The sequence below is a fragment of the Onychomys torridus genome, chromosome 2 (genome assembly GCF_903995425.1).
Source record: "Onychomys torridus chromosome 2, mOncTor1.1, whole genome shotgun sequence".
In the NCBI taxonomy this organism is placed as follows: domain Eukaryota; kingdom Metazoa; phylum Chordata; class Mammalia; order Rodentia; family Cricetidae; genus Onychomys; species Onychomys torridus.
This window is the reverse complement of record NC_050444.1, coordinates 85,779,942-85,852,030: the sequence shown is the minus strand read 5'-3', so window position 1 is coordinate 85,852,030 and position 72,089 is coordinate 85,779,942.

The window sequence follows — 72,089 nt, the reverse complement described above, 5'->3', positions numbered from 1 at the left end:
AGTTCCCTATCTGGGGTGATTAAACATTGGTTCACATCTCCTCAGAAACAGTATATCACAACATACATGAAACTCTTGGGCAAAATGGTCAATAAAATTCATAGAATGCATATTTCCCAAAAAAAAGTTGGCTAATAACAGTTATCAAGGATGCCTTAACTGGTAAAGTAAACACTCAAGAACAAATCTATGCATACCTCAGACAGATATGCAGTGTTAACAACTGGTTTGATGGACTCATAATCTCAGAAATTTGCCTGCCATTAAATTGCTGTAAAAAGTTGGAGGTACAAGAATATTAGAATCATCTATTTGATGTCAATTGAATAATAATAGTATTTGGAGAGGGGTATACATGGATGGAGAAAGAGAATCGTCTCCAAACTTGTCAATATTTAAAATTGCCTTGTTAACTATCTGGTTGAAGTTCTACAGATTTCTTCTTTGCTCACCCCTTGCACAATTCATTCTAGAAGAATGTCTGTTCAATCTGGATGCCACCTCTACCACTAGCCTGTTTTCCTGGTTATTTCCCAGTGTCTGCCCTTGCTTCTCATTCTGGGCAGGCAGTCTTCCAATAAATTAGAAATCACTTGTGACCTTTCCCCATTGGACTAAGGACTTTGGCTGCCATTCTCCAATAAGGACCTGAGTAAGAAGAGACAATAAACATACCAGTTACTTGTAGAAATACTGTCCCTTTGGATAATGCTGGCTAGCCAAGAACAGTTAAGGCTGTTGCTTAGAAACAATGATGTGACATTGACTGGCCTCATAAACTGACATGGGCACAATCAAAGAGAGAATGAGAAGAAAAAGCCCCCTCACAATCGAATATCATGGTCCAGAAAGAACAAAAAGGTAGAAAAAGACTTGGCAATTGCCAGCTCCCTGATCCTAACCTGCCTCATTTTTTGGTCTCTGTGCCAGGCTGAATGCCAGCTGGAAATGCCCCAATTATTGTGGTCAATCAAGTTCCAAGAACTTTTAGACTGGACTTTCATCTTTTTCTTTTATCAAACTGCTGTGAAGTCAGATGTGCTGCCTCTACAAATGTGACCTACCACCCTTTCTATGCCAGATATGAACAGATGTGCTCAAAGCATGATTTCTTTATGCTAGCCCACAAGTTAGCAGAGCAGCTGATTAGAAGAGACAGGATAGAAATAAGAAACAAATGTGACAATTTAACGGGCTAATTCAGCAACACAGCTTTGCAAACTAAGCAAAGGTTGTGAGGCTCAAGAAAACGGGACCATGCTTCAAGAAAGCAAGGTCAAAGGAAACACAAATGAAGAGAGGACATAATGGAGAGTAGAGTGTGGCTGGTTATCCTTTTTCTTTTATCAGAATTTATGTTTTATGAGGATTCTGATAAAAGCAGCCTTTAGAAACTTAATAATAAAAGCATGCTCACATGTACACATATATTTACTTAAAAGCAGGAAACTTAAAACTTAAAATTTACTTAAAACACTGGGTTCACTTGCATACAGAAATGCATAACACTAGTAAAAGGAACAGCTAGGTGACACTATTGTTTATTCAACAAATACTTACTAGAGGCTTGCTAATAAAATATTAATATAGGAAGACAAAAAAATAAAGATCTTTCTTTAAAAGAGTTCTCAATACCATGAGGGAGGAAGATACATTAATGTGGGGATATTATGCCTCCCAATATATTGTGTATCTTAATATGCTTATCTGGGGTCAGGGAATAGAACAGTCACTAGATAGACAAAGAGGCCAGAAAATGGTGGCACATACCCCTTTAATCCTAGCATTCTGGAGGCAGAGATCCATACAGATCTCTGTGAGTTCAAGGCCACACTAGAAACAGCCAGGAATGGTGACTCACACCTTTAATCACAGGAAGTGATGGCAGGAAGTAGAAAGGTATATAAGGCATGAGGACCAGGAACTAGAGCCTGATTAAGCTTTTAGGCTTTCAAGCAACAGTTCAGCTGAGATTAATTCTGAATGAGGACTCAGAGTTTTCTAGTCTGAGGAAACAGGATCAGCTGAGGAATTGGCAAGGTGAGATTGGCTATGGCCTGTCTCTCTGATCTTAAAGCGTTCACCCCAATACCTGGCTCCAGGTTTGTTTTTACTAATAAGGCATTTAAAGATTCATGTTACACATTCTTAAATATTTTTTTTTGTGTGTGTGAGACACAAGAAATGTTTGGAAAATGTGATAAATACTGAGTACTGGGTTTGAGATGGGAAGCAGAGATAGGCATGAAAAGCTCGTAAAACAAGACAGTTTTGTCCTCTGAGGGACATTTGACATTGTGGGCATAGACTTCTGGTTGTCATAATAGAAGATAAAGTTGAGAGTCTAGTTAATTGGAGATAGAAGCCATGGAGGACAACAAATATAATATGTTACACAGATCAACACTCCACAGCAAATAATTATCCAGGCCCAAAATGTCATGTCTGATACAAGTAAGAACATATACTTTAGCTCAAGGGGTGCTTCTGATAAAAGAAGCAAAGAGCTGACACAAGACCTGCATCTCTTTCAGAGCAGCGAGCAAAGTACTAACACTGGAATATAGACATCAAGAAAGGATGTTTTGGCCAGGCAGTCATAACACATGCCTTTAATCCCAGCACTCAGGAGGCAAAGCCAGGCAGATCTCTGTGAGTTCAAGGCCAGCCTGGTCTACAGAGCAAGATCCAAGACAGGCACTAGAAACACTGTCTTGAAAAACCAAGATAAATAAGTAAAAGAAAGAAAGAAAGAAAGAAAGGAAGGAAGGAAGGAAGGAAGGAAGGAAGGAAGGAAGGAAGGAGGGAAACGAAGGAAGGAAGGAAGGAAGAAAGAAGAAAGAAAGAAAGGAAGAAAGAAAGGAGGGAGGGAGGGAGGAAGGAAGGAAGAAAGAGAGAGAGAGAAAGAGAGAAAGAAAGAGAGAAAATAAAAAGAAAGGCTGTTTTGGAATTGTTGTTTTTTCAAGACAGGGTTTCTCAGTGTAGCTTTGGTGCCTTTCCTGGAACTTACTCTGTAGCCCAGGCTGAGCCTCCAACTCACAGAGATCCACCTACCTCTGCCTCCTGAGGGTTGGGATTAAAGGCAAGGCATGTGCCAACACCAACCAGCTGGGTGTTTTGGACTTTAAAAGAGGTGAAACTGCCTTTCATAGTATGAGTCCAGGGGACAGTGGGATTAATAAAAGTCAAGTGTGCTGTGTCTGGGCTGTAGAGTTCATTCCTCAAAACAGAACTGTGACCTGGATAGTATTGGTTTTCTTTTATTATGGGGTATCAGTCAGAATGACTTGCAACCTGCTTGAACAGGATTAAAAAGTCCCTGAGACATAGTACTTCTAAAACAGGGACATAGGAATAAATTGATAACTCTAGAACATGAGACTATAGAGCTAAGTTGACCAAATTAACACTCCTTGGAAGGAAAAGAGTCACAATCCATTCTCTGCTCCCCAAAGTGTGTCAGGGTATATATGGAGAACACAGGACAACTAGCATCAGGACAGTCTGTTTTCCCCTTCCCCTGTATTGGTCTTCAATACAGAACGCAACTTGTCAGAGTTGGATGTAAGCATCTTTACCTCATAAACCATCTCAGCAGCTTCAGATTAAGATTTCTTCAACTACATCACAGAGCTGTCCCCATTTGACACACTAACTTAAGGGAGCACCCAAAGCAATGCACATAAAGGCAGTGCACTACCAGAAGCACATTGGAGTTTGTCCAGAGAGGAAAGCAAAGTGGTAAAATGCTCCATTTTGGAAAATCAACATTCAAGTGTTCTAATTGGTGCTTTCACTATTACCTTTTACAAAGTCCTTTCCTTTTTCTGATACTCTCATCAGTACCTCATCTGTGGTTTTGTTTAAAGGTGCAGTGAAAAGTAGTGTTTGTCATGTCTGGACAATTTTCTATACCTTAAATTTGAGATGCAATCTCTGGGTGAAGGAGTTATTTACATCTAATAAACATGTATCTACCCAGTTAATGCCTATCCCAGAACTCACTTACAAAAGGAAGCAAAGATAGGTTTAGTATGGGTCAGGCCAGACTGCATCCCTGGCTGCAGTGGGTCAAGGTTCAGGCCTCAGAAACAATAGTGAGATGATAACCCAGTGAAAGAATATAGAATCTCATCATTCCATTTGCTCTGAATTCATATTTACTTTTTTACTAGGCTGGAGAATGCATGAACCCTGACCAATGATATCAAATCCACCTGAGCACTTTGGAAATATTCAAACTCACAGCTCCACCCATTTAAGGAAACAGAGTCTTTAGGTAGAGTCCCAGAAATGGGTGTCCTTAGAAGGATTTAAGATGAGTATCATCATGATTAAAGATTTTTAATCTTTTAAGTTAAAGATAAAACTGAAGCGTTTGTACAGGTACCAATACATTATATAGTTTGTCAGCACTACAGGGCTCAGCCACTAAAGCATGAAAGCCTCCCAATGAAACACAGGAAATAGCAAACTGTGGTGGAACATTACTAATGGGCAAAGACATTTGAACAACATATAATTTCCAGTTCTAATGAAATATTCCTTTGAAGTATATTTGGCAAATTATAAACATATTCTAACCATTTTTATATCTAACAGCACACTGAGATTGGGCAAGTCAGGGTTGTGGTTAAAGAAATTCTAATTTGGGGCCATTGAGGCAAGGCCTCAGTGGGTAAGGGCTAAGTGTGATGGTTTGAGTTCAATCCCCCACCCACACTGTAGAAGGAGAGATATTACTGCCCTCTTGCCATTTGTTCTCTAATCTCTACTTGCTTCATGGTAGTAATGTGCATATCCTACACAACTAACTCTCCCTCTCTCTCTCTCTCTCTCTCTCTCTCTCTCTCTCTCTCACACACACACACACACACACACACACACACACACAAACATACAGATACACATATATACACACACATACACACAAATCCCACATACATAATTGATAACATAACAAATATAATACATGAATTAATAAAAATAAATAAAATAACTGTAATAAAAAATCCTAATTTGAAGAATCTAGATTGTGTGAGTCTTAGTATTATTATATCTACTGTTGTGATAAAACATCTTGTACAAAAGCAGCATGGCAATGAAAGTGTTTATTTCATCTAGCAGTTCACTATGAGGGAATTATGACAGGAACCTTAGGAAAGAACCTGGAGCCAGAAACTGAAGCAGAGGCCATGGAGGAATGCTGCTTACTGGCTTGTTCCTCATAGCTTGCTCAACTTGATTTCTTATACCACTTGGGGACAACTGCTGAGGGGTATCACCACACACTTCAGGCAGGGCCCTCTCATTATAATCATTAATTAAGAAAATACCATCCCAAACTTGTCTTCAGACCAATCTTATGAAGGCTTTTTCTCAAGTAAGATACCCTTTTCCCATATATGTCTAGGTTTGTGTCCAATTGACAAAAAGCAAGAGTCTTTTTGTTCTATAAATTTAGCAAAAGTATTTTAAGTATATAATACAATGTATGAAATGGAATTTGCTTCAAAGCAAATAGGTTGGTGTAAGTGATAGAAGTTGACTATAATGTGATAATTTGTAGAAACTGTAAAATAGGAGCACATTCAGATTTAATTTTCCATTTTTTAAAAAAAATTACAGCTCTTCTTAAAATTAATTTCATATAAATATTTTTCTAGGTTGCTTTCCTGATGCTGTAATAAAGTGCTTTGACCAAAAGCAACCTGAGGATAATGGAATTTATTTTTTCTTATACTGCTAGACTACAATCCATCATTGAAGGATGTTAGGACAGGAATCAAACATGTACTAGTGGTGAACAATGCTTATTCTCTTACTCATTGCTTTATGCTCAGCAAGATTTCTCATAGAGCCCAGATCCACTAACCTAGGTATGGTGCCACTCAAACTGGGTTATCCCCTCCAACATCAGTCATGAAGAGAACCACTTATATGAATGGAAACAGGTCAATGTGATCTGTAAAATTCTGTAGTTGGTGTCCTCTCCTACAAAATAACTCTAGTTTATGTTGAGAATAAAAATAAACTACCACATATATGAAAGCAGAGGAAGATGAAGGTATGTTGGTAGGATCCTACACTTATGGTTTCTTAATGATGGGTGTATATTCTGAGTTACATGTCATTAGGTGATTTACTTACTATAGGAGCATTATAAATTCTGTTTATGCATAGAAGTCTACTGGACACAGATAATTCTCTTGGGGATATGCCTGTACAGCATGCCTCTAAACAAAATGATACATACAGATATATTACAGTAAGTTATGAAATCTAGGTAAAGCATAAATGCTATACTATGATATATAGTTCCTTTTATAATATGGTCTTACTGTATCCCATCCATTATTTCAACATCCTACTTCCTTTTCTAATATACCCCTTTCATTTAGTAAAATAAATAAGTACCTCGAATTTAAAGTAATAAAGTCAGACTCACTCAGGGGCTGGCTATGTAAAATTAGAAAAAAAATTCCCTCTTCCTTTATGAACCTCAGGAGAATAATCTACAAAAATAAGAATCAGAGAAATTCTGATCTCATTGGCTGCCATACAGAGTGATAGAGTACATCAAAGTCTGGCATTGAACAAAAGCTCAGTAAAATATGTAATCGCCCAAAAATGGTTAAGAATTATGATTAGCCACAAGGATAGATTCATTTATTAAGTTATTGCCAAGGATCAGAATCAATGCTAAATGCCTTTGATGTACAGATGGGTTTTTATCTTACCTTTATAATCTCATAGCCTGAGTGTGAGCTAGTGAAAGGACATTCTGTATTTCAGTTACGTATTTCAAAAAGTAGACGATATCATTCTTGCATAGAATTTGCTTGCTTTGTACTGACATTCACTAAGGTTATCACACTGTACCTCAAAAGAGAGCCACCAACTCAATTGAGCGTAGCATGAACTTTTTCAGTCTTCAGTTTAAATTGAGATGAGGAGACACCCCTTAGCAGAAAGGAAGAAGATAAGTAAAATATTAAGTCTCAAACCAATGAACACATTGCATCAAAAATTAAAGTAAAGGAAACAGCAGCATTATAGTGACAAATTACTTTTTCCAGAGTATTAAAACAAATGTTAATAGGTACAGGAGAATCTTAGGTATTTGAGTTCACTTATCCATTCAACAATATGCACATTTTCTGTGCCTGGCACGCACAATGAAACTGGACCTAATTTTGTGTCTTTGATATGAATTATGTCATGTCCATGTCAATGTGTAAATATTTTCCTTGGTGTGTTCTGTTCTATCAACAAGTTACAGCTCCAGCTACCCTAGCAGATGTTTCATTGCATAGGAAAGGAAAAATGGTAGCCATGGAATATGACTTGGCTAAATCCAATGTTTCTTTTGTAGTCAAACAAGTACATTACATCCTAACTGCCATTAAGATTCTGTAACTTACAATGAGAATTCTTCCTAATCATGATTTAGAGAAATTGTCTTAATGACCTACCTTCTGCTGTCTATATTTCATGGTTGAGTGGATTAGACCTGGCAATGGTTCATAACTTTGTCAAAAGAACAATTGAAGATCTAATGATAACTCAATTTCATCCCCATGAGCAACAGTTTCACCGACACACCATAGCATGCAAATAAGCAGTATTGTTATATTCATTGGGGTTGAAATTGTTTAATAAGAAATTATGATTTGTAGATTAAGAACATTTTAAACCTAGACAAATCCTGTCTTGGGAACATCACAGGCCATAGGGGCCATTTACTACTTTTATTTTTCCTAAACGGACATGCTACTGTCTTCCAAATATTTGTGTTTATACACTGGAACTAAAGATGGTACCTTTCTGGGTTGGGGGAGTTTCTTTTTGCATTGGACAATGAATGGTTAATGCATGCTGTGGATATCGCTCTGTGTAAATAAAGTTCTGATTGGCCAGTGGCCAGGCAGGAAGTATAGGCGGGACAAGAGAGAAGAGAATTCTGGGAAGTAGAAGGCTGGAGAGACACCGCCAGTCGCTGCCATGGAAAGCAACATGTAAAGACACTGGTAAGCCACAAGCCATGTGGCAAAGTATAGACTAACAGAAATGGGTTAATTTAAGATAGAAGAAGTAGATAACAAGCAGCCTGCCACAGCCATACAGTTTGTAAACAATGTAAGTTTCTGTGTGCTTTCTTGGTTGGGTCTGAGTGACTATGGGACTGGCAGTTAAGAGAGATTTGTCCTGACTGTGGGCCAGGCAGGAATACTCTAACTACAAATGCATACACTCATAATGGTTCAAGGACTGAAAACAAATGACTGTTGATTGCAGACATAAGAAGAACATCTGAGTCACACCTCTAAGGGCCAGAGAACATCAGGAGAGGAGAGAAGAAAGTCTCTAAGAGCTGGAAGATAGACAGGAGTGATAGAAATTGCTAGCTTTTGTATATGACATGGCTGTGGCAATTATGAACATACAGAGGCAGTGGATACTTCTATGAGACCTCCAATGCCAACCCCCAAAAGAGACATGAAGTTAGGAGGGAAAAATGAGAATGTGCTGCACCTGGGAAGAGAACCAGAACAATATGTCAAAAAAAGTTGAAGTAACAGGGGTGCATACAGTTACAATAGAGTTTTCACACGTATGAAATGGTTCACAACAAAAGAAATCAAAATAACTGGTGGACTCAAAGCTCCTAGAAACTGATTTATTTTAATTTTTGGATTGCATAGTTATTTAATTACTTATCTTGAAACAACTTTATTGAGATAACAATACACATATTATATAATTACTGATTTAGAAATAAAATCCAATGGGTATATTCACATTGTTGTGGTAACTTCACAAATGGCTTTAGAACATTAGAGATTTCATCACATAAATATAAAATTCCTTAATCACTCATGTCCATCCACTCTTTTTCCCCCATACCTTATACATTATCCTTACCCACACAGCTTTCAATTTAACTCCAGGGACAAAAGCAATCATGATATCTACCTTTTCTCTTTACTTGTTTATATATTCTGAATAAAAATATTTTATATACTTCCTCTATAAATGTAGTTAATTGTATGATTCTATTATGTTTATTTGGTTAAAATATTTTTTTCCTATTGAGTCTTTTGGAACTAGAGGGTGGTATGATGAGAACTCCTATTCCAATTCACTGAACCACCTCCCTCTGTGTAGGACAACAAAGCAAAATGCTTGGCAAGCAACTGCACTCCCAGCCACAATGGTGTTGGTTGGTGAGGAAAAGAAAAAATGGGGATTCTAGGCATGGCAAGATATATGTCTCCCTGCCTGCCTTGCTGGATTTCACTTATTGAATTAGGACAAATTGGGATTTTCATAAACTGTGATATAAATCATTATCTTGAGTTAACAGATGCAGTCGCACCAGGATAGAGCACTGTTAATAACTCTGCTGGATTAGGACTGATTGGAACAATTTGAAACTTGTTTCTCTCAGCTTGATCAGCCTCATTGTAACCACGGCAATTATCCCATTTCACTTTCAATGGCTCAGCACAGACATGTTGCTTTATATCCATCCTTCTTAATGAAGCCAGCTCAGACTTTTGTTCATTTGTCAAAGCACTATCCTACACAAATAATAAATAACTCCACCCCTTGGGGTTTTAGGTAGATATTTACAAGGCTGAGATCTCCTATTGGCTAGACAAAAACAATTATTTATGATAGTTAGCTTATGGATTTATCTGTTCACTGTAATTTTTTTGTATGTGAGCAGCTGCATCTTTTCAGGTAATAGGAATGCATTAAACTGTGAGATCAGACAGAGTTGGGTTAAACTACATAGTTTTACACCTGTTTCCTTTATTTTTTTGTCCTAATTGGGTATATATACACAATTGTTCATGTTTTCTAGGAGTTTCATGACAAGGGATGGCACAAAATTGCAAAGAACTTTCTAAGAGGAAGCTCAGGGTTTGGACTGAATTTATTGGTAAAGATATCATTAATGTACAGGCAATTAGCATACACTGAAAGAACATATGTTGAGGGGCTGTAATCATAGCTCAGTGTGTAAATGGGCATCTGAGGACGGTTATGCAGCACACATGTAAAATGTCAGACACAACAGTAAGGCTCTGGAAACTGAGCATGGGAATGCAGAGGCAGACATGTGCTAGAGGATCACTGGTCAATTACTTTAGCTGAGTCAATGAGCACCATGTTTAGTGAGAGACTGACTTAAAATTAAGGGGGGGGGGTGAAAATAGAGGAATGTATTTGCTGTCAGTCTCTGACTTTCCAGAATATACAGAGGGAAATCTGTAGTGGGTTGAAAGAAAATGGCTCCCAGAGTTAGTGGCACTACTGGGGATGGAGCCTTGTTGGCGTAGCATGGCCTTGTAGGAGGAAGTGTGGTGGGCTTTGAGTTCCTTATGCTTAAACCTCTCCCACTTTCCCACTTTCCCAGTCCACTTCCTGTTGCCTTTTGATCAAGATGTAGCAAGCACCATGCCTGCCTGTATGCCACAATACTCCTAACTGCTATGCTTCCCACTGGGGTGATAATGGACTGAACCTCTGAAACTGTAAGCTTACACCTCAATTAAATATTTTCCTTTATAGGAGTTGTCATGGTCATGATGTCTCTTTACAGTTATAGAAACCTAAGACAGAAGTTGGAATATTGCTGTGATAGGTCTGACCATGCTTTTGTTTAGAGAAATATGGGCTTTTGAAGTTTGGGTTAGGAAGGCAATGAAATGCTTTAGGTGCTACTTATTTGGCCATACTAACAGAAGCGTGGAAGACAGTGCTGCAAAGAGTTATTTAAATTGTGGGATGCTGGCTCAAGAGATTGCAGAGAAAAAGAATATTAATATGTTGCCTAGTTCTTGTGATATTTTGGTGAAGAATGTGGCTGGTTTTTGCCTTTATCCAAAGACTCTACCTGAAGCTAAAGTGAAGAGTTTTGGATTAAATTATATTGGCAGAGGAAATTCTCAAAATAGCCTAGTATAGACTCTGTATGTCTGTGGTTATTAGTGTTAATTCTGATAAAGATTTATAATTAAAAGGAGCTGCTAAACAAATAAAAATACAAAATACACAGATTGAGAAAAGGGTCACTAGGACATGGAATAGAGCTAAGTCCCGTGTTCAAGGAGATAAAAGGATTAAGAAATCAAATAAAGGAAGTGGTGACCTCAGGGCAAGATCCCACCCAGCTAAGATTCTAACTTGTGAAAAGAAATTAAAGAAATGCTTAGAGCCAGGTAGTGGTGGTGCATACCTTTAATCCCAGCACTTGGAAAGCAGAGGCTGGTGGATCTCTGATTTTAAGGCTAGCCTGTTCTACAAAGCAATGTCAAGGAGAGCCAAGGTTAGGCAGTGAAAGAAAGCCAGTGAAGATGTTATTGAATGAGGGGGCCATGTTCCAGTACCAGTAAGCAACAGAAATTGTTATTTGGCCACATGGATAGAAGGAAGAGACAGTAGGGAATTTGCCCCCAAGACTAAGGAAATCAGCTAATCCCAGGCCTATGTCAGGAGAATTCCTGAATTGGAGGCCTAGAGGGGTCATTGTATGAAGCTGAGAAGTTGAAGCCCAGATTGCTTTGGAACCCCATAGATATTAGAGATGTGAGAGATGTGGGGTATCTGCTGAGGAGAGGTACTGAGAGGGAATAGAATCAGCCCAAGAGATAGAAGTATGTTACAATCACCAGAGAATGAAAGGAGTTGGAGCTCTGAAGAATGTTTGACATCAGACAGGGAGGTTTTGGAGTTTGCCTAGCTGGTTTTCAGTCTTGCTTTGTTCCAGTACTTCCTCGATATTCTTGTCCCCCTGCATTTTGGAATGGTGATTATCTTGTGCCATTGCATGTTGGAAGTATGTGATTTGTTTTTGGATTTTGATTTTATAGGTGATTACAATTAAAAGATTGTATGAATCTCAGAAGAGACTTTGAACTTTAAACATTTAAGGATGTTTGGGAGTATTACAGACTATGGGACTTTTGAAGTTGGATTGAATATATTTTTGCATTATAACATGGCTACAAGCCTTTGGGGCCAGGGAGTAGAATATGGTGGTTTGAAAGAAAATGACCCCAAAGTGAGTGGCACTATTAGGAGTCTGAACTTTTGGGAGTAGATATGACCTTGTTGAAGGAAGTGTGTCACTGTGAGAGTGGTCTTTGAGTTCTCCTATATTCAAACTACTCAAAGTGTCTATTTCCTGATGCCTTTTGATCAAGATTTAGCAAACATCATGTCTGCCTTGCCACCATACTCCCAGCAGCCATGCTGCCCACTGTGATGATAATGGACTTAACCTCTGAAAATGTATCATACATCCAAAAATACTCAATTTATTATAGTGAAAAGGCCTATAACTCAGGGTCCCATGGTTTGGGGTTTTTAGTTTAAGAAATGAACTTGTTTTCTGTTGGAGTTTTATATCTAAATAATAATGAAGTCAGAAAGGAAATGTAAATTGAGTCTGTTCCTATTTTATCCTTCATCTCTACCTTTCTTGGCCACATTTGACTTAGGAGTATTACATAGGGACAAGGAGAAGCTATAGCTTTCACAGGCCCCTTTTAAATAAAAAGATTATCAATCTGATCACTGAGTTGTCTTCTTGTTTGTTTGGGGAAGTGAGGGGTGGATTGGGTGAGGGAGGCTGGGGAGGCACGAGGAGGAAAGATTGGGATCTTTGACTGGTGTGTAAAATGAATAAAAAATTTTCTTAGTAAGTACACACACACACACATATATATGCATATATATACATACATATGTATATATACACGCATATATATACACACATATATATATGTCCTTGGATTTAATATTACAATGCCATTTAAAACATGCTTTTACAACTTGTAATATCTTTTAGTTGGAATATGTTAGGAAATATTCCATAAATATAATAATCAGAAATTTTCCTTCAAAAGAGAAATGTACAGTGATCCAGGCTAGCTGAAGACATCCACAGACCCAACTTTGTCCTCATGGCCCAAGCAAGTGGAAGTCATCAACAGGCCCGCCTGGGTATTCATGGCTCTGGCTGGCATAGGCACCATTTTAGTGTACAAATATATGATGGAGAAATGGGAGAGAAAGAGAAGAAGAAGGTTTCATTTGCTATGGAAAGAGGCAGAACTGAAAAAGTGAAGACAGTAAGAAACAGGCAGATGTGGGGAGCCTGCTTGCCACCCTGGGCCATGATGACTTCCTGGCCCAGACTGCTGTCAAGGGCCATGTCTGCCACCGATGGCCACAAGGATGTCTGCAGTCTGAGCCACCACCTGTGGCCATGTTGGTGTCAGAGGGCCATGCTGCTGCTAGGACAATGCCGATGTTGGTGGCATGTGCTGCCATTAGAGCCATGGTGACATTCAGACCCAAGCTGCTGTTGAGGGCTATGCCTGGATCTCTGGTCTTGCTGTAGCTGGGGTCTGTTTTGATCTTCATGGCCCATGTTACCACAAGGGTCATAGGAATCGTGTTGAAATCCACGAGCCATGTTAATTTGGTACTGAACTTCTTGGGCACTGTGGAAGCTGGCTCTACATTTGTAAGAGATGGTATCACCTCTCAGAACCAGCAGGCATGAGAGAGCTGGCCTTGACGGAATGGGCATGGAAGAGCTGGCTCCATCCCATCCTTGTGGGGGTTGATCTCATAGTCTGGACTAACCAAAACAGCTACCACTCAAACCCACATCTAGGGCTTTGAGCTGTCTCACTCCAGTATCTACACCACTTAAGACCTGCTAGAGTATGTGAAGGGACTGGATGTGCAAAACCATAGTCACAGGATCTCCATAACTCAGGGCAACAGTAGGATATCTGAGAGGAGTTTCAGTAAGGGTCCAGTATTTATTGTGTACCAGAAGCCAGAGGCCTTGAACCAGACCTTCAACTCATTGCAATAAACATGGCTAGTAAAGCTCAGTAGACATAAATGTAAACCAAATGGCACACTGAAGATCCAAGTGCCACTAAGAGGAAGAGGTGTTGAAGAGGTGAGAAAGACAGAGTTGTGATGTGTTTTGTTGTTGTTTTGTCTTTAATTAATATTTTTAAATTTTCTTTTTGAGAACATTACAGGAGTGAGAGACAGCTATGGAGGACTGGGAAATGAGCAGGATTGGAGTATATTATGTAAAATTCCCAAAGAATCAATTAAAAAGTTAAAAAAAAGAAGGTCTGGGAAGAGTAATGGCCACATTTGAAACTGAATATATTTATAGGTATAGAATAATAACAATATGATTGTTTCCTATATAATAAAATAATGTTTAAAAAAAAAGAAAGAGGAAAATAAAATTTACCTGAAGGAATAAATACCATCTATTTGCCTACTAGAGTCTGTTCTTTCTCAGGTTGATATTAACATTATCTGAACTTTACTTCTAGTATTCTGTCTATAGTTCTGAATTCATTGTGAGACTGTGTAGAGTATACTACAAAAACAGATGCTACTGTTTTTTTTTTATTAAATACAAAGATAAATGTAATATTAACCCCTTCATTTTTTCTGTTTCTCATGTTCTGTATGAACAAAGGTGATTATTTCTGCAATTTAGGGATGCATGCCTCATGCACTGAAATCAAAGCCCCTGTAGATTGTCCTGCATCTGCATTCACATGCCAAGTGTGACATCAAAAGAAAGACAGAGCTGCAGTGATTCTGCTCAGTTTGATTCCATGTCCACAAGAGAGGAAGACATTCATTCCATGTGAGAATCGCAAGAAGAGGGAACATTCACAGTTCATTATTCATGAGAATTTTAATCAATCATTCCAAGCATGTAAAGAATGAATGAAACCAATGAAGGTACTGAACTAGGGACATAGATGGGGAACATTGGTTTGACAATGACCTATGTATCACAAATGAATGATAAATAGAACTAGAGTCACTTTATGGAACTGAGGGTGGGGGAAGAAACTTAAGAATAACCAACAGGAAAAGGAGGACTTTGACTTACCAAACATTTTGCTTTTGTTACATCTGTTGTTTTCACACCATACATACCGATGTTTGGAAATAAATAGCATATCCCTAATGTTTTCCAATAATGAATAAAGCAAGCCCAGAAATCACGATGTGCTGCTTTGACACTACTGTGGCCAACTACTTACCAGAAACAATAGGGATATTATTTACTTTGGCTCACATGTTCAGAGGTATATGAGTTCATCCTAATTCAGAAAGCATATTAGAACAACTCATTTAAATGTTGTGAATTCTTGTAACAGAGACTGTTCACACATCCTAGTGCACAAGAAAGCAATATAAGGAGGAGCATGTAAACAGGAGTAAGGTATAACCTTCAAAAACTTGTCACTGTTGATCTACTTAAGAAGGCTCCTATTTTATTATGTTATTTTTCAAATAAGCTGAATCAATGACTTTATAAATTAAATATTGTATATAATCATGTAGCATGGAAGATCATTAATTTAAGTCACATTTATAAGTCATATTACAAAAATCATGTAATTATATTTCAACCATGGCTTAACATAGTTGAAGGTACAGATATTAACAATATGTCTAAATATGCAAGAAACTCATCTAACATATGTAATAAGATATCATATTAAGTTATCTCTGAATATTGAGACCAAAACATTATCTATCTATCTATCTATCTATCTATCTATCTATATCTATCTATCTATATATGTATGTATATATACTCTCCAAAATTTCTCAATATTTATGAAGTATTTTACCCATGTAATTTTTAAATGTATTTCCACTTTTTATAGCAAAATTAAATATAGTAATATAAAATAAAATCTATCACACCAAGGTTGTACAGGGCAAAAGGAAAAGAGCCCCATGAGCAGGCATAAAAATCAGAGACCCACACCTTCACATGCTCAGGATTCCCATTAAAATACTAAACTAAAAGTTATCATATATACACAAAGGACATGTGGCAAACCCATGTAGGCCCTGTGATTGTTGCTTCAGTCTCTGTGAATTTATGTGAGCTTTGCTCAGTTGATTTTGAGGGCCTTGTTCTCCAGATAGCCTCCATCCCCCTTGTTTCTCACTCTTGCCTTCTCATCCTTAAGTTTTCTGAGCCCTGACCTCTGACAGGAGGGATTTTTGTGGAGACATCCCATTTAGAACTCTGTGTTCTAATCTCTCTCTCTCTCTCTCTCTCTCTCTCTCTCTCTCTCTCTCTTTCTCTCTCTCCATAATATTTGGGTGTGGGTTTCATATTATTCCCTTCTTCTACATGAGGAAGTTCTCTGATGATGGCCGAATAAGGCACTGATCTATGACTTTAGCCAAATAGAAGTCATTTTAATCTTTCCTTACTTTCAAATTTTTATTTTAGACCAGTAATATATGATTTTACTCTAGGTCTCTGAGCTAACTAGTCTCTTGTTCTTGGTCAACCAAGCAGTGTCAGGTATTGCTTTCAATCTCCTGGAGTAGGCCTTGAGTCAAATAGACATTAGTTGTTTACTCCTAAATGCTTTGTGCCACCATTGCCCGTGCATATTTTGCAGGCTCTTATTTCTGAAGACTCTAATTCTTACATGCTGAGCAGCCTCCAAAGTAGCACCAAAGTTGGGAGATCAGACATTCAAAATAAAGGCTAAAACATAGCATATAACTTCCAACTGAAAATTTACAAATTTGTGATACATATTTCAAGTAACCTAAAGCTTAACCCTTTGCTTTAGACTAATCTCAAATTCTCTTTTCCTACCTATTCAGCCAGGATTTTGCTAGTGGCAAAAAAATCTTGATTTATAATGTTGAATGCAAGACTGTGTATCATTTCTGATCTTCATAAATTTATTTTTAATAATAGATTGAATAGTAATAATGATGGTAACAACTGCAATTATAAACTGTACATGTCTGACACTAATATAACTGCTGTCTATAAATTACTGTACTCATTTACAAAAGCTTATCTATGAAACTATAGATCAACATCTAAATAATATGGAATATTAAAGTATTATCATCTTTTCCATTTTTATATTGTACAAAATTAAGATTTGTTACAAGGATGAACACTTAATTCAAAGAAAAAATTAGGATTCAAATTTTGTCCTGAATTCCATGATACAAGAACCTTTGAAGGAAGGATACCTGCCATGACTTACTTCCTAGTGGGTGTACTTACAGATAACACTGCAACTTACTTTTGATCATGTCAACATGTGACATATTTAATCTTTAACCTTATAATATCTCTCTTCCTTCTTATCCCAGCAGACTTTGTTCCTTTGGTGATTTCTTTTTTAGACAGTTTCCTTTTTCCACATTATCTTTATTTGGAATTCAGAAATGAAGTAGTTCAGAATTAGATAGAATCAAGGTTAATTAGGAGCTGGAATAGTCCAACAGGAGTGGGATATTTGCCACCTCTGATCCTAGTAACATTTTATCAACTTTGGTCACAGCATTCCTACAAAGACCCTGTCTATTCTAAGTTTTTGCCCTAAAGTAATTGCTGGTTGGCCCTGCCTGCTTGAGGCAGAAAGTCTACCTTTCTGAAAGCCATTCCATTAAAGTAAGTCACAGGGAATTGCCATCACAGTCACTGAGTTCTCAAGAGTATAGAGGATGTGATTAGAGGTCATTAGTTCCAAAGTCCTGTGCTAAGATCATGTTCATGTATGGGTCACCATGGAAACAGAGTTGAAGTGACCTACCTCATTGCCCCCACCTGGATCTCTCCCTGGGAAGCTGATTGAAGAGGAGCCTTAGATGGTGCTCAAAAGAGTAAGGGCTCATTAAATGACCTTTTATTTGGAAGCTGAGGCCTCCAAGTTAAGACTGTAGAATAGTGTATGAGGACAGGATGATTGATGATGGTGGGGGGACTGCAAAGCATTATGGGACAAAGTGCTGATTACCTTGTAAACTGGAATAGAATAGATAGTATTTCAAAAAATGTTCATCTTATTGAAATGGTGATGACTCATATTGCATAAATTTGCTAAAATTATATCTAGAACAAACCAATTTACATGTGTTTAGAATATTGAATAAGTGATACCATGTGCAGAAAGGGATAAACAAAACATATGAGTTCCTGTTTCCATGTGCTTCTTAACCCAGGAATCTTTGAATACCTTTTATAAAAAAAGCAAAATGAGCCCTGTAGCCATAGGAACCTGACGTCAAGTACACCTGCCACAAACACTCATCTTCTCACCAAATCTGCTAACATTTGATTGATAAATTTCTTCCTCTTGGAAATGAGAGTCAATACAAGTGATATTAAAAGGGATTTAATGTAATATTAAAGAGTTAGGTAAGCATTCCTAGGGGAATTTTCACAGAAGGAGGAGGTACATTAGCTGTGTAACACTGTCTAGTGTGCTTCACTTGGTAACTGGAGCCTTTGCTCAAGGCATTCAGCCTTCTCTCACATGTCACCTCATATTTCAGATGTGGATAATTTTCCTGAAAGAGTTTATAGTGTATATAAAACAAATTAGATATCAAGAGAATATCACAGCTCATTAAGCACAGTAGCCACTCAATAAATTAGAATAATTATGCTTCTTTAAATTTTACTATGAGAAGAATTTAATAAGATAGACTGTAGAAAAACCAACTTCCATGGCTGCAAGTAAGTTATTGATAGAACTTCATTCTGATTGTCAAACTTAGCAAATATAAGGCATAAGTAAGAAAACTACAGAGCATATTGAAAAATGTAAAATACTTTGGCAGGGAACAGAAGATGCACAGCAGATGAAGATGTCATTTTAAATGGATTGATGTAAGCTGGACTCAGTGAGGTGAAGTTTGGACAAAATTTTGAAATAACTAATAGAGTATACTGCATGGATATTGATATTACACAATGATAAGCAGAGGGAAGATTTGTGGGCTTTCAAGTTGGGTGTGTCATTATCAGTCTTGAAAAGCCTCTCTTTGAATGGTTAGTCAAGGTATTCCAAATGACTCAAAAAAAAATAGGTTGTGGATGTTACCTCTGGGTGCCTCTCCAAGGTTAAATAATCCCCTGTTGCTAAAGAAAACACACATTTAACACGCAGGACTCCAATTTTTCAAGTTTGAGCTAACCTAAATTCTCCCTATATGTGTTATAGCTCACATAGTTCCAGAAAATGTTATGCTAGCTGAAAATGAGGGAAACAATTCATAACCTTAACTCAGATGTGACACTGGTGAGCCACAACAATAACCAGCATGGAAAGACACAACAAATGTCACTTGCATGTTGCTGGTAACAAAGTGCTCTCTAACTGTACTTAAGGCCCTCTTAATGGGAACGAAATCATTTCTGGCACCAAGTAAAAACCTAGCCAACTTCTTAGCATAGTAAGGTCATGGAGCTTAAAAGAGACTCTAGAACAATCATTTGGCCTAGCCAGAATAATTCCTTAACTATATTCTAAATATTTTTACAGACAAGTGTAGCTGTCACCCTCATCAAAGAAAGTTCTTTCTGTAGCAAAAGATGAATAAAAAAGGCAGGACATAACTGCTTCTAAGAATAGGAAAGGAGGAAGTTTACTGTAGATAAAAGGGATAACAGTCAGTGGCAGAGGCATCTGAGAGACTCCAGAGTGAACTTGACTCTGAGCTGAGCCATGTGAGGAGAGCTGGGAGGGGAGAGGGAAGACCAAAAGGCTAGGGGGGTAAAACATAGATAAAAGGGGCTGGTAACCAAACTGGTTCGATTATATAGGCAAGGGTAGCCCAGCCCATGGGCTGGAGAAGTTTGGGGTAAGGGGTGGGGTATGATAGTCATATGCTGTAATAGGTAGGGACCAAGGAAATATGTTGGGAAAACCTGGTGACCAGGTTCACTTTGTCATGTTAAATAGGCATCTCATTTAACCATTTGTTCTGGATTTGAGACCTAACAAAAGACCGTCACAGAAAATCATAGTTGAACACAATACAAAGGTAAATGAATTGTGATGCATCCAGCCCCAATGGATACATCTGTACCAGTTATTTCACCTAACTAAAGGATCATCACAAAAAGGGAGTGGTGGTAGAAAGATTATAAGAGCTAGAATAGGAGAAGTTTGCTGTGTGCTGCCTTTGATTGAAATAGCTACATGAACAAGATCAATAGAACGACAATATTAATAAACATGACACTGTTATAGGAAACATGACACTGTTATAGGGGATAAACTTCATGGGGTCACACCCATAGAAAAAAACTGCAGGGGTTGGGGATTTAGCTCAGTAGTAGAGCACTTGCCTAGCAAGTACAAGGCCCTGGGTTCGATCCTCAGCTCAGAGAAAAAATAAATAAAAAAAGAAAGAAAAAAACTGCAAACAGCTAATGACTGCTAAGATAGGAAGAATTAGTAGTTCCTAGGAATGGTGAATTAATCTCTGGGGGATGATCCCCTGTTGATTGCAAAGGATTAACAAGTTGTATTTATGTATTTGTGTATACTTACATATTTGAATATATATATTCAAAGAAAATGAGGTAATCAGTTTGGAGTAGGGAGCCTGGGATGTGTTGGAAGCAGGGACTGGAGGTAGAAAAGGAAAGTAAAACTAAAATATTCATATTTCGATTAAAAATGTAAAATTAACCAATTATTTATTTATTTGTTTGTTTGTTTATTTATTTATTTATTCATTTTGAGACAGGGTTTTTCTGTGTAGCTTTGCGCCTTTCCTAGAACTCACTTGGTAGCCCAGGCTGGCCTTGAACTCACCTGCCTCTGCCTCCCAGGTGCTGAGATTAAAGGCATGCACCACCACAGCCCGGTCTAATTATATTTTAAAAGTTGTGTATGTTCAATATCCTTGAGTGGTCAGAAGTAATTATAAGGAAGTAAATGAAATAAAGAATGTAGAGGTTTAATTATCGCATCCATTCACTAGTAAAAGAAAATGAAAGCAAAGAGAAGGGAGAAATAAAGGAGAGAGAAGAGGAAAGGAAAAAAGGAAGGAGAGGGTAAACAAGAAAAGTGAGAGGAGAGAGAGAAAGAAGAGAGAAAAGACACTTCAATTTATAAGGCAAAAATGTAGAAATGTGGGAGGATAAAAGAAGAAGTAGAGGAGAAGTGAGAGAAATGGAGCAGAAGGAAATGGCAGTCGAGGGACAGCTTCTAATGTTCAGAGTCAGACCTGTGGGGCTTTTCAGGCTTCTGAGGGACTTGTGGCTTCTGATGAACAAAACAGTAAGTGGCAAGCAGAAAGACGTGAGCTCACTATGTCAAAAATAAAGTTAACTTTTAAAAATGAGAAACAAACAAACAACAATAAAAAACAGATAATAAAACTATGAAACGTTCAAAATTCCAAAGGAAAGAGGATTCCCAAGCTTATTGTTTTAGAAAATACTTTTCAATATTTGAAAAAATTACATGCTAATTCATATATATATATATATATATATATATATATATGTATACATACATATATACACATATATGTATACATATGTGTGTGTGTGTGTGTGTGTGTATGTGTGTGTGTGTGTGTGTGTGTGTGTAATTAACGCTGAAGAACCCATTTTAGGATCAGATCCACAATTAGGCGAAGATGATATATTTGAATTTAATTTAAGATAATATACACATAAGGCAAAGGCAAGGATAAAATCTAGGACTGTGGTCCCACAGTAAATAACCACACAGAGATGCCAAGTACGTTGAGTATGGCTGGAGGGACTCAGAAGTACTCAAGCATTGAATGTGCAACAAACGATAACAAGTCAGTAGGGGGTTGCATGAAAATATCCCAATATTTTGTGTTGATTATATACTGAAATTACAATGTTTTGACTCAATGGAGTTAAAGTAGTATAATATTAAAATTATAATAGTTAAAATTGTCTGATAGATTTAGGGAGAAAAATAAAATCATAAAAGATGCCAGATTTATTGCAAGAGGAAGTCATGGGAACAGGAAGTGGTGTGAACAATATGAGTTCCAATGCAACTACAGTGAAATAGTGATGAAAACTGGCTGAGATCAGAATGTGGAAATGTTGTGAATTTTACTAATAGTAGCATATAAGAAAGGAAGGTGGAGCAAAATTAACATATGAAAGTGCTAATTGTCTCTAAACAATGGGTATGTCTTCAAAAGAAACAGAGATTCTTAAAATAAAAGATTCTAACAACTTAAATTGTTTATTTCTCTCCTTAAATCTGGAGATAGTCAAGGAAGTGATGAAACAATAGTAAAGAGACAGGAATTTATGGGGACATAAGAAAGGAGATGAACCCTTTATCCAGAATCTGGCTGAAACACCTCACTCCAGAAAAGTAAGAACTTCAGCATAATTAAGAACTTCATAAAATTTTTATCTCTTAATTGCTATAAATTTTTAATTTTCTGTTTTACTCAAAGCAATATTGATAGAGAAAGGACATGTATGTACTAAGCTACTGCACAACTTTGGTCATCCATGGATTTACCTTGTCAGATTATAATTCTACCCAAAGCTGCTCTGTAATATTATTTGTCAAAGAAGAAAAAGGGGGAAATGTTTATCAGCAATCTTTGCAGCTGTAACTTGAGAGCCACCTAATTAGTGTATACAGCAAGTACTTAGACAATGGAGACTCTCCTTTGTGGAGTCCATAGTCATATTTGGGTGTCTGACTTTCTGCCACTCTCCTCTGGACAAAAGGAACATTGGAGAAAATTGCTCAGACAGTTGTATTAGAAGATAAACACACAAGAAACATGAAAGAAAGAGTGTCAGAGGCCAAACCTAGAAGTGCCAGTACGTGAACAGAGTTGGGCCTTCTGACATAGTTCTGTACCCATTTTTCAACTTGGAGCTGTGCATACCATGAATATGTACAGACATCTTTCCTCTCAATATTTCCCTGAATGGCAGTGGTTAAAAATAACTGTAAATACTATTCACATTGTGTTATGTATTCTTCATAACCTAAAGGTAATTTAATATAGGATGTTATGTGTGATGGTTTTTCATAAAGCCTACACTAGTGTGTATGTGACTCAAACATTCTCATTCCTGAGTGTTCTTGCAGAGCACTGGAACAAATTATCCAAATATACAGAGGTTAGAAAATATCAATGAAGGAAATTATATTTGGTTAAAATACATTTTTATATACTCACATATGTGTAGAAATGTAAATTTACATACATGTATGTATATATATATATCCAAGTAAAATTAATAATATCTGGTCCTATATCCAACTCTTTCAACAAGTGTTTACTCAGAAGAATGAGAAAATAATCTCACTAAAGTAGCTGTGGATAAGCTTCCATAGCAAAGACACAATCATCCAGAAAAAGACCCAGCATTATGCTGCCCAGTCAACTACTAGTACAAGGGCATAATGCTCAAGTGTCTGGATGACAGCAGAAACCTCAGAATAAGAATACTATGAAGAGTTTCATTACAATTCTGATGGAAAATTAATTCCTGCCAAAGAAAATTTAAATCGGATAATCTAAACTTATACATCACATTAGAATAAATACTTTTAAACACACTTGTCTTCAAATGTATTCATTGGAAGTATGCAAGAAAGCATAGGGGTAAATAAACATGTATGGGACTATAGAATAACATTAAGAAAGAGGAACAAAAATGGCAGTAAGAAAAACATAAGGCATACTAATGAATTCACATGCATAATATATTTTAAATAAGTCCTTTGAATGACCTCTTAAGGTATAAGAAATTTGCAGTGCAAAATTAGTCCTTAAGTGTCCATTGCCCTCATGTGACTCCAAAAGACACTGCTATCATACTGGGAGATCTGATTTTTGCATTGCATTGTTCATTGTTTGAATATTCTAATAGGCTGTATTCCATTATAAGTGCTACTAAATTTAGTACATTTATTCTTTAAATAAAAATTTTAGCTATCTAAATAATCGTAAAAAGATTGTTAGAAGTATGTTCAAAATAATTATGTTTGAAATTTCTGAGAATTATTAAGAATATGCATTAATATTGTTCCTGAATCTCAAATAGTAACATGCCATGAATTTGAAAACACTAAGAAACTTGTTTGTTTGGTTTGTTGTTGTTTTTTAAAAGACAGGGTTTCTCTGTTGTAGCTTTGTGCCTTTCCTGGAACTCACTCTATATCCCAGGCTGGCCTCGAACTCACAGAGTGCTGGGATTAAAGGTGTGCACCACCACTGCCTTACAAGAAACTTGATTTTTGTTTTCACTCTGTTTTAATTCTAAATTTTATTGTTGTTTCTGAATACACACACACACACACACACACACACACATATATATATACATATATATATATGCAATAGAATATGTACTGCAGTGACACAAAGGAAAAAACAGAGAAGACAGAAGACACAGAGTATACAACAGCAGATCCAATCAAATAAAAAGAATTAGTAACTTCAAATTGTAATGAAAGAGAGTCCCAGAAACTGGCTGTGAGCCACAGAAGTTCTGGGGTTGATTTTGTTGACAATAACATAGCATCTAAAAGTAAATCAAAGAAACCACGGAGATTTATTAAATTAGCAAAAGTGAGTAAATAGAAAGCCAAAGTAATCCAGTAGCTATGGCTTGAATATGTATTCTCTACAGTTCATACTGGAATGTAATCCTCATGGCATCAATATTAAGCTGAGCTTGGCTTTAGGTGAAAAGCAGAAGCTTGGCTCTCAGTAAATACTGCTCACACTTCAATTTCAGAATGTCTATTGTCCATAGCTATGATGAAATGAGGATATGTTAAATTTCAAGTATCAAGTTAAGAATAAGAGTAGGTTAAGCATATAGTAACATAGTTGTGAATATGTATATGGTTGTTTTATATGTAATACCTCTATATGATCAATTGTACATGATGATAAAAGGAAGTATGTGCTTATTTGTTGGGGTGAGTGGGGAAGAGAATATTGGAAGCAGTATTTGAGAGTTCAATCCTCAATTTCTCTAGCAAAAATCAACAGCTTTCACTAAAAAAAAAAGAAAAGAAAAAGAAAAAAAAAAAGAAAAATTCATGACATGTTGCATGAGCACATCACATTTAATACAAAAAGCTGAAACTTTTTGTGTCTGAGTGTGATTGTGTATTAGTTGTTTGAGTGCCAGGGACCAGCCTCAGCAGTTTCATGGGTCTGAAAGATGGGATGCCTGGAAGGTGCAGTAACCACTCAGAGTCAATGTTCATGCAAGCTGACAGGTCACTTCAGGCTTCTGCAATTGCTAAGTTTCTTTAGCTTCCCTGGCTTCTCTTAGCTTCCTAATCTCTTTTAGCTTCTGATTTTGCCCTGGTAACCTCAGTCTTTTATTATCATAAGCAAGGGGGAACAGAAAAAAAAAAAGGGGAAATCACCCAATACAAAATATTTTCATGATTCCAAAGGTTATTCTTAGAAAATCACCAATATATTCCTCATAATCTTATACTAAATACAGAAACTATCCCAGGCTTAACACCAAAGCAAGTATAATTTTTTATTATTATTAATGATTATACAGTCTTTTGAGCACTTGACCCAAAGGTTAGCAACATGCAGTTTTGCAAAGAAAGCAAAAATAAGAACAGTAGTCAGTATACCAGTCATTTCCTTCTCACACAGGCTGCTCCGACCACAAGACCCCTGTAGCTGCCTAAGTTCTTCCTCAGCCCTCTGCAAACACCAAGCCCCATGACTGGTGGGCCACAATGACCTCAGACAAGAAATCTGTCCCTGCAAGTCAGCAACTTCTGTCCTTCTATATCCCAACAATTCCAAGGAAGACTTAATCTAATTTTTAGAGCTTCTATGAAAGGAAGCTCACCTTTTTTGGCAGTTCTTTCTTTCTTTCTTTCTCTCTCTCTTTCTTTCTTTCTTTTTTTTTTAAGATTTATTTATTTATTATGTATACAGTGTTCTGCCTGCATGTATGTCGGCAGGCCAGAAGGGGGCACTAGATCTCATTACAGATGGTTGTAGGCCACCACATGGTTGCTGGGAATTGAACTCAGGACCTCTGGAAGAACAGTCAGTGCTCTTAACCTCTGAGCCATCTCTCCAGCCCTTTTCAATCTAGGAACCCAATAAAGCTTGTAGCAATCACTCCATCAATTGTCACATTATCTCTACACTCCTTCAGGAGGAATAAAAATTATCTGGATTAAAGTTGCCATCTTCCTTTCTTGGTGAAAGCCACTATTTTCCTCCTATTCTAGGTTCCCACACTTTTAGTTTGTCATCCTGTTTATATGTTATTCCATGCAGAGTTTTCAGTCAATACCCCTTAGCGTCTCAAGTTTTACACAATGTCCTTGGAATATGCTTAGAAACTGAATTATTCATCATGGCCAATTTAAGTCCAGTGTATTGATACACATCATATCATGTACTATATTTGACCACACATTCGATACAGTTTATCCAAGCATTAAAAGCTTCCACAGGCCGCAGGTTCTTTTCCATAAACCGCATAAATGCCTAAACTCCAGCCTGGGTGATCATCTCTGTATAATTTCCTGTGAAATTTACTTCACTCCTTTCCGGTATCACAAAAATCACCATTGATCTAGGAACACAGAACATGAAGATAAGTTAGAAGAAAAAGACTAGTATTACAAGAAGTATTTATATGGAGGAGGACATGACATGTACATGCCATAAAGCATGACCTTGGGACATGTAGGCATTTCTGCCTTGGCCTTCTAGGGGCATGATAAGCAGAAGATCCAGAGGGGAACACACATTGGGTTGATGGTTCACAATCTCAGGTCTTCTTTTCTCCAATCTCTGCTGGCAGCACTTCAGCCATCTCATATACTGTCCCTGGCATATAAGTCTGTGTGTGTGTGTGTGTGTGTGTGTGTGTGTGTGTGTGTGTGTGTGTGTTTTCATGTGTATGTATCTTAGTATGTGTGTCTGTATTTGTATATTTGTATAATATAAAAGTGTCTCTGTGTGTGTCTATGTGTGTATCAATGTATAAACCAGTTTTTGTCTCATGCAGGTATTCAGAATAAATATTGGCAAGACATGCAAAGGGATCTTGACTTTACAAGGAATGTATAGGGGGTGAAAATAACTATTGCTTGTTGAACATCCTGCTGTAAAATGTGATCAAGTAAATGAAGAGAAGGGGTGCCAATGAGGCAGAGAGGTCAGGACTTGGCAGCAGACAATATGAGGAAGATGAAATATAATCACTGGCTCTCCCCTCAGTCTGCTCCTTGAAACTCTTGCCTTTACTGCCTGATAAGGAGTCTTCCTTGAGCTTATGATACCCACCCAAGCAAACTGAATGTGTCCACCGTGGCCATAGCTGACTGCCACTATAAAACATTCTGATTCCCAAGGATCCACAATGTATTTTTTTCTTAACTGTAACTTACTCCCAACAATACTCCTGCTTCCATTATGTGGCTGTCAGTCAACTCTCCAGGTAGACTCTGTTATTATCTACTCTGTCGCCTGACTTCAATTCTTTTATCTTTATAACTGCTGCTACTATCTAACAGTATACTTATGGCCAGAATAATGGTTTTCATTTCAAAGTGCATGTAGAAAAAAGGAAATTTAAATGTATATAAAATATTGGAAAATTATAAACCTAAAATAAATGAAAATTCTGCTCTCTGGCAAAGATGGCAGAAGATAGTAGTATGAGAAGTAATTTTTATGTGCACAGGAGGAAACCTTTACTCAGAAGCACTCTTAACTTTATTATCATATTAGCAATAGAATGTCCACCCTACATGGAGACTTCAATGGGTATGTGGCATGTGATGTCTAAGGGAGGATGATAAGATATTGTGCCAGCATTACCTTTGCCCTCCTCTGAAAGTAATGCTGAAGTCAGAGGGCTGCACTGGGTGGAGAGAGGTGTAACAAAGAAGGATATCCCTATGAACAGGAAGGTTGAGGGTACTTTTTCACTATCTCTTTCTGAGGATCCCTTTTCATGTTCACTAGCTGGAGTTCCAGCAACATTCACAGGGCTCCATGAGTGTATGACAGTGTCCTCTGGAATGGTTTCTCCTCTTTCTTAATGCAGTATTTGCCATTCAGGGAAAATTGAGCAACACATCCCTGAATTTATTCAAGTGACAGTTTTCAATGGGCTCATGAAGATGTCTATTATGTTTATGTCTCAGTTAGACATACCATCCCTATCCTCCAAAATGACCAAGAGTGTATCACCTCTTTTTTCATGGCATTAATGTATGAAATGAGGAAATAAAAACCATTCAACAAGCTGATAAAAATATCATTTTAAAAAAAAATTAAAAATTTTATTAATTCATAATAGGAGGCAGAATAGCCTTTTCTTAGTTTTAAATGACTATTTGTTGAAGGTAATGATGACCTGACTGTTCTATGTGCTGCCTTGCATTGCTAAGGGAGAGGTAAGCAATAATCTGTTTATGATGTTTCACTTGAAAGCCGTTCATCTTCCATGCACTAACCCCTGAAATAAATAGAGCAGGAGGTATGAGACTCTAAAGTACAGATTATTCAGCCAAAACAGAGAAAGGTTAGGCAAATTACTTGAGGTCAGCAATGTTATAGGTGCCCTTAGATGTGCATAACGATTAGAAACACTGGGTCTGCCTGGCAACAGTACTATAAACTGAAGGGCTTTGATATTATTAAAGTCATACTTCGTAAAACACATATTTGGAAACAATGTTTTAAACATTTAATAAGTTTTTTTCAATTCAATTCCAACATGAATTTACAGTGTAAAAACATGAGGTTGTGCAATAATCCCATGAAAATAATAAATAGATGAATTTTACACCTAGAATCTTCTAGATGTATAAATTTTATTACTTTCTTCATTTTGAATGAGTTATTTTAAAAGAAAATAACACTAAGTATTCAAATTAGAACGTAAATGTGAAGATTTACTTATATAGTTAACTTATCCAGTACTCAAAACCTACTTAGGTTTCTTGGAATTATTATATTTTTTACTTATTTTTATTTTATGTGTATGTGTGTGTTTGCCTGCAAGCATATATATGCACCACAGGTATGCTGTCCCCTTGAGGGCCAGTAGAGGCCACTAGATTCCCTTAAACGCCATTGAAAGGAAATTTTGAACCACTGAGTGGGCTCTGGAATAAAAAAAACAGGTCATCTGCAAGAATACCATGTGTTGATTGCGAAGCCATCTCATGTTTTGGGGAGAATGCATATTTTTGATAATCTAAGTTCCATTTAAACTAATGAGCTAAAATATTATAAACAATAATGATAGAGCAGAGGATGGATAATATTCTAAAATTCTGGTCAAAGGACAGTATGTGTTGTGAGGATCATGACAGGTTATACTCCAATAACAGAAATGGAGGTGGAATTTAGAATCATGTCTAAGAGAGTCTTTGGTGTGTGAATATCAATTCAGATACAATTTTAACGGGAATGTGTTTCCATACTAGATTTTGTCATACTGCACACTTAGACTGTGCATTATATTCTGTGTAAGCATACTTTTTAATGATCAGAAATTATGTATCTATGATGATTTATCCCTATGTCCTTTGTAAAAGTCCATTGATTTTTTTTTATTAGTTTCTTTTCCCTTTTTGTTGAAAACAAATTCTTTTCTCATACAAAATGTACTGATGTCAGCTTCCCTTCCCAATACTTATCCCAATTCCTCTGCACCTCCCCTCTAATCCAGATCTACTCCTTTTCTTTCCCTCATTAGAAAGGAACAGTTTTCTAAGAGATAACAACAAAACATAGCACAATAAAATATAAGTTAAAACAAAAACATTACATCGAAGTTGGACAAGGCAAACCAACAGAAGGAAAACAGACCAAGAGAAGGAATAAGAATCAGAGACTGATTAGTTTACACTCAGAAGCCTCATTAAAATACTAAACTGAAAGCTATAATATATAAGCAGAGGACCTGGTCCAAACCTGTGTGGGTGCTATGTTAATGCTTCAGACTGTGTATTCATATGAACTTTGCTCAGTAGATTTAAAGGGGTTTGTTCTTCAGGTTTCCACCGTTCCCTCTGGCTGTGACACTCATTCCACTCCCTCGTGCTTAGAGTTCCATGAGCTCTTACAGGAAGGATTTGATGACGACATCCTGTTTAGATTGTGTGTGTGTGTGTGTGTGTGTGTGTGTGTGTGTGTGTGTGCACGCGCACGCGCGCATGGTAAATGGCTGTGGTATCTGTATTTCCTTCCATTTGTTGAAGGAGGGAGTTTGTCTGCTGATGGCTAAATAAGGAATTAACAGTAATTTCACAACATTTATTTATTTATTTATTTAAAGACCGGTAGCAATTGGTTTTATCCTAGGTTTCTAGGCTATCTAGCTTCTGGTTCTTAGACACTAAAGTATCACAGGGCATAGGTTCCATTTTGTGCAGTGAGAATTAAGACAAAGCAGACATTGACTGGTTATTACCACAAGAATTATGCCACCATTGCCATAGCATATTTTGCAGGCAGAACACCATTGTAGATCAAATGTGCTATGGCTGTGTTAGTGTATCCATTACACTTTTGGTAGTCTGCAGAGTACCTTTCCATACCAAAGACACTAGAACATAGGAGTAAAAGTTCTATGTATGCATTAGCTTGACTTCTCCATGTTCAGTGAGTTGTGTGGATGTTGTCTTTAGCAACCAGGCCATGCTCTTAGTATGTGGAGAGCAACTGCTACTCTTTTATACCTGGATTTTGTTGTTGCTGTTTGATTTTTGTTTTAATCTTTGGGAGCCCACCATTCCAACTGCCAAATAAATGCATGAAGATATATTCTTATAAATGTCTGGTCTTAGCTTGGCTTATTTTTAGCCAGGTTTTCTAACTTAAATTATCACATTTCTCTTTAACTACATTTTGCCTCTGGACATTTTACCATTCTTTATTATATGTAAGTTCCTTTCTTTCTTAGTCTATGGCTGGCTGTATAGCTATGTGGCTGGTCCCTGGTATCCTCCTTTCCTCTTACTTGCTCCTATTCTCTTTCTCCCTTTTTTCCTAGATTTCTTCTCCCATTTATTCTCTTTGAATGCCAGCCACACCTATCTTTTCTCCTGCCTACCAATTGGACATTCAGCTCTTTATTAGACCAGTCAGGTGTTTTATACAGGCAAAGTAACACAGCTTTACAAGTGTCACATAAATGAATGGGACAAGGGGTTGGGGATTTAGCTCAGTGGTAGAGTGCTTGCCTAGCAAGCATAAGGTCCTGGGTTTGATCCTGAGCTCCAAAAATAAAATAAAATGAAATAAAATAAAATAAAATAAAATAAAAAGAATGGGACACATCTTTGCACCATTGAATAAATATTCTAGAGCATAAACAAATGCAACATATCTTAAACTAATTTTCCATAACTGTCTGTCTTATTTGGAAATTTCTAAGGGGCTTCTTTGGCCAGCAACTCAATTGGATGTAACCCAATCTTGGTACAGGAAAATTAATTTTGTGACAAGAGATGGCCAGTTGGGAATTCTCCCCCATTATTAGTAGATTTCATTCAGTTTGACTTCATGTATTTAGGTAGTTTCCACTACAGTAGTATTCCATACCACCTCAAATTTAATTCTAGCTGTCTCTCCCTGTATTCCCTCCCTCAACCACATCTACTCTCAACCTTCTCACTTGATCCTACTTTTCTTACCCATTACCAGCCCCAAGTCTGCCCATAAAAATATATTCAACTTCCTCATTCTAGGGAAATCATTATATCCTCTTATAACTGTTATCTCTGGGTTAATGGGTTTTATCTTGTTTATCATTTATTTAACAGCTAATATCTACATATAAGTGACAGAATACTATATTTATCTTTCTGGGTCTGAGTTATCTAACTCAGGATGGTTATTTACTACTTCCATCTGTTTGTCTGGAAATTTTATTATGTCATTTCTAAAAATAGTTCAGTAATATATTCCATTGTGTAAATATACACATTTTCTTCATCCATTTCTTTGTTGAGGGGCATCTAAGTTGTTTCTAGTCTTTGGTTATTATGAATAGAACAGGAATAAACATGGTTGAGCATATATCTTTGTGGTAGGATAAAGGGTCCTCTGTGCATATTCTTTTTTTTTAAAATAAATAATTTTTTTCTTTATTATTATGTGTTTTAAATTTTATACATCAGCCATGGGTTCCCCTGTCCTCGCCCCTCCCGCCTCCACCCCCACCTTCCCCCCAGCCCCTCCTCTCCATTCTCATGTCCTCCAGGATCAAGGCACCCCTGGGGATTCATTTAAACCTGGTAGATTCAGTACAGGCAGGTCCTGTCACCTCCTTCCAGACTGAGCAAAGTGTCCCTGTGGATGACAGTGGGAGTAATGAAGGGCAAGATTTGAGGGAAAGAAAGCTTAGGGGATCAGGAGATCCCAGCTGGATCAAGAACAGAAAGGGAGAATGAGGAATAACAGACCATGATAAATGAAGACCACATGAGACCAGGAATAGGCAGAGTGCTTGAGAGGTCCCCAGAAATCCACAATGATATATCCTCTGTAGTTTGCTGGCAATGGTTGAGAGAAAGCCTGATCTGACCTAGTCTGGTGATCAGATGACCAAACACCCTAACAGTCGTCTTGGAACTCTCATCCAATAACTGATGGAAGTGGACAGAGAGATCCTCAGCCAGGCCCCAGGTGGAGCTCCAGGTGTCCAACTGTCGAGAAAGAGGAGGGTCTGCAAGAGTGTGAATTGTTGAATCCAAGATTGCAAAAACACAGGGACAAATAGCCAAATGAATGGAAGCACATGAATTATGAACCAAAGGCTGTGGAGCCCCCAGCTGGATCAGGCCCTCTGGATAAGTGAGACCATTGAATAGCTTGATCTGTTTGGGAGGCACCCAGTCTGTGGGACCAGGATCTGTCCTTAGTGCATGAGCTGGCTGTTTAAAACCTTGGGCTTATACAGGGACCTCTGTGTATATTCTTAAGAGTAGTATATTTAGATCTTGAGGTAGAACAATTCCCGTCTTCCAGAGAAAACACCACACTGTTTCCATAATGTCTGTACAAGTTTGAATACCTACAAACAATGAATGAGTGTTACCTTTATTCTACATCCTTAATATTATGAGCTGCCATGTGTGTTATTGATCTTAGCCATTCTGACAGGTATAAGATTGTTTTTTTTTTTTCTTTTCTTTTCTCTTCTTTTTGCATTTCCCTCTTGGCTAAGAATATAGAACATTTCTTTAAGTGTTCATTGGCCACTTGAGTTTCCTCTATTGAAAATTCTCTGTTTAGATATGTCTTAATAATGGTTTCTATTGTTGTGAAGAGACACCATTACCACAGCAACTCTTATAAAGGAAAACATTTAACGGAAATGTCTTACAATTTGATACAAAATATCAGGTATACATATTTATATTTACATTTGGGTCTTTGATTTGGTTCTATTGATTACTCTGTCTGATTTTATGCCAATATCATGCAGATTTTATTACTACAGTTCTGTAGTACAGTTTGAAGTTGAGGATTTATTGTATAGGATTGTTTTAGCTATTCTTGGCTTTTTGTTTTTCCATATGAAGTTGAGTATTATTCCTTCAAGCTCTGTAAATAATTGTGTTGGAATCTTGATGCAAATTGTGTTGAATCTGTAGACTGCTTCTGATATAGTGGCCATTTTTACTATGTTAACCCATATTGATAAATCCACAAGCATGAGAGATCTTTCCATCTTCTGATATCTTCTCCAATTTCTTTTTTAAAAGACTGGAAGTTCTTGTCATACAGATCTCTCACATTCTTGGTTAGAGATATGTGGTGGTATTGTGTTCCACAAAATATTGTGCACCCTAATAAACTTATCTGGGGTCAGAGAACAGGACGGCCACAATATTAAACATGAAGACAGGCAGTGATAACACATGCTTTTAATCCTAGCATTTCAGAGACAGAAATACCACTGGATCTCTGAGTTCAAGGCCACAATAGAAAAAGTTAGGCATGGTGACAGGCCTTTAATCCCAGAAATCCAGCCTTTAATACTAGGGTTTGACAGCAGAAACTAGAAAGATATATAAGGCATGAAGAACAGAAACTAGACGCATTTTGGCTAGTTAAGCTTTCAGGCTTTGGAGCAGCAGTTCAGCTGAGAGTCATTCAGATGAGGACTCAGAAGCTTGCAGTGTGAGGAAACAAGACCAGCTGAGGAACTGGCAGTGAGGTAGCTGTGACTTGTTCTATGTCTCTGATCTTCCTGCATTCACCCCAATAACTGGCCTTGGGTTTGACTTCATTAATAAGAACTTTTAAGATTCTGCTACAGAGATACATCAAGATATTTTACATCATTTGTGGCTATTATGAAAGGTTTTGTTCCCTATTTCTTTCTCAGCCTATTTATCACTTATCATTTGTATATAGGAAGGCTGCTGATATTTTTCACTTTATTTTTTATCCAGCTAGTTTACTGAATTTTTTTAATCAATTATAGAAGTTTCCCAAGGGAATTTTTCATGTCATAAATTTATAGTATCACATCATCTTCAAATAAAAATTCTTTGACTTTTTCCTTTTCAACTTGTAACATCTTGATCTCAGTTTCCTTAATGCTGTAGCTAAGACTTCAAGTATTATATTGAATAGATATGGAATAGACAACCCTGCATTGTTCCTCCTTTTAGTGGGATTGCTTAAAGTTTCTCTACATTTAAGATGATGTTGGCTATAGACTTGCTGTAAATTGCCCTCATTTTGCGCATATATATATATATATATGTGCATATATATATATATATATACATATATATATATATATATATATATATATATATATTTGTGTGTGTGTGTGTGTGTGTGTGTGTGTGTGTGTGTTTCAAGACAAGGTTTCTCTGTGTAGTTTTGTTGCCTGTCCTGGATCTTGCTCTCTAGACCAGGCTGACCTCGAACTATAGAGATCTGCCTGGCTCTGCCTCCTAAGTGCTGAGATTAAAGGCCCCTGCTACCACCACCAACTCTCTTATTATATTTAAGTATGCCCCTTTTTATCCAAAGTTTCTTTAGGACTTTTATTAGGAAGGGGTGATGAATTTGTCAAAGGTCTTTTTTTCTTCTGATGAGATGATCATCTGTTTGTTTTTATTTTTCAATATTTTTTATTTGGTGGATTACATTTACAAATTTTCATATGTTTAACCATCCCTCTATCTCTGAGAGGAAGCCAATTTGGCCACGGTGGATGTTCTCTTTCATGTCTTCTAGGGTTTGGTAAGCTAGTAATTTATTAAGTACTTTTGCCTACTAGCTATTGGTTTGTAATTCTCTTTCTTTCCTAGGCCTTTATGTGATTTGGTTATGAGAGTAACTGTGGCATCATAAAATGAATTGGACAATGATTTTTTTTTCTGTTTCTGGTTTTTTTGTTTTTTTGTTTTTTTGTTTTTTAATTAGTTTAAGGAGTGTTGATTTTAAGTAATCTTTGATTGTTTGGCAGAACTTTGCACTTAAGCCAGCAGGCGCTGTCCTGTTTGGATTGGGAGACTTGTAATGACTGCTTCTATTTCACAAAAGGTTATCTCTGCCTAAATTGGTCATCTGATCTTGACTTAACTTCGGTAAGTGGTACCTTCTGAGAAAATTACCTCCTTCTTTCAGATTTTCCAATATAGTGGAGTACAGGTTTTTAAAGAAAATCCTTGTGAGTCTCTGGATTTCCTGAATAGTTACTGTTACATTTCTTTTCCATTTCTTATTTTGGAAACTTAAATATTCTTTCCCCCTCAGTTAATATGGATAAGAGTTTGTCTATCTTATTGGTTTTCTCCAAGAACCAAAGCTTTCTTCCATTGATTCTTTGTATTCTCTTTGTTTGTAGTTTATCAATTTGAGCTCTGTGTTTGATTATTTCTTCCTCTCTACTTTTAAATGTAATTTCTTTTCTTTTTTATTTTAGAGTTTCCAGGTGTGCTGTTAAGTTGCTAGTATGAAATCTCTCCAGTTTCTCTCTCTCTCTCTTTCTTTCTTTCTTTCTTTCTTTCTTTCTTTCTTTCTTTCTTTCTTTCTTTCTTTTTTAATGTAGGCGATTAGTGCTGTGAACTTGCCTCCTAGAACCACTTTCATTGTGGTCAATAAGTTTGGGTATATTGTTTATTCATTTTCATTGAATTCTAGACAGTCTTCATTTTATTATGTCTGTATTAACCTGTTTCTCATTCAGTAGAGAATTGTGCAGTTTCCATGAATCTGTAAGCTTTCTGATGTAGATATCCAACTTTAATTAGTGGTGTTCTGGTAGGAAACAGGGAATCCCTTCAATTTCCTTGGACCTGTTGAGATTTACTTTGTTTCTAATTATGTCATCAGTCTTGAAGATAGTTCCAAGAGGCACAGCAAAGAAGGTATATTCTTTTTTGTTTTATGTTTTCATGAATTGCTCTGTAAATATCTGTTAAATGAATTAATACTTCTTGGGCTGTGAGTTTGCTTGTTTGGAATAGAGTAGCAAACTCTAAATAGTAGCTTATCTTACTGTAGTCTAGCTCACTTTCTTTTTCCACCCTACTGCATATTCATTTAATTGATTGGTTTGTAGTGTGTTCTGAGAGAAGGAGAGGGAGCCTCTTCTCTGCTATGCTTTCCTGAAAAATTTTTGAGTTTCCATTGGCATTTCTTCTCCATCATAAATTCAATGTTTGGAACACAATTTCAAAATCCTTATTGGATTTTTAGGCGGAAATTAATAATTTGGAAAACATGCATTCCGATATTTATTACATAAAATGTAACTTCAAGTTTTACTTTAATATAGTGCTTTGTATTTTAACTATGTGTTATAATTTTAGTTAAATCTATAACTAATTGCATATTAGTGTTTTCTGCTAGTATAGAGAAAGCATATTCACTGTTAGGAAACTTAGGTTGTAAGTTACTACCTTACTAAATTTCCATTAAATTCCATTATTGCATTATTCTTACAATTTTTTCATTGTTAACCAATTATCTAGATTTTTCATATTTAATCTGCCAAAGATTTTTAGAAATAGTAAGATATTATTTATATGTGTGTAGTACATTATTTAAATTAATTGATTTTGTCTTAGACCCCTTAAGATTTAAAGTAATGTAGACTTTGTAAATTATTTCTTACAAAATATAAATTTTTGGCCAAGTGGTTGTGGTTCAGGCCTTTAATCCCAGCACTCGGGAGGCAGAGCCAAGCAAAACTCTCTGAGTTCAAGGCGAGCCTGGTCTACAGAGCAAGATCCAGGACAGGAACCAATGCTACACAGAGAAACCCTGTCTTGAAAAACCAAAAGAAAAATCTGAATTGTTTTATTTTCTGCAAATTTTATTTAATATGCCTGCTGTTTTTTAATCAAATTCTTTCTCTAGAAATATTGATAAAATGGTGCTATGTTTTCTTTTTATATATAGTGTATCATACTAAAAATGTGTTTAATCCACTCAAACTAAACTTCTACAGAATAATTCAACATAGATATTCCTATAAAATGTATGTTTTCATATGTAACTATATATATTATCACATTTTCCGTATTAGCTTTATAATAGATTTCAACTTGTAAGTCCTACTTTCTTATGAAATCAATTTGAGAATTGTCCTTTCCTGGGGAGAGGCATGTGTTAAGAACATTGAACTTTACATCTAGTGTCCACTTATGAGTGAGTACATATCATGTTTGTCTTTCCGAGTCAGGGTTACCTCACTCAGGATGATATCTTCTTGTTCCATCCATTTGGCTGCAAATTTCATAATGCCGTTATTATTCTTTCATAAAGTTTACTATATTAAAGTTTTATATCACTGGTTGGACTTGATTTATTTATCTGTCCTATTGAGGGCTAATAATGAAAATTTACACAATTCTAGAAAAAAATCTTTTCTTTCATTTTCACTATAAATGTTATGCACTCATTCCTTGATCAAATTTTACTTATTCCTATGATTCTTTTGGAAATACTTTTTAGGAAGTATTTAATCATAATCCTATCTAGTTCCTCCCACATCCTTCCCCCTATTCCCTACTGACTCATAATTACATTTTTAATTTTTGGTTTAATTTTAACCCATCCAATAATATATTCATGGTTTCTGTATAACATTGAATGTGTAGTTATGCACTAAATATGGAGGAATCTTTATGAAAACTGACTTCTTTTATCTAGTCTCTGTTAATCACCCCTCAGCTAGCAGTGGGATCCCAGGACCATGTCTTCTCTCTCTGCTGGGTTTTGTCTGGCTTGATGTTGTACACACAAGCTGTCACAACCATTGTAAGGTCATGGGTGCAACTGCCCTTTTGTGTCCAGAAAACAGAGCTTCTTTATAATCATCCACTGCATCTTGCTCTGACAGTCTTTCCATATCCTCTTCACAATGATTCGTGATGCTTGGGAGAAGGGCATGTGATATAGGTGTTATATTTAGGGCTAACCACTCTGTAATTTTTTGTTCTACACACTTTAATCAGTTGCTGGTCTCTGTGTTAATCACCATCTACTGCAAAAATAAGCTTCTCTGATTAGAGTTGACCAATGTGCTATACCATGACCATAATGATAAGTCATTAAGAGTTGGTTTAATATTATGTCCAGATAGCACAGTAATAGTAGTAGGTTTTCTTTCCCTTTGGGTCTATAACATGTGTAGGGAGAGATTCTGACCCCAATAATGGTATATAGGTATGGGCTATATCTCAGGGAACAGCCTTAAAATCCAATCACCCTGTAATATTCATACCTTTATAGAACCAATGGATATATTTTAACAGGTTGTTCAGATTAAAATTCACAGGACTCACAAACAGGTAACATTGATGATTGTTTTTCTTCTGGCACTTGAAAATATATAGCATAATGTTTCAAACTTCCCTAATATATAACAGTACTTAATAATATGCAAAGTAGTATATCTCTAAAAGTAAATAGTGTGTTTACTGTTTTACATAAAAACTATAAAATTTATATAAGAATTTTCTGAATTAAAAGATGTCTAAGTTCTTCACTACAATTATCTTTAAAAAAAAAATTCTCACACTTAATTGTCACACACATTTAGAGGGCCTAGTTTAGTTCCACTATATCTGTTTGGGGAGCCCCTGGCAATGGGACCAGGACTTATCCTGCATGCAGGAAATGATTTTTTGGAACACATTACCTAGAGCGGGCTACTTTGCTCAGCCTTGACATGGCGGGCAGGGGCAGGGGAAAGCTTGGCCCTGCCTCAATTTATTATGCCAGACTTCGTTGACTCCCCAAGGGAGGCCTTACCCTCTCTGAGGAGTGGGTGTGGGGTAGGATGGAGGAAGGTGGGGGAAGCAGAAGAAGGAGAGGGAGGGGTGACTGGGATTGGTATCTAAAATGAGAAAAACATGTTTTATAAAATAAAAAAAAATTCTCACATTTGTAAATAATTTTTCTTCTTAATTGCTATATTTGTTGTAGCACAAGGATTTGTTCATCAGTGTTTTAGCTTAGACTTCTGTCATGACTCATACTAATATTGTGAATGTTATTTTTGGACTTTCATGCTACTCTTTCTGTTTCTTTAATATTCCAAACATTATAGCTATAACAATTTAAGCTACTTTGTTGTTGAAATATTGCTTGTAAATGGCATATAACTGTGTTTTGAAATAAACACCATCTAATGACCTTTGACTTTTAGTTATGGAGTTAAAATTGACTCAGGCAGTGTAAGAGGTGAAACTCTGCTCATTATATGCACTTAGTCTTAATTTTATGTAATTATTTCCTTATCGCACACTTTTAACTTTTAGTTTGGTCAACCAGCTATTAAACCCTTTTTTTCCTTTTTCTTCAACAGCTAGATAGACTTACCTACCAATGCATCTAGTCTTTTTTACTAAGTCAAGGGTAACTGATAAAATATATTTGTATACATTTTATCAAACTTGAATTATTCCCTTGTTCTAATTTGGGGGATCTTCATAATAATTTAGAAATTTCCATTGACTGTTTGGGCACATTTGCATGTACTTTTGTGTATATGTGCCAGTATCTGTATATTTGTGTAAGGATACTTGTATGTGTGTATGTATGTGTGTGTGTGTTCTGGTACACATGTCTATGTATTTGTGAATGGAGGACACAGGACAGCATCAGGCATCATCTTCCGAGAAGCCATCCACATTTTTGGGATAAGGTTACTCATTGCCTGGATGGTACCAATCAATCTAGACAGATTTACTGGAACCCCTCCTCCCAACTTCCCCTGCTTTAGACTTCCAGTGTGGGAATTAAAGCTTTCTCCATCACACCCTGATTTTGTGTAATTTCTGGGGAATCACACTCATGTTTGCAACACAAGCATTTTAGTGAATAAACTGTCCCCCATGATTTGATTTTCAAATACCAAAGAAATAATCATTTCATCCTATATTTTTTTAAATAAACTTCAAAGTTTCCTCAATAATTCCCTTCCTTTAACGCGTACTTCCTCCATTTATGAGCTCAGAAACAACTTCAGTTTTCTGTACAGTTACATAATATAATACTGGCTGCCAAAAGTTAGGTTTTTTTTCTCTATTTTTTTTCCTTTCTTAAGAAATCTCGTATTTCTTCTCCCTTCTCCTCTTCCTTTCCGACTTACCTGAGGAAAGAGTCTCAAAATTTTCTGTTGAGTCTCTTTTCTTTGACTATTTCTTAAGTGTCACTGAAAAAACTTGAATCAGTAATTATAGAAGAGTGCCATGGCCATTAAAATATCAATTTAAGATTTATATTACTCACTTCCAATAAATTCACATATTTTCTGCACAAGCATATGTGCACACACATCATTTATCTTTGCCTAACTTACAGAATCTGTTTATTTTTATTGGGATGGGAGAGTCCTTTTCCATAAGTCATTGTATGTAAGTATATAAACAATATACTGGAGCTCTCTTCAGTCACATACAAGTGTAGAATAATGGACTCTAATATTAGTTTCATGAATTTATTTCCAGGAGAAAATTCTTGAGAATAATACTTGTTATTTTTTCTGTTAAGTCTGTAAAGATATCTGGTTTATAACTTCATACTTGAATGCCTTCCCACATCAGTGAATTTTTCAAGACCATTGTCTGTTTTCCTGTTTTAGTTAATGGATCTCTCTTCTGTCTTTTTTGAATTGACTAGGGTGATAGCTGTCTCAAGCATTCTAGCAAACAAAGTGTTGACCATCTCTGGTATTTAAAGTCCCAGCAGAAAGGGAATTTGTACTAATGAGGCTACCAGTGTCCCTCTCCGCTGTTCCTGTAGCAGAGATGGGGTGTATTATTGATTTCTCTTTAGCCCTCATTCATTGTCTGGCAGCCAGGGAAATTAAGCTCATCCATATGACACTGGCATCCCACCCCCTCCATCAAACCTCAAGACGTTTGAAAGTGAACCCTTCGGGAATTTTAAGTTTCAGGATAATAAGCTACATAATTGGTCCTCAGACCTTCTTCTGTCACACAGCCAAGTAGATTTTCTCTGATTTTTCTGGTTTAAAAAAAAAAAAAAGCTTCCATTAAGTTTCCCATTATCTCTGCTAAGTGTTGGACACAGTATGAGCATCCAGGTTAGGGTTGGTTGACAGAGAACCTCTGAAACAACAGGCGATCACAGTTTTATGATACCTCTCGCTTAAGGCTCTCATTGGGAAATTTCAATATTATCTTAAATCATAACCGGAAGTGTCACAATCTTTTGGAATTTCATCATGACATTTTGCCAAATGTCCTTCTCCCCTTTCTGTCTTCCTTCATCCCATCTCCCTCTCTCTCCTTCCTACTTGATGATTTCTACAATTCTAAACAAACCATACTTCTGCCTTTTAATAGCCTTCTCTTCTATACAATCCTGTGCACCATCCATCATTTGCCATATTCCAAACAGCCATTTCCTCATTTTGTCTGTATGCTCTTTCCTTCAGCATGGACTTCATGCATGTCACCTGCCAAATTTTACTCTTCTTTCCTTGTTCTTCTCAAACTAAATTTATTTATTCTGTTATTTCCTCATGCCTTCTATTATTTCAGACTGAAAAATCAATTTTATATAGTTTTGAATCTCATTTACTCTTAATACCTTTGCCAAATACATGAGTATGCATATGTGCATGTATCATATGTGTTTTCCTTCCTCAATTGGAGTCCCTAGACTGTTTGAATTGTGATCTATCCCATTTCTATATTGAGACATTATCTAACATAGTTAGGCACACTTCTGCTACTAGCATATTCATCTGATTTTAATATAAAGAGACACACTGCTTATACCTCTGAAACTGTGACTCACAAACCCTAATCCAGCCAGTGATTCGGTGAGGGTAATAAGTATATTTAGGCAAAAATGACTTCAACTAACCACACTGCATCAATATGACTGTCCCTTCCATGATTTCCACCCCAAACTTGTCCCAAGTTCCAATAGTTTCTATTCAGTACTGTCAAAATGTCCAGGAATGCAGGGGCACATTCAGAAATGTTGTGCTATGCAGCCACACCATGTTTAACAAACAACATAACAAAGGCATCTGTCACAACGCATCGCCTTCTGTTCCTGGGAGACTTCTGCCAGCACAGTGGCATGCTCACCGCCTTTTCTCTTCCTCTCTGCTCATTCTCTCTAATTACATGTGGCATTCTCTTTCCATCACACCATGAAAAGGGCCCTCATTTTGGCAGGGAAATGGGAAAGATTGGCTAGGGAATAAATCATGCCAAAAGCAATGTTTCCATCTCAGATAAAGCTATTGAGCCAGGTCACCTTTATGAATTGATTTACAGGGATTGAAAGACCCACATAAGCTCCTCTAACTGACAGGAAAGCAAAAACAAAAATAAAAAAAAGAAAACATCTCTATTTTTGCACTCTGGTCATTAAACCTTGAATCCTTAGAGCTACGTGCTGTATCCTTATCATGTGATTCTTTCCTCTTTTTACATCTACACTCTGTTCTTCATTTTTCACAAATAGTGCCGATTGTAACCTGAATTTCATGGATTCTTTACACCCCAAGTTTATGTGGCTTCACCCCATGGAATATAAACCCAAGTGTAACCACACTGATAATAGAAGCCTCTTAGATTCTGGACTTATGGTTTAGTGGGAACTGTGCCAAATGGTTTTATGCATATATCTCATGTAATGTTCATAGTGATCCTTATAGGATATGGCATTGTTTTTCCATCTGTTATAGGGAAAATGAAAATATTTAAAAGATAAGAAATAAAGCAAATAAAAAGAAACTGCACACCTAATGACTGGTGCCAGGGATGAGATTTATTGCACCAGTTATAAACAAAAAATATGTAATTATTTGTCAATCTTCTTTTATAAAATCTGTAGGTTAGTCTGTCATAGGTGTAATTTAATGAAATATGAAATCCTTACTTTACAAAATCGGCCCAGAGAATAATCATTCAGGATGCTATCCTTGTTCTCCAAAACAGAAGTAACTTTCCAGAAGGTAGCTTGCTATCCTTCAGATCTGCATTGAATTAAGGTAAAGGCAACAGCATCAAAAGCAACTTGCAAATTCAAATTATTTATTTATTTGTTTGTTTGTATTTATTTGTTTATTTGTGTAAGTGTCTTGTCTGTTTTTGTTTTAATGTGTACCACATAGATACCTAGTGCCTGTGCAGGTCAGAAGTGGGTGTTAGATCCCATGAGACTGGAGTTACAGAAGGATATTATGTCACCATGTGGATGCTGGGAATCAAACTCTTGTCCTTTGTGAGAATAAATAACTGTTGTTCTTTACTACCAAGCCAACTCTGAAGTCCCTCAAATTAGTTGTGAGGTGCGCTTAGAATAAACTGATACATAGTTCTCATCTTTCCTTATTCAATGAGAGTATAGTATTTTCCTCTCCTTCTACTATTCAAAGTCACTGACTTATAAGCAGCAATCTTGAAGTAAAGATTTAGCCATTTTGACAATGGTTTTTCTTAAAATATTGATTTTCTGTAACATCAGTTTGTTCATTCATCAAATGTTTACTGAGCACCTATTTAGTTCCACATACTACATATTACAGTATTGGCAGTATAAAGCTTAGATTTGACATTTCTTCTAAATAACTTATTTTCTAATCTCATTAACTTCACAGCTGATAGGAAGAAAATGCAGCAAGTTATGGGGGGAAAGCTAGGAATTTCTAAAAAGAACAACACATATTACTTTTACGTATTCTTTGATATTTTACTTTATAAAGATTAAATAGATGTATCTTTATGAGGTCAACCCCACTATTATCTCCATTTTACAGATTACTTCTTGAGATAAATGTTATCATCCACATCATACAGATGAGGAAAATGATGAGAAAGAACAGGTTCTCAGGAGTTAGGAAATTAGTAATTTCACAAACTCACCAAAAGATAGAGTTGGGATTTGAATCTTGTCAACCTGAGAGGGTCCCATGGTACTGCCGTTCATGTCATTGCTAAGGCATCATGAGTTATTTCCAAGCAAAGTCCAGATTAGCATGACTTAAGAGTATTTTGTTTAATGACATTCATGTGTACATCCTGCTTTACACTACCATAGAGAGCAGCTCTCTAGAGAGGCACACTCAACACATCTTCTATCAGAACACTAAAGAAAGAATCACAATTACGAAGCTGCTGAAAGCTCTAGGACCAAATACTCATAGAGGAGATTTTATAACATTGGAAGATGCATTTAGTCCCTCAATTGGGGACATTGCATGGATGCTACTGAGATATCCACACTCTGATAGATATCTGTGATGATCAAATTATAAATTGAAAATTTGCCATGTTTCATAGCTTTGTGTGTTCTCCTCCATGATCAGGTGGTCCTGTTTATTTGTGCCCATGGTGAGGCATTATGTCATGGTAGGAGCTGAAAATCAGTGGATGAAGAGTGACTTGGTTTCTACAATACCTGTTTTATGTCTTTCATAATATCTTAGTAGAAGGGCATGATTTTATTTTAATGATTAAAAATGTTAGTTTAACATTTTTAGAAATAGTGATTAGGAAGCTGACTGAATATTTACTTTATTTAGATGTTTAAAGTGGCTGTGAATCATAACATTCAGTTTTTAATTCCTAGAAATTCATATTTGTAGAATTCAAGTTCAATATCAATACAAAATTCAATTTCATATTTGTGAAATTTATCTTATAAATTTTTATCAACCCTGGTGCAAGTCATGAGATCTAAGTAGAAAATTTGTTATTGCTTGATTAATATTTGAGTTCTTTGGTTTTTGGGGAGCTTAGGAAAAAATGTGTGTTGATTATATTTAGCTCCAACTCTTCCCAGATCCACTCCCTTCCCTCCTCACCAAATGCTGTGTCCTTTGTTGTTGTTATTGTTGTTTGCTTATTTGTTTATCCCTTCAGGACAGATTTGTGCTTCAAAAACTTTCTTGGGTGTGTAGTCTTCCACTCTACTAGTGTTGCTGACCATCCAGAGCTTGTGCTTTTAAAGAAAAATCTGAAACTGTCTCAGCAGCTAATAATTGCAAGTAGTTCAACAGCTGGTAATGAAATTTCCTGCAGAAGTCCCATCTCTGTGCTGGGATTTGGTCTGTCTGGGGCTTGTAAAGCTGTAAATGCTGTCATAATTGATGTTTGTTTGCAGCTAAGTGTCTGTATACACATGCCTTGAAATGCATTACAGATCTTCAGTTTGGGACACCAATGAGAAATTCTAGAATTCAGACACCAATGAGAAATTCTAGAATTCAGACACCAATGAGAAACTGTAGAATTCATAGTGGAGAGATTGATTGAGAGCTCCTTTCATGGTCCTAAACAGATATATAACTTGGAATATGAATCATCTAAAATGAGAAGAGAAACTGGTCACTGGGGAAGCAAATGATTTAAAACTCCTTGCTTCTTCTTGGTTTTACACTCTGCAAACATTCATTCTTTCTTCTAAACTCTCCACAGCTCTCTGGTGTGTACATTGCTGTTTTCCCTTATAAGCAACTTCTCATTTTCCAACTAAGAGAACAGAAAGCTCGGGATGTAGTAAAGACGTTCCAAATACTACAAGGCAATGGAACAGAGCTGGATTCCATGTCTGCTTGCTTCTGTTAGGGGAAATCAAAAGACTTTTATTATTTTTAAAATGTAAGATACGAGAAAAATAAATTCAAAACTGTTTCAAAGAAAAGTAGAAAATGGTGTTTACTGCTTGAAAATCATGCAGACAACTGTATATGGCATGCTCGGGCTTTGAAGTACTGTAATCTCCAAGCTCTTTCCTTATTATCTCCTCATTCCAGCCTCCCTCGGCCATTTCCATCAGGTGTATATAATGACTTCCATCTACTAGGCTATGGACAAAAACAAATTAGTAAAAACATGTCTATATTTCAGGTTGTTGGTAGAAACACCTGTCATACTGTACTGAAACAGACTTTGTGGCCATCTTGAGAATATTTTGATCTTTTGTCTTTAGTACCCCCCAACCCCATGATCATTTTCCTCACCCAATGAAAAGGAGTGTAAAGAAGAAAGACAACACAGCCAATATATTTCTTTTTTCAATGTATTTCAATAATAATGTATTCACATTTATTCCCCAAGGAGTTTGTTAGCAGCAGAGAAACTATTGAAGGGGGAAAGTTCATCAGGCACTAGTATAGCAAGCAGTAAGATGTAGTTGGTGAAACACTACTGCTCTGCTGTGGTCTTCCCCCTGAGTGGCTGATCTCCTGAGAGTGACATTTTTTATTTATGGGCTGGTAGTGGAGAACATCCAGTGTCGATATGCAGCTAATGTTACTTTCTTACTCAATTTTTTCATACATGCTAGGAAAATGAACCTTAACTTTCTGTAGCAACTGTTTCAAGTAGTTAGCATGTGGGCTACATATGCATAGATACAGCATGATGGGAGTCTGCTGTGTGCCAAGATAATGACTATTGAAACTACTATAGAAAAGATCAGTGACTTGATTAGGAAGAGTTGATAAAGGTTGATGCTAACTTTAAAAGAAGGTAAGAATATTCCAAACAAAGGAAATAGAATATTGAATCTCTGACAGCTTCAGCAACAACTGCCAATTCTTAAATTAACAAGTAGTTTGGCTTGATAGGTCAAAGTGTGAAAGTGAAGGAGTAAGAAAAGATTTGGTGTAGAAAGAAAAAGAGGAAAATTAGGGTTTAGTACTTCTGCACGTGATTGATATATATTACATGAAACAATAAAAAAACCTAGCAACTATCACACTCCTTAGAGTAGACTCTTGTTCACAGCAAGGGTTATAAGAATATTTATTGATGTTTGATCTCTGCTGCAGCCTGTTCAATTATGGTTCTGGTTGAGGATTAATATCTATGCCACCAAGTCTTAAAATCGTGAGTATAAACCAATGTGTCCTTGTAAAAGGAAGCTTGTGTCACCTGTGTCTTTATGAGAACTTTAGCCTCATACTAAAATCCTGTTATGGAAATTAGCTTTTAAGGTATATTTCCTAACATCAAAAATTTATGGTGGTTTTGGAGAAAATAAAGAACACAAAATTGCAGTCAGAAGTAAACAAACATTGGGACTTCAAATCATTATCAAAATCTGCAAGATGTGAGAGCAGTAAATTATACTTACTGTAAAATATAAGAAATGGAGCATGTGCAAATTAATTGAATTCACACAGTAGATATCCTGAGAAAATATGATGACTCAGAGACCAAGGGGAGTAAGTGTTCATAGCAATTAAGTATCTAGGAGGCCATGATGATGATGATAAGAGGAAAATGCTGAGGTTATCATCAAAAGGCAAGGTATCAACCTCACCCAATCAAATGCAGAGGGTGAATAGGAAGGAGTCACATGAAGCTCAAGAGAGTATATTTACTTTGGAAGAAAATGTCTTAGCTTTAAACTCTTTATTAATGATTGGTAATGTGCCTTGAAGATAAATCAGCTGAACCTCTCAAACAGATAGCTATGACATATGTATAAAACAGCCAATATTTCTTAGAGATGTTTTCCTTCTATTCAAATTCTGTGTTTGCACAAAAATTGCCATATGTTTGACATTTTACATCATGTTGCCCATGTTGTCTTGATGCAGAATGTTCACTAAAGATATGTTTTCATGAATAAAGTAGTTTCTAGATAACATACATGGAATTTCTTTAGGAAAAATAATGTATCCTTACTTTGTAATAAACTCCCTTTTAAATAGACAAGTGTCAGGCACTGACTTTTGCTTTGTTGGGTTTTTACATTTAGAAATACATACAATCATTGAATTCTTGCTACTTGAGTACCAGAGATGCAATGCAATTTCTGCAATGCCATATAACAGAAAAATATATAAATTGAAAGACAAAAATAGTATATATATGGAGAGACAAAGAGAGACAGAGAGAGAGAGAGAGAGAGAGAGAGAGAGAGAGAGAGAGAGAGAGAGAGAGAAGAGAGAGAGAAGAGAGAGAAACAAGAGAAACATCTTATGGGAAAGGATCACTTGAGTTTGCCCATGAAGAAATGTAAATGTATCTTTATCTTCATGCTTGTCTGTGTCTATTTTATATTGCTGTTATACTGTTATAAAATACTTGATCCTGAGCATTAACAAAGAAAGGAGACTGTCTCATAATTCTAGGGGCTAAGATATTTAGGGAGCATGACACTGATATGACACAAGGGCTTTCTACCTATATTACAAGAAGTCACAAAGCTAAATGGAAATGACCCTGGTGTAGAAGACAATCAACTAGGTAGCCTTGCTGTGTAATATCATATCATTACAAGAATCTACCCAGACAAAGGAGACTTCTCTACATACTTGATACCTATTAGCTCATTCAAGAATGTGGAGATTCTCTATTCTAGTTATCTTTCATTAGATCCTAACTCTTACATGTTCTTCTTTATCAATGAAAAACACAGAGTAACATGATTTTGGATCAAGGACCTAGGAATGGCAAACCCTTCCCAACTGTACAAACCATATCAAACTTACTGGAGGCTGTAAGAATTCCCCAATAAACCAAATTTTTGTAAATGGTCACAAATTGTTCTTCATTCCTTTAGGATCACAAGAACCCAGTTAACATGTTTCTAAGCCAACTTCCTTACCACCAGAAGTAAAATATAAATCATTTATTTAAATCATCTCTAAAGACTGAGTAAGTGAGCATGAGAACCAAATAAACTTTTATTATTATTGGAAGAAAAGAAGGGAGTCTGGCCTCACTATGAAATGATATCTCTAATTGGAGCCTTTGATAGTATTATGTGAGTTGGTTTTATTGTGCTATTAGATGCCATTTTGTAGAAGGAAAGGAATGCCTATTTACTCTCTTTTGAGCTAGTCACTTATCTCCATAATTCCATAATTCCATCCAATGTCATTACTCTGTGTGTTTCACTTTGTGTGTGTGTGTGTGTGTGTATGTGTGTGTGTGTGTGTGTGTGTGTGAGAGAGAGAGAGAGAGAGAGAGAGAGAGAGAGAGAGAGAGAGAGATCAGAAATTTATCAATAGGTAATTGACAATAATAGTCTGCCTCTCCCCAAGTCTAATTTTCCCACCACTGGTGTTCACACAAAGAAAAAGAAAGTATTATTGTTCAGGAGTAAATAGGAAATGGAAGGGTCAGCAAAGACATGTCCCAATTGTATTAGTATATTCTTCTATCAGAAAGGTGCAAGTGTATTTCCACCTGAACCACAACACAGCAACATTTTCTGCTAGATTTCCTTGAACTATAATATGACTCTCTCCTAAATGACCTTACATTTTCTTAGTCCCAAGTTTTGGATTATTTAGTTTGATCACAAGTAACAGTGATTGATAGCCTTGTTAATGTCCTGTAGAGTGAAATGAGATAAGTCACTTAGCACATAGGAGGTTTCAAATAATGTCATTTGCTTTTAGAAAACATGGCTCTGAGGCATGATATAGCAATCACTTTTTGGTTTTGTTTCATTTCATATGCCCCCAAGATAGAGTTGGTTGCAAGATTTTTCAGTTTTCTTCAACAGTTCAATTTGTTTAAATAAATGCATGTAGAATCAGCAGGTAATATTATATCTTTATCTAGTTTTCTGCTTTGAGCCGTAGAAGAGAAAATTATATAACCAAGACAGAGTTCAGATTGTAATTATGATTATTATTAGCTATAATAATAGATCATAATAGCATCTGCAAGCAGTACCGACAGAACTCTGCCTGGGTCTCATAGGTCTAGACTCCACTAATTTGCAATGTGTAGTAATTTGACTATAACTAGATCAAAGAGCTCTGCCATGTCATTTCCAGGTTTAATTTTTAATGTAGTTCAAAAATATTTGGTAGAGGCCTGTGTATCAAACACATGATGATAATAAACTCTGTTGTGATAATTAAAAACAAAAACTAGAATTTGAAAAGTCACATTTACCTTGATTGAAACTCAGAGAATACCATCTCCATTTATGTATGAACTTGCCTAGCACTCAGCACTTTTCAATTATTAAATGAAAAACATTAACTGAGTTGCTATGAGATGAATTTTTAAGCTCTACAACTTAAATTGTAGCAAAAGTGTACTAACCAACCAGGGAATATACACATACATATTTTACACAGAAAGAAGATCATCAATGTATTTACAATAACATATACTAGAATGCAAGGTTGGAAATATTTGTGTAGTGTGATGAGAATGGATAGATTTCCAATAAATCCAGTCTACAAATCCCAGGACAGTTGTTATTTGAAGAAGATCTTATAAACAATAACAAATACCTTGTTTTCCAGGAGACAATGGGATTGCTGCTATAGAATAAATGTATAGTCAAGAACATTATGTAGAAGCATCATAGAAAATTCAACAATCTCATATGATTATGGAAAAGGAATAATAAACCAGCACTCCTAAAATTAGCAAAAGGAAGACCTTATTGAGCATAGTTAAGCGCTAAACATTTTTTTCTTCAGTGTAATAGCATTTAGAGAGCTTAAATAATAACCCCATTACAATGGCTTCAAATCATATGAGCTCTGATAATGATGTATCTTATCTATTGAGTTCTTTCACATTTCTGTAGCATTTCTAGCAGTGAACTTCTTACTGTCTTTTAGAGAAACAAGAAAAATATGTTTATTTGAAAACACCATTTTAAGTGTCTTATCCCCTCAAAGTAAGGGTTTCCAATAATAAAGACTGGCAAGGCATAAGTGGTACAGGCCTTTAATCCCAGCACTTGGGAGGCAGAGCCAGGCGGATCTCTTTGAGTTTGAGGCCAGCCTGGGCTACCAAGTGAGTTCCAGGAAAGGCACAAAGCTACACAGAGAAACCTTGTCTTGAAAAACCAAAAAAAAAAGGTCTTTGATGACATGATACTATACATAAGTGACCCCAAAAATTCAACCAAGGAACTGATACAGCTTATAAACACCTTCAGCAACATAGCAGGATACAAGGTCAACTCAAAAAAATCAGTAGCCCTCATACATACAATAGACAAACAGGCTGAGATGCAAATCAGAGATGCATCACCCTTTATAATAGCCACAAATGATATAAAATGTCTTGGGGTTACTCTAACTAAGCATGTGAAGGACCTATACGACAAGAACTTTAAGTCCCTGAAAAAAGAAATTGAAGAAGATGTCAGAAAATGGAAAGATCTCCCATACTCATGGATAGGCAGGATTAACATAGTAAAAATGAAAATCTTACCAAAAGCAATCTACAGATTCAATGCAATTCCCATCAAAATACCAACACAATTCTTCACAGACCTGGAAAGAATAATACTCAACTTCATATGGAAAAACAAAAATCCCAGGATAGCCAAAAGAATACTGTACAACAACCTCTGGAGACATCATGATCCCCAACCTCAAGCTCTACTATAGAGCTACTTTAATAAAAACAGCTTGGTACTGGCATAAAAACCGACATGTGGACCCATGGAATAGAATTGAAGACCCTGACATTAACCTGCATACCTATGAACATATAATTTTTGACAAAGAAGCCAAAAATGTACAATGGAAAAAAGAAAGCATCTATTGGTGGAATTATTAAGGCCACTCCACGTAGTTAAAAGGGAAGTTTATTTTGTGGGATAACTTACAAATGAAGGGGTAGGTCGCAGAGTCTGCAGGTAGAGGGTAGTCTTTGGCGGCGGCGTTCTCTGGAGAACTCTGCTCGGGTCCACCTCTCGGTCCGGTCGTTCCCGGAACCAAGTGCTGCGAGTTCTTCCCGATCCTTCGTCTTCGCTTGCCTCCTCTGCTCCCGCCTTGGGGTGTGACCATTACCGAAGCCTCAAGTGGGGGTTGGAACTTCCAGCCAATTTGCTGGGATGCCTATCCACTACAGCAATCTTCACAAATTTTGGTGCTGGCATAACTGCATGTTCAATGTGTAGAAGGCTGCAAATAGGATCCCATATCTGTCACCGTGCACCAAAACTTAGTCAAAGTGGATACAAGACCTCAACATAAATCAAGACCTCAACATAAATCCAGTTACTCTGAACCTGATAGACGAGTAAGTAGGAAGTAGTCTTGAATGCATTGGCAGAGGGGATCACTTCCTAAAGATAACACCAGTAACATAGACACTGAGAGAAACAATCAATCAATGGGACCTGTTGAAACTGAGAAGCTTTTGTAGAGCAAAGGACATGGTCAACAAGACAAAGCGTCAGCCTACAGAGTACAGACAAATTATGTGTTACTTAGAAAATCCAGCTTCATCTCTGTAGATCAGGTTACCAGTCTGTGAAAGGGCACCATATATGTATCTAATCTCCCTGTTAGAAAAGAATTGCATCTATTCTACATTTGTTGTTTCTGCAAGCAGAATTTTATATGAGTTCTGGAGAGTAGATTTCTTATGAAAAGTTCTCTACCATCCCCATAGCCAGACACATAACTAGAGGTACATAATCATTTGCAATGTATGGAAGCAGTTGAGTAATGGAAATGTTACCCTGTGCTAAATGAATTTAAATGAACATCCTCACTAATGTGTTCTCCATACTAGAATATCAGAGAAAGAATAACTATCATAAGTACCAAAGGTTTCTTGGGAAAGATTTATTAACTTTGATCAGCATAACATTCTTATACTAGTTAACTGACTAGTCCTTTTCTTCAAGAATGACTCAGTCTCCAAGGCACAGATGGCTCTATTACCATTTGCAGTTAAAGACAAGGATTGAAGAAGTGTGTCTTGACTGCTGCTATTATATGTGTGGTCAAAATCAACTATTAAATGGTCCCTGACTCCAATAACTGAGAACAGCTGTCACAAGCAAGGCAACTTAGAGTCATAGCCAAATCTCCTCTTCCATGGTAATGAAAGAAAATAACAAATATCACAACAAAATGACAGCATACTCACTCAGTGAGAAAATGTTGGATGTGTGATGCTACAGAGGAAATCATCTCTCCTGATGCCTGCTGTATTCCAAGATCCAAAGTATTACCTTAACAAGCCTTAGAGAAAAACATCTGTGTGCCAGTTACAAAGACAAGCAATGCAAAGTGCAGTGAAGTAAACTGTTAAACATTTACATATGATAACCTGGAAATACACTAGTATTAAATATCTGTCTTTCCTCCTTAAGTCCCATGGTATTCTTCCTTCAATATTATTTCCAAAGCATTTCATCAAAGTTAAAATAGGTAAGAAAAATAAATGTTAGCTAAAACAATCTTGAAGTGTGATTAAAAATAAAACAAAAAACACCTGTTATTTGCAACCAGAATTTCTAGAATAGGACTGTAGATTACAGACATTTCAACATATTCCTCAATGGGATCTTCTTTCCTAATTTAAAATTCCTCGTAACAATTTAAAGTTGATTGTTTTTAAACATTTTTTATTTTTGTAAAAGGTTTATTGAATTCCAATTAAATAATCAAAGATTTGGGATTAAAATGGTCAAGATAAAGCTCATCTCCTAAGCATTAATTAGTAAGTTAATAAAGAATAAAAATCCAAACACTATCAGGTAGCTTTTAGAGACATAACTGGCTTTACTCTGATCCTGACACCAGAAAGAGTATATTTGGAAAGAAATAGATTCAATAAACAATTGCCATTATATAAAATAGGTGCTGTTAATTCATGATATAAGTGTTTCTTGAGCAATTCATCCTGGTTAAGTCCTTAATAAAAAGAACACTAATTCCAACAGTGATCATGTGTGAGAAACATTTCCTAATTTCTTGGAACTCAGACATGGAAAAATAAAACTGTGGGAAAATAAAAGACAATACAGGATGATAGACAGACAGATAGATAGATAGATAGATAGATAGATAGATAGATAAGAAAAGAATGAGCTAGACGAAGATGTCTCTTTGATAAGTACCACAAAACTAGTTTAGGAAGCCAAAAGGCAGGCAGGATCCAGTCTATATACATATAATGATTAGTGTTGATTGTCATCTTGATAGAACCTAGAATCACCTTGGAGACCAGAGACCAGCCACAGGGTATGTTTGTGAGCAATTAGGAGATCAGGTTAGTTGAGGCAGCAAGGAGCACTCTGGATGTAGGTGGCACCAATCTCTAAGCTGTGTTCCTAAGACTGCATTCAAAGGCAGAATTGAACTGAGCATGAATGTTCATTTGTCTCTCTGCTTGTTGACTGTGGATGCATCTGCCTCAGGCATCTAGTGCCATGCCTCCCTCATCACCATTGATGGAATGCTCAAGTGTGGAGCCAACAAAAACCTTTCTTAGGTTGTTGTCAGGGATTTTGTAACCAACAGTCATGCAACTAATGATGTATGTTAAAGGTTTTCATAAGTAAATTGAATCCTCTATGTGGCCTCATGCCAGAGAATATTTTTAATGGGGAACAGGGGATGGAGGTTCGGTAAAGCCCTTAGAATACAGATATTAGGGACAAAGAGGTCTAGGTGAGAGGTAGGATGTGAGGGGAGATGAGCAATGAAGTGGGTACCTTAGATGATAACAAGATTAAATTGAGCCTTTAAAATCTGCTAGTAACTTTTGATTCTATTCCATCAGCACTAAGAAGATCATAAAGCTGATTTAGCAATGGACTGGAGAGAGCCATTCAATCTTTTAGAAAGATTTGTTGTGAATTTTTTGTTGAAAACAAATTCAAATGAGCACAGGCACTTTAAACAATATTTGTGTTCAAATGGAACACTTGTGACAAGTTGGCCCCTTTTAGAGATTTTTTTAAAGACTTTAGGGTAGACCTTACCTTAACAGGGTATTAATCCAATTTTCAAGAAAATTAGTTTGGGTATCAATATATTTAACAGGATAAAGAATTCACCCTTGCAGCATGAGATAGGAGTGTCTATGATTGTTCTTACACATTTTGCAGATGAGAATTATCTAAACAGGTAAATTCTATGCAATGATAGATTAACTTCAAGATCATCCAAAGTGGTCAATTCTCCATGGTTTCCATAACATTCCAGAAAAATTTCTAAGTTTCTTATGCTTCTTCCTCATTTCTTTGGACAGGAAAGAGGGATATATGCATATCCCACTACATTTGCTTTAGGGTCCTTTAAGACAGTGTTACAAATTCATGGTGACCTTTCTTTTTTTTTTTTTTTTTTTTTTTTTTGAGCTGAGTATGGAACCCAGGGCCTTTCGCTTGCTAGGCAAGCGCTCTACCATTGAGCTAAATCCCCAACCCCCATGGTGACCTTTCTAAGTCACCAATGGTTGAAATGTCTGTCAGATAGGTTATTCTGGTCTCTTTCTCCCAACATGTGGAGCCTTGTTCTGAAATAGCAATATTTCAGATGATATTTTAATTTCACTTCTTCATACATTTGTCAGGAAAATACAGTGTCTCCTGACCTTCTTTCTCACCTTAAGGTAATTAAAGAAGGTTTATTTTAACAATTTTAATCACTCTGCTTCCAATAATGTCAGTGCTATTTTGTGTGTTCAACTTTCTCCCAGAATAAAAAAAAAAAAAAGCTTCAAGGAATGTAATGAAAATGACAGTACCCCCCTCCTTTGAAGGGGGATTGTGGATGATAGAAAGGCAGAGCAAGTACTGTGAGAACATTTAATGGTGACATACCATTTTTAGAGCCAATTATGTAAATTCATCCTGCAATATTGTGAGTGAGGGTTGGATGAACATTTTCCCTACTACCACCCACTCACACACACACACACACACACACACACACACACACACACACCCTAGGATTTACAGCAATTATGCCAATTGTCCTATTTATGGTACTTGACACATTTAATGTAAGAAAGGGACAATGCATCCTATTACCTCTTATTACAATGCAGACTGGTGATGAATGCTACAACAGTGATGGTAATTAAAATGTGTTGTGCATGCTTAAATGTGAGATTCAGGGTTTGAAGAAGTGCCTATTATCTCAGCTTTTTTTTTTCTTAAAGAAAGACTTGGTACCTTCCTTTGCTTGCCTGCAATTACTTAGGTGGTTTAGAAAAACACTCATATTACCTGTAGTGGTACCATTCTTTATTTCTCTTTGCGGTTCTATGTGGGACCTCTGTGTGCCCAAAAAATTTCTATCTTTAGCTTTTGTAGCAGGTAGTTCTTCACACAGAAGCCCCTGAACTCTAGCGTCTATGAAAGTCATTAGAGTTAAATTGTCATAGAAACACTAGAGAATAATGCTAAGTTTGAGGGTGTCAATTTGCATTCTTCCCATTTCAATATATTTTTTGCCTTGATAAATAAGCCATTTCTCTTGGGGAAAAAGTGGCCTTGGCAACTTCTAAATGACTCATTTAACCTTTGGAACCTTGTTCTGCTTCTCTAAAACATAAAAATGGGAGAATGTTGAATTGTGATATACTGTATCCAATGATGTGGTAGATACAGGAAAGCCAGAATAAAGTCTCTGTTATTATACATGATAACATATAAAATAGTTGGAAGACCTCATGAAATGACTTGAGATAAACACATAAGATAAAACCATGAACATGACAGTCTTTAGTAAATGACACATGTGAACCTAAAGTATTTTTTTTTACCTTAAAGCCGTGTCATGAATAAAATTCAGTGTGTTGTTTAAATGAGGAAATGAAAATTTAACTTTACCAAAGCTAGAGTCATAATACTATTAAATTAATAATTTATTAAACCTAATGTGTAAATATTTGGACAAAGACCATTGCTTTAAATATGTATTTAATGTTTTAGGGTTTTTTAGTTTTTTTTTTCTTCCTATGTCTTTTCTATTTATCACAGACTTGTATTTTCCCAGTCTGTATAGCCATTCTTTTATTCATGAATTTCTTCTATGTGCTATTTTATTGCATAGTCACAACAAACAGATATGAATCTCTATCAGCCACAACCTCTTTATTGCCGTATTTGTATATTGCACAGAGTTTTTGACCTCTCCTAACTAAGCTGACATTGAAAAAAGAAACCTTAGATTTTTGTAAGTATTTCTTTCCCAGGCTGTCAACACCTTCACTATTCCATAAGTTTAATCTTATTAAAACATTTAAAGAAAAAAATCCTAATATTTTATGTTTTTAATTTTGGCCCTACATTATTTACCAAAAAAATACAAGTTATTCTATTCCTTTTCTGTAATCCCTCACTGTTGTTCTCTCCTGAAGTACTCCAATCCCTCCTGATCATTAAGCCCACTTCCATGAAAGACAGTAAAGACATTCAGAGTATGACATCCAAGTGTCTCACCTTGGGTGATTTTGTGCAGTGCTAAATCCAAAGCTACTTGTTTTTTGTCACAGAATATGGGTTAAACATATTTGATGAATGAATAAATGTATGTAAGACAGGGCTAGAGAGATTGCTTAGTGAGTAAGAGCACTTGCAGCTCTTGCTGAAGACCCAGATTTGGTTTCCCAGTACTCATGTTGAATATCTCACAAATATCTATAGCTCCAGCTCTTGGGATCTGACATTTTCTTATAGCCTTCTTGGGTACCCACACACATGTGGCATATACTGACACAGACAACCACAAATAAACATGAGAAAATCATTAAATAAATCCTTGAGAGTATATATGTAAGGCAAATTCAGATTTTGGTTTGGATATTTCCCTCTTGAAAACTTCAATTTACTCTGAACCTTCTTCATTTTATCATCTTTGAAACAGGGATGCTAACAATGACCTGCCATCCACATGGGAAAAGGAAAATGAACTGAGACATGCATATGACTGGCAAGCAGGAGATGCTTTGTTGTTACAGCTCTTTTAAATGCTGCATTACACGGTATTTATAACCAGGCTGATTAGTAAACTGGGAGATTTCCGAGTGTGTTTCAGATGCTTAAAAAGTTTGCATTGAGGATTAAACAACAAATTACAGAAAAGTGTTGCTGGTTTGTTTGAGCTTCGAATTTCTTGATTTGACTGGGACCTCCAAAGCATAACTGTTGAACATATTGAGCAGACAGGAGTCTCCAAGGTAAGACAATAGAAACTTTGTAGCATCATTATCTTGTGTGATTGCTAAATCTAGAAAAATAAAGCACATTGCCCATTATGACATCCTAGGGGTGCAGTGTGAAAAGGAAGCAAGTAATTCATTGCAAACAGGTGATGACTGCTAAGCCTGTGGTTGCTCATTTAGCAGCAAAGAAAGGGTATTCTGTCAGCAAACCATGTCATCAATGGATCCACAGACATCCCCTCGCCTTTAATTAGTGGACCTCATGTGGCACCATTCAGAGGTCAAACAGTGTTATCTAAGCGTTTGATTGGTGATTTCATTGTATAGGTAAAGGGCAACCTAAAATATCAGAGCTGAGTTTTGTTAAATACTAACTTATTTACATCCCCCTTGCCAGTATTTCTTTGATAAGGGCTTTATAATGATACTGATGGGCCTGATCCATTTACTTAAGTGATTGTTGCTGTCTTCCTGTAGCAATATCACAGCCCAGAAATAAGCTTGCAAATGAATACATAAAACACTGAACTCAGGCAAATATGCTTAAATTAAGAACATGAATCTCTACTTAGAAAAATATTGAGAAAAATTATTTTTTTTAATTTTTAAAAATTAATTTATTAATAGTATATGTGTATACAGGGCTACATGTGCCATAGTAAGCATGTGGAAGTCAGAGGATAACTTTCAGGAACCAGTCTCTCCTTCAAATTTGTGTTTTGAGAGACACACTTCAACCTGCTCTTCTTTTACTTGCTGAGTATAACCAACTTTAATTTCTTTAAAATTTTTTAATGTCATAGTTTCATTCCATTTATTTATTTATTTAGTGTGGGGGACCCCTATGTAGAGGTCAGAGTAAACTTGAGGGAGATAGTTCTTTAATTTCTCCTTAGGGGTTTCTAGGATCCAGTTCAGGTATTCAGACTTGGCAGCAAGTGCCTTTACTCACTGAACAGCTCACTAGTGTCTTAACTATTTTAAATAAGTTCTTTTTCAAATATACATTCCTCATGTTCACATACAGATACTCATGTATGTTCAAATCATCAATTCACTCATATTGTATTCATATTGTCTGTATGCATGTTTTATTGTTGTATCCATTTCTATTCATAAGCACAAGTACACACACACACACACACACATACATACACACACTCAAACACATACAAAAAATCAGAACATGTAAAGCATATACCCACTGGCATAGAGAATCAGAGTTGTATGACATCAACACTTAGAAACAGTTATAAATAATTTCAGAAACTCATGCAAAAACACATTTAATTAACATGGGCTACACAGTTAACTGAAATTTATGCACATGCACATAGATATATGCATGCATAGTGAAAGAAAATACTAACTTCATAACTGGAGTTGTCTCTAAAGCAGTGTGAATGTTTTCAAATGGAAGACCTTTTATTTCTTCTGATTATCACCTTGATGGATTTGTAATATACAACTTACAGTATATTTTTTGTTGTATCCTATCGTTGCATTTAATGCATATCAACTCACAAAGAATAAACAATAAATATTTGATTGTGACAGAGAAATAGATGGGCAAATAGATGAAGGGCCATGAAGCAAGAGAATGTGAGGGCAAAATGCTGCATTTCTACCATTGATGTGGGAAACAAAAGGCGAGAAAAGATGAGCTGGACAAGAAGGAAAATGTGATGTGCTAAACTTCAGAATCCTAAAAGCCTGAGCTATTGATTATTTTACCACATAGCTACAAAATAAATAAACATGTTTTAACAGTGGAACCCATGACTGTTAGGAATTCCCTCTTTATGATATCCTGTTTTTAAAATGCAATCAACCTCAGTCTTGTGAATAATCTTTCAAGATAGAAAACACTGAAACAATCAAGAACTTCCAGTAATAAAATAATTTAGTCATCTGTGGCTGTATAATGTGCTGTCCCTCAATCCAGTGATTTAAAACAATTTTGATTTGTTATTTCTCTCAGTTAAGGTGTTTGACTGAGATGATATTCCCTGGAATTACTCATCCAGCTGCATTCAGTCAGGTTGGAAGGTCCAAGACATCTACATTTACATATCTGACAGTTGTACACTCTCAGCTGCTTCTCTTCATCTTTCTTCTGGTTTCTAGAATGCCATTATAGATACACAGTCCTCTTTCACAACCTCTTGTTTGTGACGTTATATATTTTTTTAATTAAGTCATGATCCCAGTCCATATCTAGAGGGTAGAAGGAGAAACTAACTACATGTCTAAATAAGCACAGTGTATCTTGCTTATATTAGGACTTAATGCAATCTGAGACTTTTGAGTGTCCACAAGAAGTTTAGACTTAATGTGTTTGTGCTAAGGCTTCCTGCTAAGGGACAAAGATTGCCTCTGCCTTCTAAAAGTTGAAGGAAATTTGACTGATTTTTCTAGTCAAGGATCCAGATAAATACCTAGTAAAGTGGACATATGTCACCGGAACAGGTGTCCATTAGAAAATGGACCAAAGCCAAGGAATCGTTTGTCATGGCTCTCAAGAGAACGTTCATCAATGATGAGTTCTGTACTCTATAGAGGTCACAGTTAGTGTGAATGTAAAAGTTCATGATATTAAAGAAGTCCATTGTATGAGAGAGTGAGTGCAAAATTACTTGCATACACACTTATATGTTTTCCTACAGATTAAAATAGCTATGAAAATATATAATTGACTCAGTTACTTCAGATACATTATTTCATATTTATGTGGTTTACGTATTTGCAAACAAGACATACATTTGTTATTTTGTGCTCCATTTTACTAGCTATCATAACTTATTTCCATTCATACTACATACAAAATGTATATCTCTCTTCCAAGCCTATGTAAAATATGTAAATTTTATAAAGAAGTCCCCAGTCTGCTGCTTTAAATTAATCTGGCTACAGATATGAGTGTCTCTAAATCATTACCAGTCCAGGGATCCTCACCATAGTGCAGCCATCATTGTCACTGCTCTCACGATCATTTAGAGGATTAATTGAGCCACCAGCATTAGCCACACACTTTATAATCATTGCCTCCAGGTCTCACACAATTCTAGAGGACAGTTTGTCTTGCACATATTTAATGACAGTAAATTCTAAATCCCACAGGGATTTCTTTAAGGTTGGTAACTATTAAATAGTGAAAGGAGAATCCAGTTTCACTATCTATACAGTGATTATTGTCCCACCCCATCTTGAGGATGCATTGGCAGTTAATGGCTACCAGTGGAGGCAGAATATTTTTTTTAAGGGTACAGCTACTGGTTAAGTTATTCATGCTTCACTAAGTAATTCCTCACCCTTAATCATCTAAGCAATGCTAACTAAATTCATTATCTTACATAGACATAGACAGGCAGACAGAGAGCAAGAGCAAGAAAATGAGGGAGAGACAAAGAGAATATGAAAGCAGGAGGAGAATTTGAATTTAAAAGAAGAAAAGGAGCACTAAGAATGAGAACAGGAGAAAAGAGGGTAATGTGTGTATCTTACTAAAATACATCATATACATACACGAAACTGTCAAAATAAATAATAACTAAACACATAAAAATAGGATCAATATCAAAAATATTGTATGGATTTCATAAATCCTTTTATAGTTTGCATATATTACATTATGCTTACCAGGCAATTTAAGTAGCATTATTTTTGCATATCTCATGTTCAGGTATGCAATGGTCACTGTAGATTTTACTCCCGAAGTCTGATAATACTATATTAGAACTTAAAACTCCAGTGGGAATATGTAGGACATACAATGAAGTTCCTGATCACATTCTGGTGCACATCATATAACATCCAGTACCAGCATATTAAGTGTGTATGAACAAATCTCCATGCTTGCTGCATTCAGAACAACTCCTAACTTTCTTTCATTATATAATTCAACTGTCACCTCTCCAAAGGCCATTCTAAAATCAACTTATCAACTGTCTTCCAAGTTTGCTTCCTTCAAACATGATTTCTGAATGGATGTGGTGACCCACATCCAGTCTCACAATCACTCCAGAATCTGAGAATGGACACAAACTCTAAACCAACCTTGGCTACAAAGTGTAAGCATTTCTCAAGAAAAAAAATATAAACAGATAACTATTAAACAAATTTTTCTTATAGAAGTATATATTTGCTTTTATAATTTCTTCTTGCATTTATGTACCATTTAACAACAAAAAGCATGACTTTTTAAATATTTGTTTCATCTCTTAATTTAACAGTATGAAACCTCACAGAGAATAGACTACAGGACATTCATTCAGTAATGAACTTAATAAATTTGTGTATAATAACTATCTTATTTTGGAGCAAAATACCTCAATTTTTTCTCTCTTGATATTATTGTTTTATGAAACTCATCAAATCTCATGTCTATAGATGTTTACAAATTTCAATGCAACACAGAGGCTATGTCAAGTCAAAGGTTAGTAGATCAGAACAAAAAGATCTGGATGTGAGCAAAATAGGCTACACACATCTAGAGAGAATTGCATCATCATCTGCTTTATTTAATTAGGAAAGACAGACAGAAATTAGCCTCTTGCAGATATTTAGCATAATAGCAACAAATCACTTGTAAAACAGTATTCATCCACTTCTCATGTAATGTTATAAGAAGTCTGTCATAAGATGGTTCATAGCCAGGCATGATGGTGGATGTCTCCATTGTTAGCACTAAAAAGGCAAAGACAGGTGGATCTCTGAGTTTGAGGCCAGCCAGGGCTACATAGCAGGGTCCTCTATAATAATAAATAAAATGAAAAGATGGTTCCCTCCTTTTAGTGAGAGATGGATCCTCAACAGTAGCATGAACAGCTGAATTTGAGTATTGAATAAAAGAGAACAATTACACATGGGAAGAAATACATTTAAAACAAATGGGAAGAGAGAGGATTTGTAATTAGTGTTATGGTAATGAGTGTGTCTAACTTACAAATTCCATTAGTAGATTTTTTTGAATTGAGATTGAGTATCTGAATTGCAAGAAATTTTTCTGGGTGACATGATTGTGGATGTGTTTACACAACTTCATGTCTGAGAATTTCTGTATGTGTGACCTGGGAATATATAAAACACATGAATTGGGTGTTAACTTTTTTATAAGCATAGGTATTTGAATTTTTGCAATGGATAACTACGGTAAAATCATGCATGAACATATAAATGTGTGATGCCAAGTATGACTATGGTGTTTTCACCCCAATGTTAATTCAAACAAAAAAATAGGGAACTAAAAGAGGAAGTAAATGGACTTCTCTATTTCCCACTTCTACCAATGCATTCTTTTGCTATTATAGCTTATCCTTGCTTTAGCTTATTGTTTTATAACAACCAGAAAGTAAACAAAAAGATTTTTTAAAGCTGAGGTGATATTTCTTGCTGTTTATGAACCAAGAAAATAAAATACAATATTTTAGAGATGAGTACTGTGTTTTGCATAGTCTCAAAATAATGCTTGCTAACCTTGGGGAACATTTGCAGAATAAAAATCTTTTGATCTATATCCTTCTATATTACTGATTAGGATACAAATTTTAATTAAAGATAAATAAATGTGTTTCCATTGTGACTTGGGAAATAAAGCATAATAGCATAGTCACTGGGACTCAGAATGTTAAATAGCAGAAAATGAGAGACTCAGCCCATTTCGTGTCCATTGGCCCTGCTCAGCAGAATGCAAATTAGGAAGGTGCTTAATCTCAGGCATTGCTTTTAATTTTACTTCTAGATGTGTACGCCTTTATAGTTCCAGATACATTTGCAAAATTAAAAGTATAATTTATCTCCCAAAGCAGTAATCTGTCAGTATGGTGACTTAGTTTTCATAAAAAAAACAAAAAAACAAAAAAAAAAAAACAAAAAAAAACAACTAACCCTAAACAATGTTCATTTGCTGCTGGGTCTGCTCAAGTGGAGCAGCAGTGTCCTGTGTCAATGATAGGTGACAAAGACACAAGTCAGTTCTGCCTCCTTCAAACCTATACAGTTGACTGACCCGGATATGACCTGTCCTTCACCCTTCACCTCACATCACTGTTTAAAAATAAATAACATAGTAGAAAGGTTTGAGAGCCCTGTCACTAGAAGACCCCGAATCCTGCTGTTTTTTCTCCAACCAAAATGAAATATTCTTATAAACTCTGAACATCAAATGTAAAAGCAAATTCATGGGTGGGTTTTAGGTGAAGTAGTGACTAGAGTGAACTATGCATGTACACTTTAAGGCACAGGAGCAATATATGTTCATATTTTAGAGAAAATATACAAATACAGGACAAAAGCTGAAGGCTGAGAATGGACTCCAGTTGGGAGCTTACTGAAGAAGATGCATATGGGAAAATATTTCCCTTTGGCTAGCCTTCTTCATAGTCTCCCTTGCCATCACCAAAACCTTCCCAAAATACTATAATGTACTGATTAGTTTATTTCACTCACAGACATACTGTAAGTTTTCTTCATATTTCTGTATATATTTACTGATTTATTTTTTATTGCTTTATATTTTTAAAAATTCCTAGGAAACACTTAGGGAAAGAGAGCAGAATTTAAAACAATTTGAGAAACAGCCAACCTTGGAAAATAGATCCACTGATTAATGTCTATTAGTTGATTCTCATGTAATTTTTATTAACCCAAGAACCCATCTCACAGTGAGTGTGGCTATGAATTAAAGTCTAACTTAGGAAGCTTTCACATTGTGAATTGACAGCTATATATTTTAACTCTGAAGTTAGCAGGAAAGAAATTATATGGGTTGAGAATTAATTCAGATTACAGTGGTCACACTTATTTCCTTAAGACAATAGGACAAATTTTCATTTAATTTAAAATTAACTGCTGTTATGATGTCAGTATGTTACTTTTAAAAATAAAACTTCATAAAAACAGTGAAACCGTAGTAATAGAAGAATCTGAGAATTCAGGAACAAACTGGGGGACAGACTAGTAGGAGTTCAAAGCATTTTACCCTTTTATTTTTTACTTTATTTGCCCTTGTTTCAATTTAATATCAGTCTGTTTCTTTACTTGGGTTTATACCTCTACACACTTTCTAACTGTGTATAACTTAATTGTCAATCAGAACTTAGAGGTCTTTGTGACCAAATTCAGATACAGGGATATCTACATTGAACTTCTTAAGAGTCATTCTGCAAATGTTTGGCACTTGAAATGAATATCTTTCATAAACTGATTAGGTGAACTCATGGAAATCCAATCACAGATTACAAAGATTGCTTATTATATTTGAAGTTATAATTTAAGTATTTCCTCATTTCTAAATCATGCACATACTCTTGCTTTTTCCATATTCAATAATCATTTGATGAATATTGGTTTTCAAATTAACACTAGATTTGAAATTCCTGATTTTTCTTATAGTTTTTGACCTATAAATTAACTGGATTGTTTTAAATGAAAAGTTTTGTATCCAGGTATCCTTCAGGACTTCTGGAAGTCATAGACTTATCTAAGCATAACAAGCCAGACTAGAAAGTTGAATGAAAGTGAGGAAACTAGTCAAGTCTTGAAGTCATTAGGTCCAGAAGTCATGTCCAGGAAGATCATCCAAAAGAGAGAGATATGTCTGGAGGCTGATAAGGAGAGTGAAAAGATGAAACAGAGATTTATGCTCAAACAAGGAGAATGGTGGTATACTCAGGCAGAGCACAAGATAATAATTTACATGATATATCAAGATCAGCCTTGATCTCAAAGATATCATCCATATTTTTTAAGCAAGATCAAAACCATGTTTTTATTGATAGTGGCAATGTTTTAATATTTGTTAAAACATGAAGACAGTCTCCTCATATCAGAACATGCCTTAATGAAGAGAAAATACAGGTGAACGACACTGTTAAAAGGTGCTTATCTAAGGAAATAGTCAACCAAGACCTCATTAACATATATTTGCAAACCATACATCAAATAAGGTTTATATATTCAAAATATGTGACCCATGGACTTATAAATATAACTGGATTTTATTTACAGTAGTAACAATTGCAATTTAGGACACAAGGCAGAAGAAGAAATAGGATTGTTTGAAAGCAGGTAATGCAATGCATGTTTCCTGCAAAGAAGAAACTTCTCTTTCCTACTAGAGTTCCATCTATTATTCAAAAGCAACAAGGTCTGTATGACAGAAGCTTTGTGACTGATAAACAATGTATATTTGAAAGGACTGGAATGACGGTTCAGTGCTAAATAGCAGTTGTTGCTCTTACAGAGAACCTTTGTTGTGTTCCCTGTTCCTTCATCATGGCCCACATCCATCTCTAACTCCAGTTCCAAGGGACCTAATGATCTCTTCAGAACTTTGCAGGCACCATGCACATACGTGGTGCACATGGATACTTTCAGGCAAAACAGTCACATAAAATAATCAAATTTCAAATAAAGTATATATAATGTGAAAATGTCTATAAAACAAGAGTTCAGTGGCCAATGAATGACATCTTTACAGAATGTAATTATCTGGCCATTTCAGATGTGTTAGTAGAAAAGAGTAAAGGTTCACATTCTTTGGCATCAATTTGAGACGTGCTTAAATGCTGCTTCCTAAGTGCTCTCGTGTCTTCATTTCTGAAAGACATTGTTTCCATTATGATCATCCTTTCACTTCAAAAAAATCACTCATTTTGTATTCTTTCCTGCACTGTAAACCATCACCTAGAGAAATGTTTGATGCCATCAGAGTCTTGAAGCAACAAGAAGAGTTCAAACCTTGAGCCTCCAGATTTAGGTGATGGAATCTAAAACTGGGTGGAAACAGATATAATAGATATTCTTTGTGATGGTTTCTTAGAAATAAAGTGAGCACATACTCGGTGAAGAATGAAGCATATTTGTTTATGCATGCCAAATCATAAATCCCCAAATCATAAGATACTGGAGGTTTAAATACACTCATTGTTAAGAAAATATTGTATAATAACACTTCAATTTACAAATGACTTGTTAAATATAAATCAACTGCTAAGGTTTGTACATGATCTAAATAAAAATAAAAGAAAATCTCCCTAAGGGAGAGCCTGCAAATGTAATTGACCAACTTCTTAGGATAGCCTATACCATCTATTTATAAAATCAATAATGGATAATTGAGAAGAAACATTATAAAATTTAGAAAATTATGAACTAAATTTAATACAGGAAAATCAGTGCAAGCTATTAGCTGAAAATAATTTAGGAATTCTTCAGTGTTACATTTCTTCTTCCAATTCATTCTGTTTTTCTCTTTCCATTTTTCTTCAGAAACTATGTTATACTTATGTGGAGATGCAGCCATCTTGATGCGATGAGAGAAAAGTAAAGTATTTCAGTACTGGAGGGAAAGTAATTAAAATTGTCTTCAACCACATTTATTCTTCATTTTTAGTTCTTAAAATACGGAACTACAGGATAAACAGAAATATATTCTCTAGCAAAGATGTCTATATGGTTTGAAATAATGTCTTCTGATCTTTTCACACCTCGAGAAGCATTGATTAATTTTATTTACTCAATTCACTAGGTGTACATTCTATCAGAATTCATCTAGCAGATTGTCACTAAAAATAAATATATAACTATCTATAAGTATATATAATATGTGTAACTATTATATATATATAAAACTCAGTTTTAATTCCCTTTGCACTAGTAAGGTATATTACGTGGCTGGAATCCATAATCACAGAAATCTCATAATATATCACATTTTGCACCTTTCATCTTAAGAAGGTTTTTTACTTAATGTGCATATAAACAATTACTAAGAATGCCTAAATACATCAATCAAAATATGAATACTAAGATATTTATATAGTTTATTTTTATAAATAACAATATATATGTGTGAGTAGTTATTCATATATATATATATATATATATATATATATATATATATATAAAACCAATAATAGTTTGATAAAAGAAATTCTAAAAGTTATAATTATTCTATCTTTTGACTATGAAATATCTTAATCCTTCCATATTTAATAGCTGTAAATTTAACCTTTATAGTAGCAATGACATTCATTTTTTTTTACCTATAATAAGATCAGTTGTTAATCCCTTACTCTTATTTCTTGCTTAGTTGAGATTCTCATTTCCAAACTTTCTCAGCAAGTCATGAGAATAGCTGTAATTAACACATTTCTAAAATGGAACACAAGAATTCCAGTGATTGAGCTGGAAGTGACATAGTAGGTGTTTCAGCTATGAACTCCCTGCCTCCTCATTGCCAGTTCTTAACCTTTCTGGCACATTGCCTACCAGTTCAGTTGCGAAGAAAATGGTGTCTAATGGATGGAGGTTATATAACTTATCTAAAGCCATAAATATCAGAGAATATTCCCAAACATTTAGCTTTTAAAAACTCGTAAGTGGATACTAGATGTAAAACAAAGGATGACCAAACTACAATCCATAGCTCCAGAGAAGTTAGCTAACAAGGAGGACCCTAAGAAGAATGCATAGATTGCCCTGGGAAGGGGAAATAGATGAGCTCTCCATGAGTAAACTGGAGATGAGGGGGCCAGTGGAGGCTATGGGGTTAAGGGTGACAATATAAGGGAACAGGATGTTCGAAGTAGAACAGGGATAAAGTGGGAGAGCAGTGAAAGAGATACCATGATAGAGGGAGACATCTTGGGGATAGGAAGAAACCAGGTGCTACAGAAGCTCCCAGGAATCCACAAGGATGACCTCAGCATATACTACTAGCAATAGTGGAGAGGGTACCTGAACTGGCTTATCCTGGTAATCAGGTCAATGAATACCCTAACTGTCAATATAGAGCCTTTCTACAGTAACTAATGGAAGTAGATGCAGAGATCCACAGCAAAACATCAGGCTGAGTTCCAGGAATCCAGTCAAAGAGAAAAAAGAGGGATTCAATGAGCAAGAGGTGACAAGCTCATGATGGGGAATCCCACAGAGACAACCAAAACAAACTAGTGGGAACTCATGAAATTTTGACCAACACCTGTGGAGCCTCCACAACACTGGACTATGCCCTCTGCATACATGCATACATGATATGCTTAAGGGGCACCCTGATAGTAGGATCTGGATATATCTTTGGAGCATGAACTGGCTTTTTGGAGTCCACAGCCTATGGTGGGATACCTTGCACAGCCTTGAGGCAGGGGGAGAGGTTGGACCTGCCTCTACTGTATGTACCAGACTTTGTTGACTCCCCATTGGAGGCCTTATCTTCTTGTAGGAGGGGATGGGAGGGTGAGTAAGTGGGGGAAGGCGGGAGGGGTTGGAGGAAGGAAAAGGGGGATCTATGCCTGGTATGTAAAATGAATAAATAATTCTATATATTATTACTTTCATATTAGACTAAGATTATTTTGTGTATGCTAGATTTTATTACTAATTCAACTCCTTTTAACCATGTCTGTTGAGGACATTTTACTGTTACATCCACATTGATTTTTATGCAGCTATATGGACAGGAATTGTATATAGTTGAAGTATGTAATTTGAGACTGATACGTTAATGAAAGGTCACCACAATCAGGCTAGCTAACACATATAACTGGATGTAGCTGCTATTTTTATTTGTATATTCCTATATGTGAGAGAAAATTGTAAGATCTGCTTTCTTAGAAAACTATAACTATATAGTGCATATAATCTAACTTCAGTAGTAGAAAAATATATTAGTTCTCCAGAATTTACTCATCCTGTAAATGAAATTTATTCTGTTTTACAACATTTCTCCTTTTCCACTTCTGGACTTGGAAACAAACATTCTGCTCTATGCTTTGTGATTTGTGGTAAAATCATACAGTATTTGTCTCACATGCTTTTATTTTATTTTATTTAGTTAGTTAGTTAGTTTTGCATTTTCCTCCTCCTACCCCAACTCCCTGCCACTGGAAAGAGAAATAAATAAACCAAGAAATTCCAAAAAACATCTCAAGTTCCCTTTTTTACCATTTCTATTTTATTTTGTGAAGGGTCTGCAAAATAGCTTAGTTTGCTCTCAAATTTGTGATCCTCTTGTCTTCCTCTCCTGGGTAGCTGGGATAACAAGTATGCATCACTACACTGGGATCCAGTGCTTGTTTTCTTATGAACAGTTTATTCCACTTAGCAAGATGTCTTCTTGGTTTATTTTTCTTTTTAATTGTCAGGAAATTAAAATTTACCTCTAGTATGACATTGTGTCAAATGAAACTATAACATGGTCCTTCACTGCTAGTGTTAGAGTTCATTACATAGATAATTGTGAATTATGTCACTATATCAAGAAGTGATTTGTTACAAATATGCATTATTTAAAATACACAAATGTAAGAAATACATTTTCATGCATTCTTTGTGAATTTCATACAATGAATTTTGATCATATTTACCCCTCATCCCTCACCCTAACTCAATGCAAATCCACTCCCACCTATGTTTCCAATTTTTTGCCCCTTTCTTAAAAAAATTAATAACCCATCAATTTATGTTGCCAACATATAACTGTGTATGTGATCATCCCTTGGAGAATATTCAACCAACCAAGAACAACACACTTATGGAAAATTGAGTCTATCTACCCTGGGAACCATCAGTTGTCCACAGCTCCTCAGTTATGGGTGTGAGATATCATAAGCCACTTCCATCTTGTTGCTGGAGTGTAGACTGGCTTGATGTGTGGTAGGTCTTGTGCAGATAACCTGAGCTGCTATAAGGTCATTACTGCAAATCCTATCATGTTCAAACATGACTCCTTGTCATGTCCAAAAATAATTATTTGCTACAGATTGCCTTAGCCTCTGGCTCTTACAAAATCTCTGCCTCCTCTGGTTATAGGCCCCGAGCTTTTGTCATGTGGGAGCATGATATCGATGTCCCATTTGTGCCTTGCCACTCACACAGCTCATTGACTTATTAATTGTACTTTGTGAAGTTGTGAGGTTCTATGTTAACCATTGTGTGCAGCACAGAGGAACTTCTCTGATGAAGTCTGAAAGCCACACTAATATAAACATTTATCTAAAAGTGTACTTCCTAATATTTTACAAGTTTCAGATGCCCAAGTCTATCATTCAGGTCTTTGTTCTGCTTGCAACTTATGTATATTGAGGGTGAGAATGAAGGGTCAAATTTCATTCTTCTACATGTAGATTGAGTTTCTTTAACATCATTTGTTAAAGACATTGACTTTTCTCTAGTGGTTATTTTTGGCATCTTTGTCAGAAATCAGATGGCTATAGGTGCTTGTATTTACATTTGAATTCTTGAGTATATTGATTAATGTAAAATGCACAAAACTTTTTGAAGTAGGAATTTACATTTACTGATATTGGAAAAGTATTAAGCCTCAACATTCTCAAGTACTTTATAGCATTTAATTAATAAAATTATGCATCAGAGAGTGGACTCTCACTAAAACATGATTATTATGGAGACTTAATGAAAGAATGCACTGATCAAGTTACATAACTTTACTTTGCAAAGGTGTCTGAATTCATTAAAGTTCCAGAATTTATGGGAAGATTAAATAGGTTAATATACCTCAATGATGCCTGACACAGTGAACATTTAATGAGTTATAATGTATTCCAATTAAAAATAAGCAAAGCACACATTTATATAAGCATCATTAATGTTTTAAAATAAGGCATATTTCAAATAGGATGAAATAAGTTATTAAAAACTTCTTGAAGAAAATTTGAACTTAACTGTCTGGAAATTTGAAAGGGGTGAGTTTTTATTTAACATGTGAAGAACATAAGGAATTAGAAAAGCCTGCTTGAACATAGATGTCAACTATTCCACACTGTGATGAAGTCAGCAACAATTCAAGAGCAATTTTTCCTGGGCTGGTGCAGT